General features: G+C 48.0%; 1 protein-coding gene and 1 long non-coding RNA gene across 2 annotated transcripts in view; both read right to left on the minus strand.

Annotated features, from left to right (window-relative positions):
* Positions 1-8,487, minus strand: part of LOC143442846 (uncharacterized) — a 17,690-nt gene extending 9,203 nt beyond the window's left edge. Inside the window, exon 1 of the long non-coding RNA XR_013111387.1 lies at positions 8,334-8,487. This is a non-coding gene — a long non-coding RNA (uncharacterized LOC143442846). The remainder of the gene's footprint in view (positions 1-8,333) is intronic.
* Positions 8,488-34,890: 26,403 nt separating this feature from the next.
* On the minus strand, positions 34,891-41,172 carry Bod1 (biorientation of chromosomes in cell division 1). The gene is made up of 4 exons (XM_034507583.2): positions 40,732-41,172; positions 38,796-38,920; positions 36,469-36,670; positions 34,891-35,599 (listed from the first exon to the last, which is right to left on the minus strand). The coding sequence occupies exons 1-3, from the start codon at positions 41,155-41,157 to the stop codon at positions 36,475-36,477; spliced, it is 747 nt and encodes a 248-aa protein (XP_034363474.1). The 5' UTR covers positions 41,158-41,172; the 3' UTR covers positions 34,891-35,599; positions 36,469-36,474.
* Positions 41,173-71,500: the final 30,328 nt, after the last annotated feature.

Consider the following 71,500-nt stretch of genomic DNA (forward strand, 5'->3'; position numbering starts at 1 on the left):
ATGTCAGCTTGAATTTTAGGACAAACATCCTCCCCTAAAGCATATACAGGTAAAGGAAAAATGGACATCAGGGTTGCGAGTGTTCTTTGACAAGTTCTGCCACATCCAGGTGGCGGGAGGTTAGCATGATCTTGTTTAAGCTGGGCCATGGTAGTATATTTTAGATGGCCATAAACCAAGGGGGTAAAGTAGTTCTTAAAAACTCAAAGGAAGTGAAAACCTGAGCAAGCAACCCACCCTTGAGCAGAGCCAAAAGCTCGTGTGTGTGTGTGTGTGTGTGTGTGTGTGTGTGTGTGTGTGTGTGTGTTTCTTCTTCTGCCCATTTGTTGTTTCCTACAAGTATTATTTAACAAAAGGCAGTCTTCCTGCGTTGGACACTTAGACTTGCCATTTAGAACCTGCCTGCCTCTTCTTTCCTCCTCTGTAAAATGGGGTGTCCATGGTATCTCCATCGTTATGGCAGGGCTGCAAGGACCAGAAAAGACTGTCCACACGAGACTGGCTCAGTCTGCGTGTAACAAACCTCTGGGGTTATTGGTGCCTCCAGGAGCTCACTTTAAGTTGGAGTATGATTTCCTGGAGTCAGTTCATAAAGGTGTGTTCTGGGCTCACTGAGGATGAATTCTGCCCGGAGCCATGCTGTGGGGTTGAAGCAGAGCTGGTCTTGAATGTAGACCTTTTTATCTGTGACACTAACCCAGGTACTCCTGATGCAGGCGTCTGTGTGAGGTCAGGCAGGCAGGTGTTGTAGGAGGCTGGGGGACTCTGAGCTGGAGTACCACTGACTGGTCCCCCATAGAAATGAATGCTGTGAGGGGAAAAAATGACTGATATAAGAATTCTACTTTAGGGGAGAGCCACCCCGACATTCTGAAGTTTGAGGGCTCTCGTGGAGCTCAAACTGCCAGGGTCAACAGTGCTGTCTCGGAACAAATGCATCAAGCCACCCAGTATGTAGGCAACTAATTGATATGTGTATACACACATTCCCCCACCAATCAGTATGAAACAAACAACAAACAGACCTAAGAATGCTTTACCATCAAATAATCTCTATTGTCAATACCTGGACACTGGGCATAAGCACATGTGTGCATGTGCTCTGAGCGGTCACCAAAATGACTGAAATTTAGGAGAAAAAAAAGATGCAAATCAATTAAATATCATCAGAACCATAGAGGTAATGGCTCAAGCCAAGATCAATGAAGTATGAGTGTCTCTACGTGAAACAGCGTCAGCTGAGATATTAGACCAGCATGACCAAAGGCTTCTCTATGAACCGTGATCAGCTCTGTGGCTGGTGATGTGGTCTTTTCTGAAACAGAGATTGAAATCTTAGTAAATACCAAATGAAAGGAAAATATGTCATCTCTACGTCTACCCAGGGGTTTCAGTCTGAGAAGACACGTACATGGTGCAGCTCGCTTTGCAGTCAAAACTCTGGGTTGGCCTCAAAGCGGCCTCACTGCAAACTGGTCTCTCGTCTGCATGTGTGTTGGGCAGGTCGTTTGGAAGACTGGGAGATGGACTCTGAATCACTCACAGAAGATAAAATCATAGTACTTTTCGGGGCACAGAGGAAATGGGTGGAAATGATCTAGACAAGTTTATGAATCTGAAAGGCGAAGCAGATGAATTTTATTATCTTAAAATTCATCAAACAAAATTCATCATCAAAAGCTGAGCAAACAGAAGCTTTTATGAGAGTAAGAAAAGCCACATGTCATTGAATGAGAGAGGACACCTGCAATCCAGGCAGCCGTCAAAGAAGTCACATCCAGGATCACCAAGGACCAACAGCTCACTAACAGGAAAAGCAAATAACTCAGCAGAAGGCTCTGGGAGACGAGCAGATGGACACACCTGAGTGGCCAGAACTCTAAGGGGAGGCCACAATATGTTCTCTAGAATGGCTGGTCCCACAGCACAGCTATGTCTTCCTCAGTGAGTCAAGAAATGTATTCAAGACAGCACTGAGCACAACAGCTCCACAGAGCAGACACCATGTGGGGTTCTGTGGAGCACTGTAAGCAGCAAGTAAGGACTCTCACCCACAACAGTGAGAAGACAGGAGACTGACATGAAGCAGCTCCACCACAGGGGCCTCCCAAGCAGACTGGGCTAGTTTCTGGTGAGGAGCCAGGGAAGTTGCTAGAAAGAAAGTATCATCAGTAGTGTGTATAGCTGCAAGGGATCCCAGTGGTTCCCAGAGCTTCATCAGTAGTGTGCATAGCTGCAAGGGATCCCAGTGGTACCCAGAGCTTCTGATGCTAGTGACATGGCTGTGTTTGCTTTGTGAAAACTCATTTAGGATACAAAACATATATGCACATTTTTATACATATGCATATGCACATATATACTTCTATACCACTCAATGTGCATTTAATAAGTACTGAAGAAACCCTCATGACTATTCCCTGTGTGGCTGTGCTTTCTTGCAAATCACAGAAACTATTTAAAATGTTCCATTGATTTCCAAAATGTCCTCAATGTGAAGACTGTGGCCCCAGGAAGTATTCATGAAAAAAAAATAGGGAGATGGCACCATAGGGTGAAGTGACAGAAATTAGGACATTTGTTGGCAAGGACCCAGGAGGATATGGGACAAGTCCACATGAGGGTCTGGGAACAAGGAGACTTGGACCTCGGAGAAGGCTCTGAAGCAACATGGTGTGTGAGACAGCAGAGGAGGCTGTATCTGAGACATGCTAGTGGCCCTGTTCCAGATAAGTCAGAACTAAGGCTAAGGTGTCTGTGAGGCCTGGGATGAGGGGATGAGAGTCTCCCAGGTTCTCACTCAGTAATGACAACCTCCCAAGGAGGTAGGACAGTGATGGGAGATGATCATTTGTAAGCTCAAAGCACAGAAAGGATTCATTGGTCCAGATAGTAATATCAAAGATATACAAATATAAATATCCATGCCACCCAGTGCCTGGATGCAAGTGATGTTCAAGTGTGTGACCCCTGGGTATCATGAGCACTGGCCAATCAGAACAGTCCCTAGTCAGGAGAGTCAGAGCAGGACTTAATCTTTTTACCAATGTGAAGTTTTCTGTTGCCTGACTATTTGAGTCTGGGGGGTTCGGGGCATGAGCAGCAGCCAGGCTCAAGGAAGGGGTATACTAGTGGGGCTTAGGGTGACAATGGGTTTCAATACTCATAGCGATCATCTCAGGCTACTATGTGCGACTGTAACGAATTCCCAAGGCTAAGTTTTGTATGAAGTAATGAGACCTACCATATGGTGATTCTGGTACCTGGTAGGTATCAGGCATGCACTGGCATTCTAGTGTCATGCCAGAGTGGAGAGGTGAAACTGGAACCCAGTGTGTGCAGAAGGACCCAAGCTGTGGGCAACCATGCTGCATATAACAGCTCCATCTTGTGATAGTTGATTCGGTACTGAAGGCTGAGCCTGCTCAGACAAGCACACATGGAAATGGAGCCCCGTGGCCTGACGTCAATCACTACACTGACCTGTCAAGGGTCCCCGTGCCTCAGCATGTCACTTTGAGGCCCAAACCCCAGCGCTAATGTTCTGCTTTGACAGATCTAGCCTTTGCTTCTGTTTTCTTGCTTGCCCTGTGGAACAAAATGCTCTGGGGAGCCCGTGGGTTACTTAGGGGGAAGGAAAAGGCTGAAAGAGAACTCGTCTACTAATTCTGTGAAGGAAGCCTCTTGACCTTGCCCAGTGAGGAACAATGATTTCTAGAAGTTCACAGAGAGGGTGGGCATGGTGGTTAGAATACATATGGCCCCCATAGACACTTCTGTTTGAATGCTTGGCCCACGATTGGTAGCACAATTAGGAGGTGTGGCCTTATTGAAGGAGGTGTGGCCTTAGAGGAAGTGTGTCACTGTGGAGGCGGGGCTTTGAGGTCTTAAAGACTCACGCTTTACCCAGTATGAAACACTGTGTCTTGCTGCCTGAGGATTAAGATGTAGAACTCTTGGCTCCTCCAGCACCAAGCCTGCCTGGATGCTGCCATGCTTCCCACCATGATGATAATGGACTGAACTTCTGAAACTGTAAGCCACCCCAATTAAATGTTGTCTTTTACAAGAGTTGCCTTGGTCATGGTATCTCATCACAGCAACAAAACCCTAAGACAGTGAGAGACCAATGAGTCTTGTGAGTACAGAGAAATGTCCACTAGGCATTCAGCTCTGGAGGGCACAGCTCACAGAGGGTATTACAGGGAAAAACAAACAAATAAACGCCAACCAAACTCCTCAGAAGTCACTATGGAGTATCTCGTGACTTAAAACAACAGCGGAAGGAACTGCAGCTGACCAGAAGCTTCTCCAATCAGCAAGAGGAACTCTGGTCTCATAGTAGCCTTGGCAGAGGGCGGAGGACTGAAGACAGAGGTAAATGGTAAAAGGTGGAGGGCGGAGGGCGGAGGGCGGAGGGCGGAGGGCGGAGGGCGGAGGGCGGAGGGCGGAGGGCAAAGTAGATTAGATTCTGGAAGAGAAGGAAGAGCCGGTGAAACAGAGCATAGAGCATCCTTGGAGGAACCTGCCCTGGTGCTCTCCACTCCTTGCTGACTAATCTGTCTGCCTTAGGGAAGGCCACTATCTGAGGATGAAGTTCAGGTCTTGAGTGCAGAGGCCCTTGAATAGAAGTCCTGGTCTCGAGAGTGGTGCTGCTGGGAAGTGAGAGCCTAGAGGAAGGGCCTTAGGTCACTAGGGATGTTCCTCCCTTCGTGGCGTGATATGTGAGCGGTTTTGGGTACCACATGCTCCCCACAGCCGGTGTGCTGCCTAATCAGGCCAGCTGATCATGGTCTGTTGCCTGCACGGCCATGAGCCAAACCTCTTTAAAATTTATTTCGTGTGCGTGCGTGTGCATAAGTGTACGTGCATGTGTATGTGTGTGTGCGGGCCTTTGTGAACTGGGCAACACCCCTGCTACAGAGCTCACGTGGGAGGTCAGAGGTCAGCTCTTCAGGAGTTAGTTCTCAGGCTCCACATTGTTTCTGAAGCAGTCCCTCACTGGTTTCTTCACTGCGCATGCGCTTTCCGTGGACTCTCCGGTCTATGACTCTCTCACTACAGTTACCGATGAGAGTGGCTACCTCCGGCTTATTTTATGGGCTTCTTCAGATTTGCACAGCAAGCGCTTTTGCCTGCTGCTACAGCTTGCCAGCCTTCCTGTTTCTTTATGAACTGGGTATTCCATGGATTTTGTTGTAATGAAGAAAGCAGACAGACACATCTGGCTTCTATGGCTGGATAAGGGGATATTCTTGCCCAGGTGTCCACACGAGATGGCACAATGTTGCGGGCCTTACACCAGAATCCAGTCCCAGCCAGATGAGTCTGGGGAAGTCAGCCACCGCAGTGTGCCTCCAGGTGCTTTTTGGAAAAATGAGCGGCTACAAGGATAGTAATTCCTCGTGATGCGCAAACTCATTCCAGCCCTCGGTGTTAAGTGGCAGCAGCGGTGCACCCTGGGTCACAGCTACGCAGTTATTTTAAGAGCGCCATTATGCCCGCAATTTCATGCCATGTAGCTCACTCATTTGAAATGTTTGATTCATCAGCCTCCGGCGAATTAACGGACCCGTGTATCCAGCACCAGGATCAACTTCAAATTATTCTTTCCAGCCCCTGCAAATCAACCCTGACTTGACAGCTGACAGCTGCAGCCCTTCCCCACCCAGCAGATTTAGCCCAGCACCCAAAGTGCAGTTTCAACTGCTGTCTCTGAGTGTGTCCTAAACACACCAGCAGTTTCCCCTGCCAGCTGTCACCTCGGGTCCTGTAAATGCGGGACTAGGGCATCCGAAAAGAAAGAGCTGCGGCCCATGGGTCTCTGTTAGATTATTAAAAGTCAGCCATAGAGAGATGGAAGACGGAAAGAAAGAGAGGCTTGGTCTGACCTCAGGGTGGACCATGTTTATTCTCACACCTTTGTTACCAATGCTAGCATGCAGATGGCCAAATGAGATGACAGGGAAACAACCTCCGTAATCTGCAAGGGAAGCTGGGAAGTGTAGTCTTTCAGCAGGGAAACTCAGTCTTCTTATAGATTCAAAGCAAGCCAACAAGCACTAAGCCCTAAGCCTTAAGGGCTTGCTTTGACAAAGCTTCCTCCTAAGTATCAGGAAGGCCAGGTTCTAATTCAGTCCTCAACCACCTTATGCTGTGGCGGGAACTTGCCCCCCCCCCCCCCCCCCGTGCCAATGAAATTCAGCCAATAGCAGCCTTTGTCTCTTCCGGATCCAAGATTTGCCTCACGCTGTGAAGGACCTCTGTGTAATCTGTGACACCCCAGTTTTGTCCTCACATCCTGTGAAGAGCAGCTGCCCCTAGCCATTTGGGTATACCTCACCGTGCAACAGTGCCTGGGAATGACCTTGAGCCTCTGGGGATCTAGGATCAGGCCCATAAAAATCTTGATGCATTTATATTTGGGGATGCTGTGAGCTAATTGTTCTTAGATCATTTTCCTCTGCTAATCCTGATGATTCAGGGCTAGACTCCACTATGGATCTGGTCCTGGGTCACCTGCCCCACACCAGGAGCAGCATACCTCCCTTGCCCCTCAGGAAACACCCCCACTCCCCCAGATGCCCCAACACCTTAGGCCTCCTATCTTGTGACTCTTCTATGGTCCTGTGTCCTTGTTCCCTCCCCTCCTTAGGACTTGTCTGCCTCCTTCTGTGGCATCTGTCACATGTCCTGCCTTCTGCCGTTGGATCACTCTGGGCTTAGGCCTTCCTTAGAAAACAGGACAGGACTGCTTCTAGGTCAAAGATTGGACAAGTACTAGCTCTTGCAGACATGGAGTGGGAAAACCCAGCCCCCCCAGAGGGAGACAGACCTGGGGCTGGGGATTGGTTCCTACCTCATGCCTGGACAACCTGAATTCCAAGGACCATTTTTTTAGGTGGAGTGAGGCAGCACATCCTTGTAAATCCAGCACTTTAGAGGATCAGGTCATCTCAGCTACATAGTTAGTTCAAGACCAGCCTGGGTGACTTGAAAACAAGGAAAACAGAACTACTTGCTCACACGGCCTCTGTGGGCTTTTAGAGGGAGTTCAAAGTGAGCTGGCTCCAGATGGCTCCTGAGCCAGAGACCTAAGAGACCTTTTTCCCCAAGCACTTTACTTCTGATGCTTAGGTTTTCTTGATTTTACTATTAACTGAACTCACAAGAAGCCTTATTTACTGGGCATTGTTCCAAATGCCTCATAGGGCGATTCTTGACATACAGTGCCTTCAGAAAGAAGCAAGTAGGGCAGGCTCTGGAATGGTAAGTGTCTGTAAATGCAGAACAGCCATTTTCAAAGCCTCATATCACACACACACACACACACACACACACACTCACACCCTGCCCCTGGCCAGGTCAGCCAATACCTGTGCACTTACTGAAAACACACATTCTCAGACCTCATGTGGTGCTATGCTCCCATAACCCCCGTGCTCGACAGGCTGAAGCAGGAGGATGGAGAATTTGAATGCAGCATAGCAAGACCAAGACCTGGTTTCAAAGAAAAAACAAAACAAAACAAAAAGCGAAACAAACACACACACAATGCATTCTCAAGATGTAGCCTAGGCCCCTGGAATGAGACTGGGTGACAACCTTGGTCTGTGCCAATATGAACTTCAGGTGACTTTTGTATGCATTCGAGGGCACCCTCACATTGACACCCCTGCTTTACAAACATGGAGACTAAAGCACAGAAATCCTGAGTCAGGGCCATACAGCCCTGCTTGAACGCGAGGATCTTTCCTCCCCAGTGTCAGTGTTGATGACGTGGCCAGCCATAGCTCATCTACAGTAAAACAAAACCCAACAGAAAAGCTGGAATGTTCATGTATTTTCTTTAAAACAGCAGTTGACCAGAAACTGTGATTAGCGGAACTGACTGTTTGGTGTGTTGGGAGAATTCACCCGCACTGTAGATCTGAAAGGGAAAGCTGGATGCCTACAAGGTCAGGCAAGTGAGACAAGCCAGCCTCCCCACCCCCCAGGGGGTGTGACAGGGCTATGAATTTTGAGGAGCTGGAAGGTGTATGTTCTTTTCTGAGTTTGGGAGGCAGGAGGAGTCTTTTTTTAAAGCTCATTTCCCCAAAACATACAAAAGTCTGAACTGTGTATGAATTCTCCCATTTTAAAGAAATCTCTATTTTAAACTGTTCGCGTTGCTTTTGAGACCCTGGAAGACTGCACAGAAGACACTGTGAAGAAACCTGGCTAGTGACTGCTCAGAGCCACTTCTAGCCGCCGCCCCACCCCCACCCGCTTCCGTGTGTGCCAGGATACAAAGGACTTTCACAATCTGCAGAATTACTGGAGTTTGTACATACCAGTCCCAGCCTCGAGACAGCTACACAGGAGAAAGGGGGTGCGGTGGGGGGTCGCAGACAACTGAATTTGCTCCAAAGACCCAGACTGTGGTCACCTGGGTTAGCATGTTTTCCGTGGTGTACTCAGTGGTTGTAGCCTGGGCGCTGTGAACTGCAGGGACTGCGCGCGCCCTCTCGTGGACAGAAAGGCGCACTGTGGAAAGCCTCTGTCTCTGGTACTCCGGAGCTCCCTGCAGGGCCCAAGCAGCCCAGGATGGCAACCAGGGTAGGGAGACTGAGAATTAAACGGGTGCGCCCAACCCTGAAGATAAAGGACTACTCAGAATAGCAACAATATCAATAACTATAGATACAATAATCATATATAGATCATTAAACATCCTATGACTTAAAGTTGATTTACTGAGCCTATTCAATGGTCAAAAACCATGGAACACTCAAGTAAACACATGTCTGTATTCTACCCAATGTGATTCAACCAGCAAAGAAGAGGGGTTCTCAAAATTCTTTATTCTGACATTACTTCAAGTTCAGTGGGAGTTAGAGGAGAGCAAGGTCTCTCATACAGCCACTTCAAAGATACAGCGGGGCGGTGGTGGCGCACGCCTTTAATCCCAGCGTGTGGCAGGCAGAGGTAGACAGATTGCTGAATTCGAGGCCAGTCTGGTCTACAGAGTGAGTTCCAGGACAGCCAAGGCTATACAGAGAAACCCTGTCTTGAAAAACCCTACCAACCAAATAAACAAAAAAACTGCTAATACTCTTTGCACTTGCTTTATCATTCCCATGCCCCTTTTCTCTGGCTGCAGCTGCTGCTGTTAAAGTCCAGCTGCGTGAGACCTGGGGCCTTTGCCCATACCTAGCTCCAAGAGCATTTCTTAAGAGTAGATTATACAAAGTCAGGGATATTGACAGAAATGGACCAGGATTATCTATCTCCAGACTTAGGCAGATTTCACCAGTTGTCTCCAGACAGCGTTCTTGCTGGGACAAAACAGGGGGAGATACTTGGTGCTGGGTAAAGAGCAGAGACATATGTGTTACAATTCCAGGAGCTGGGAGCTGGGAGCAAGGTCAAGAAGTGTCATCCATGGAGGAAGAGAGGAGGAGGACGAAGAGAAGAGAAAGAACGTGAGACTGAACACAAATGAGCAGGCCAAATTTATATTTTATTATTCATTATTAATTAATTAATGTGCTTCTGGTAGTTTTCATGAGAAGGATCCCCATGGGCTCAAATTTGAATGTTTGGTCTCTAGTTGGTGGAACAGTTTGGGAAGGATTGGGAGATGTGGCCTTGTTGGAAATGGCATGTCACTGGGGGATTGGCTTGGAGGTTTCAAAAGCCTATGCTATTTCTAGATTGATATCTCTCTCTCTCTCTCTCTCTCTCTCTCTCTCTCTCTCTCTCTCTTTCTCTCTCTCTCCCTCCTTCCTTCTTTCCCTCCCTCCCCCTCTCTCCTTTTCCCCCTCTCTCCCTATCTCCCCTTTCCTTCTCCTCTCTGTCTCTCTCTCTGTCTCTCTCTCTCTCTGTCTCTCTCTGTGTCTCTCTCTCTGTCTCTCTGTCTCTGTCTCTCTCTCTCTCTCTCTCTTTCTCTCTCTCTTTCTCCCTCTTTTCCTCTCTCTCTGCCTTGTGGTTGTGTCAGGGGCAGCCCTGCTTATACACTGAAGGCCTAAAATCAGCAATAGGCCTGACATACATGCCTGCTAACACACAGTCTTGGGTCTCTGTGGAAAAACACTGAAACAGATGGCTAGAAGCTACTGTAAACAAGCAGCTTTGGTAGAAAATTGCCAGGCTGAATAGTCACAGACCTTGTAGATAGGTAACCTTGGTGGATAGTACCAACTTAGATAAGGACAAGTGAATCATAGGTGGAGTCATAGTGATCTGTCCCCTGAACCTTCACCCAGCTGACACTCTGTTCTGGAAGATATCTCTACTCCCCCTAAACACCTATGCTTCTGCATCATCCCTTTCCCCACATCCTTCCTTTTTGTGTATATAACCCCTGTGTGAAAAAAGTAAAAATAACAATTTGATCAGACTATAGACAAGTCATCATTCTTTGGGTCAGCCTGTTTCCCCCACTTTCTCTTTCAGGTGACCTCCCTGGACCCCTGTTTAATGCCCTTACATGTTGTTGTCTCAACACGTAAGCTCTCAGCTACTACTCCAACGCCCTGCCTGCCTGCCTGCCTGCCTGCCTGCCTGCCTGCCTGCCACCATGCTCCCACCATGATGGTCATGGACTCACCCAGTGAAACTGTAAGCAAGTACCAATTAAATGGGTTTTTAAAAATAAGTTGCCTTCATCACAGTGTCTCATCACAACAATAGAAAAGCAAGTAAGTAAGACATTGCTGGACACCAACCCCAGGGTCTTGCTTTACCACAAAGCTAAATCCTAGCCCCACAAATCTGCTTTTATAATAACCCAACTCTCTTAAAATAATGAACCCACTTCTGAAGTAAAGATCAAACCCATTCTAATGGCACAGCCTTGGGACCTTATCTCCTCATAAGCCCCAACCCCAACAGTGTTGCACTATGGATGATTTTTCTACTCCACTGCTAAGATGAAGGCACAGCTTGAGGACCTAATACCTCCCAGCACTGTGAAATTGTAGACGACATTTCTAACTCCTAGACTGGGCCAAGGTCCAACCACAGCAGCTCTTAAGCTTTTGGGTTTGCTCATTGGCTGGTCGCTGATCTGTCCCGCAGGGTGCTGGAATGCCAGGGTCTTTCTTCTTTGCTCAGAAACATGTCTTAGATGGTGTGTCCCTGAGAAAGTCACCTCTCAGCTTCCCCCACATTTCCTACCTGGCCATAGGCCTTCAATGCTTCTCAGCGCAAGTTCTCCACCAGCCCTGCCAGGGACAACTCTAAAGGAAAAAACCTCCATGGGGAGATGTGACCTGTCTCCCCACTCCATTGGCTCAAGCTCTCCAGCAGGAAACCACAACAAGCCTCTACTGTCCTTAGTGATAACCAGTAAGATCTGGGTCTGCTTCTCAGTCCTGAAGACACAAAGAGGAAGTTGCTGATGCTGCCCTCAGAGACTCCTCCATCTAGGGCACTGGTCAGGAGCAGGACAAAGCACACAGAGCTAAGTGGAGTGATACTGCCTGTCTTAAGGTTTTATTGCTGTGAAGAGACGCCATGACCAAGGCAACTCTTATGAAGGCAAACGTTTCATTGCAACTGGTTTACAGTTTCAGAGGTTCAGTCCATTATCATCATGGAGGAAGCATGGCATGGTGCTGGAGGATCCAAGAGTTCTACATATTAATCTGAAGGCAGCCAGGAGGAGGCTTTCTCCCACACTGGGCAGAGCTTGAGCATAGGAAACCTCAAAGCCCACCCCCACAATGACACACTTCGTCCAACAAGGTCACACCTCCTAATAGTGCCACTTCCCATGGGTCAAACATATTCAAACCACCATACGGCCCAAGCCACCAAGTCTCCCAGGTAGCCTGTGGTTGTGGCAGCTGGAACGGTCAGCATTAGCAGGGAATTCAGAAGTCCCCAAGACTGTCACAGTAGAGTGATGACTGGGTCCTTGGACTTGAGTGAGCTACAGAACTACAGCATGGTTGCCAGGAGCCTGGGAATGAATGTTTAGAAAAGAACAGTCCTTTGGTACCTAAAGGGGTTGGTTCCAGGCCACTGCCCTGTTAATCTTCAAATATGCAAATGCATCAGTCCCTAACAGAAGAGGCTGTTTTATTTGTGTAGAAACTGTAGGTCACCTCTGGGTGGCTTACAGTGCCACCAGAACACTGAGGAAGCAGTCCTGAGGATGCATGGTGGGAGGAAGTGATAGGGAGAAGAGACATTGTGCATATCCAGGTCCGGGCATATTTTATTCTGAATACAGAATATTTTTCACCCACGGATGGTGAAGCTGCCAGGAGGAATCCATACGACGAGGGAAGCTGACACAGAGCACCTCATGGGTAGGTACACAAGTCCCTGCAGCAGCCCTGGGTGTCTGTCCACTGGTCCACTAAATGAGCACAGACTGAAGCCAGCTACACACCTGCATCCTCAGGTACAGCACAGCATAGCCCCAGAAGCTGCGCCTGGTCCTGAGTGTCAGAGGGTGGACCACAGTAGGGAGAGGATGAAAGATGCGGAGAAGTGACCTTCACATCCCAGTTCCTTGCCCTGTGTATCACACTGTGTGGGATACTGTTCTTTACTGCCTGAGAACAGCAGCTTTGGATGGTTCTCTGGGAGGACAGATTCTGAGGAATTCTGTCCCCCCTGAGAACAAGCATCTTAGACTTGACTGGTCCCAGGGGACTAAAGAAAGCTGACAGCTGCAGCCATAGGAGACTTAGGAGTCTGCTGACCACCAGGAGGCACAATCAGCTGCCCCAAAGACCTGGCACTGTGACATCCCTGTGTCATGGCATTCCCAGTTGAAGTGTTGCAGTGACAAGTGTTGGAACCCTGTTGCTGCAGATTCTAGGGTAACAGACTTGTGAGTGCATACTTCCTGCCCTGGGGTCTGGTTCGGGAGGTCCCATATTGTCAAGTGTTCAATGTTGTCAGGGACTCTGGTCTGTGTAGGCGGGACTCAGATAGGAGCCACCTACTGGCCAGGATCAGTGAGAGCTTTTGGTTACTTCTAATGGCCATGGTGGCAAAGTCCCAACAGCTTTTTTTTGACTTAAGGCATCACAGATTCCCCCTCATAATTCCCACATTTTCCTAGATGAGCTGCAGCTACTCACAGCTGCTCTGGCAAAAATTCCACTTCCTGACTGCTGTGGGCCTTCAAAGGTCTTCTGTGATACACGGTCCATCACCGTGTCAAACCACATCATCCTCTTTCTCCACCATCGTCTAACTGCCCCATCACACGGCTCTGTCCTTCACAGCCATCCAGCCCTCTCCCTCCTTCTTCAGGCCCACCTCTGTAATTCAGGCTCTTTTCCCACCTGCAGCCCCTTTACCGTACTTGCAAAGTCCCTTTGGTCATAGCAGGCCTTATTCTTTTTTTTTTTTTTTTTTTTTTTTTTTTTTTTTTTTTTTTTGGTTTTTTCGAGACAGGGTTTCTCTGTGTAGCCCTGGCTGTCCTGGAACTCACTCTGTAGACCAGGCTGGCCTCGAACTCAGAGATCTGCCTGCCTCTGCCTCCCAAGTGCTGGGATTAAAGGCGTGCGCCACCACCGCCCGGCCTGCAGGCCTTATTATTGAGTCCCAATGTAATAGATGTGACATGTAACGTGTAGGCATTAATCAGCCATGCTAGTGTCTGTTTAGCCACTGAAATGGCCACATTTATCTTTTGTAATTCCCAAGGCAGGAATATGGGAACTGGGAGACTATGGATCCAGGTCTTTCTTGAAGCACAGTCAGGAGAGAAGCCAGGCCTCCTCTTAGGAAGAGTGAATGGGCAGGAGGTAAGTTGATACTTGCTGTGATGAAGGGGTCTCTGTGTAGGGGGGCTGTTTGAACTTCCTCACGGAGGATAGAGAAAGGACTGTGCGGAGTCAGGATGCCCTGTGATTTAGCCTGGATGCCCCTCACATTAGGGCAGCAGCATGGCCCAGCTCACACAGCCAGCTCCATCTCAGGGGGAAAGGAGAGTGCACAGAGCATGTGTGCCCAGGGGACCTAAGGCCATGGCTACTTCCAGCAGTCAAATAGAAAAACAGATATAATGTTAAAAGCTGTATTGCTACAAGTTATCTGACGCCCATACAAGTGGTGCCTCGGTGTACACACACACACATTCACACACACACTCATACACACACACATACTCACACACATACACACACACAGAGACGGAAAGACAGAGAGAGAGAGAGAGAGCGAAAGAGAGAGAGACAGAAAGAGAGAGAGAGAGAGAGAGAGAGAGAGAGAGAGAGAGAGAGAGACTCGGTACCTGCATGAACACACAAATACACTTTAAATAAATAAATGCAAGATTTAAAACTATACAAGAGTACAATAAATGTGTGCGTTATAACTTCTGTTACGTGAAAGGATAATGTTAAAAGCTGTATAATAACACACTACCTTCCACTGTGTGGGCTCTGGGAATCACACTCATGTTGCTGGGATTGGTAGCAGGTGCCTCTGCCCATTGAGCCATCTTACTGGCCCACCACATTCCTTTTTAGTGGCTAAGTAGTATTCCGTTAAGTGAGTGAGACGTGATTGACTCTGGGGCATTCATGGCTCTCAGACTTGCAGATCATGAGCAGAACAGGAGCGAGCGTCCTCTCCACCCACTCACCCATATGCATCCGTGCATGCCCCGCCCACATGCATTATGTAAGGTAAGGGCACTGTCCCCTTTGACTACCCTGGTTACTATCATCAAAGCAATGTAACTGACAGAGGCCTGCTATCCCATAATATTAGGGCACATACAATTAAGACGATAAACACCCTCCTGGGAAAAAGAGTTAAAAAATAAACAGAGAGTTCACAGAAGTGCCAATGGCTCGTCACACACAAAGGGCCATCTGTGCTCTAAGTCTCTGCAGGACGGAGCCCAGCTGCCGTCTCAGGGGGCCGCTGCCATTCCCAGATGAGCAGGCACACTGCTCTCCTCTCCTCGCTGCACATTCTGCAGGACAACAGTCACAGTAACACACTGCTCAGGATGAAAACATCTCAGCTTCCTGACAGCAAATTCTGCTGCAGTACTGGTTGGAACCTAACCTCTACCCAGACCACCTTAAGTACGTCCTTTCTTGTCCTTCACAGAGGTCCCCATGGCAGCATTGTCTGTACTAGTGGGCATCTGGACACAGCCCACATCAGCTCCAAGAGGAACTGGGTTATAAAGCCACAGTGGCTGTTGTTAGTACCATGACGCAGGAATCACAGCCAAGTGTCACTGCCATGTACTTGCTCTGTGATCTTGAGGAAGTCACTTAACATCTCTGTGCTGTGCTTTCTTTATCTCCATAACCAACAGATGACAATAGCTCATACTGTGTAGAGAAGATGAAATCTAGATGGGTCAGACAATGATGCTGGAGGACAATTTGACAAATTGTTGAAATTTAAAATGCAATCTCCAGAAACATCTATACATATTGTGGTGGTTTGAATATGCTTGACCCATGGGAAATGACACTATTAGGAGGTGTGGCCTTGTTGGAAGAAGTGTGTCGCTGTGGGGGTTGGCTCTGGAAGTCTCCTATGCTCAGACTCCACCCAGTGTGGAACAGCCCCTCCCACTGTCTGCCTGCAGAAGACAGTCTCCTGGCTGCCTTTGGATCAAGGTGTAGAGCGCTCAGCTCCTCCAGCACCATGCCTGCCCGCATGCCGCCATGATTTCTGCCATGATGATAATGGACTGAATCTCTGAACCAATAACTCAGCCCCAATTCAGTGCTGCCCTTTATAAGAGTTGCCTTGGTCATGGTGTCTGTTCACAGCAATGGAAACTTAGCTAAGATATCTATGGAGCAGGCATTTGGGCAAAGCCTCCCACCCCATACTTTCCCACCACAGGCACAAAGGTTCTGAGGTGATCCATACATAACACATATTGTTTCTACAGAAAAGGCAAGAGGAACACGCTGTGTGGGAGGCCTCGATGGGGATTGCCTGCTTAATTCAGAACGGTTTGACTATTTCATTGTGTAATTGAAAATGAAAGCAAGAAGTTACAATCAATGGTTTGGGGGGGGGTTATTGTTTTTACGAATGTGCTGCTGCACAGGAGATGCTAACAGTGCCTAGAATACGTATGTGCTTAAAAATTAAAAGATGCATGGTTTCTTTTAAATTCTAGTTCCAATTGTTTCCTATGGGGACAGGTACTGGGGGTGGGACAGGGACCAGACTAGGAGTGGGGCTATGAACAAGACTGAGCGAACAGGGTCTGGCAAGTGTAGTATGAAGAAGAAGTGGTGCTGGTGGGTCTTGCCCACAGACCATACAAGGCACATACTTCCAGACCAATGGCAGTCAGCCCCTGCTCTGGGATCATCCTCCTCTTACCCCACCCTGGAGGTTTGGTTTTGCATTTTTAAAAAGCCCAACAACTCAAGTGTGGAAATCCGCTAATATAGACGATTCCATTCTGCAAGGCTCTGGGAGATGGGTATGACATGTACTTGTGTGTGTCCCAGGTGTCTTTCACTGGCATATTTCCAAGTTCACCAGGCCTGGCCCCTCCTTCCTACGGCCCTGCCCAGGGTTTCCCCCAGGGCTTGTGTTGGACAGCTCACCCTGCTCTGACCTGTTCACATGCGTGCTCCCTCATTTCTGCCCCCACCCCCCATGACTATTGTTTTCTTTTTGTCCATGTCAACTTAATGATCACCTTTCAGTGACCAGTAGCAACAGCTGTCAAGTGGAGCGGTATTTCCTGGGGGTCTACAGTTACCCACAGTTAGAGCCAAAGTTATTTCTTAAGTTTTAATTCCTGTGCCTAAGAGAGCCACAAAACAAAATTCCTCTTACCTGCAAGCACCTTGCCCAAGGACAGATACTTCCTAAGAAGCATGCTAGAGGCTACTGTTCAAAATGATGTTCCCATGTCCCTAAACAAGCCTGTGTGGCCCAACTGTACCAGATGTGCTTGATCACATATAGGTGGGGGAGGAATGTGGCGGCGGGGGGGGGGGGGGGGAGTATGGAGGCAGAAAGTACATCAGGATGTATGCTTGCCCCTGACTGGACCTGGTAGGAATACATAGTCTTATGGGTTTGCCTTTATAAGCTTCTGCAAAATGTGACCTGTCACCATTTTGAGGGGAAACCAGGAATGGACCTGGCCAGAGTTCATCATCCTGGTCAGTATTTAATTAATGCTTGTTTCAAACTTTGGAGATCGAGGCTCAGGGGATGTCCCCCTTCTAGTCTTGAAGTCTTCCCAGCCTGCTTCTCTCCGTCTCTCCCTCCTTCACTTCCTCCATTTTTCTTCTCCCTCTAAACAGGAGAGCTTGCCACGTAAGCTCAACATGAGACTCGCTTTGCCCACCGGAATCAACAAGTGCTGGTCACTGGCCACAGTGTAGGGGGAGACGAGCCCCAGTTTTCTGCGAGGACATATGGGCAAGGTCCGCCATGCTGAAGGGAGACTGAGAACACAGGTCTGAGTCAGCTATGGAGTCCTCTGCTAATGATCCAGCAATGTTCCTCCTCAGTGATGGCCCAGGTCTTCTGCCCAGAGAGGCACGTGAGCCGCTTACTCAGGCTTGTCTATCACGTGCCTCTGCGGTCACTCCTGGAGTTCATGAGCAGACTCAGCAGCTGCATGCCCTGAAGGGGCACAGGATGAGCCCTGTGTCACCTTCCCATCTGAGGAAGCCTATCAAGTGTGTGGGCAGGGTGCCAGTGAAGAGGGGCGCTGTGAGCGAGGAATGCAGAACGTGGTGGATAGAAGCCGGCTCCAATATTTTTTCAGTCTTTCCATCTAGAGGTGAGACCATTTGGCGTTGTGACTGCAGTGACCAAGAGCACTTGGCAGAAGTTAACACTGCGTTCTCAGGTCTGGGCCTTTGGACGTTGGCAGTCCCCTCTTATCTGCTCTGGAACACGCCCCTTGGAATCCCGAGCTTCTGGGGGATGCCGGTCCTCACTACAGGATTGGTTTCTTTTTGGTTGCTTTAATAAAAAAACAAAAACAACTAAAGGAACAAAGAGTTTGTTTCATCTTATTCTCCCATGTGACAATCCATGGCTAGGGGACGTCAAGGCAGGGACTCAAGCAGACACCATAGAAAAGGGCTGTGTGCTGGCTTGCTCTCTGGGTCATCCACAGCCTGCTTTCTTTGCCTAAGGGTGATGCCACCCACAGTGGACTGGGCCCTCCCACATCACTCACAGTCAGTCATGGCAATGGGCCAACAAGTTCCCTCTTCTCACTTGACTCTAGGTTGTGTAAAGTTGACAATATAAACTATCCAGCACACAAGGGGTGTGTTCTAAGCACACACACACACACACACACATACACACACACACACACACACACACACTGGATAGTGTCAAGCCCTATGTATTTTGTGCTATATCTCCCACCCACCACACATTTGGACAAGATGCTTTCCAATACTAGTAGACGTTTATCATGCAATAAGAGTATGTCATTGGTAGTCTGAAACAGAAAAATCATTGTATGTCAGTTTGCCTTTATCACAGCAAAAGACTCATTCTTAGCAAAAATCTTAACAGCCTTAGCACTTGGATTTCCCCCTCCTAAGTAAAGCACTTTCACTTTTCACTTAAAGGAAACCTTTTACAGCTTCTCTGGGGCTTGCGTGAGTCCCCAGCATCACTGTCCCTAAACTTTGAGGCCATTGCTGTGGATTTGACTTATCACTTATAGTATGTTAATCGGGTTCCTGAATTTGCATGAGAATTTGCATGACAGTGTGTGAGACCACTGAAGGTTCCTGGCCCCAGCTGACTTTAATTAATAAATACAGTTGCCTGCAGCCAATGGCTGAGCAAGGAGACAGAGGCAGGACTTTAGATTTCCTGGGCAAGGCACCATGGGAAGAAGGAGGTTTTGAGTATCACCATGCCAGAAAATGAACAGGATGCAAGCATGAAAGCTGCAGAAGACAGCGAACCAGCTACGTGAGAATTGGGGAAGTGCAGTCCCAGGGGCCACTCCCCTGACTGGGTCTGGGGTAGCAGAGATGAAATATAGATTTTAGTAAGAAATAATTCAGGAATATGAGAGAGAGGTATTAGCAACACAGAAGTTTGGGAATGGCCCAGCTGTTGAGCTGCTTAGGGCATATTAAAAATAAAGCTCTGTGTGTGTGTGTGTGTGTGTGTGTGTGTCTTTCATTCGTGAATCCTGAGCATACTTGCCTGGGAGTTTAGAGCAGATGAATATCTACCACTTCAGGCCATTTCTGAATAAAGTAAGCATTGCAACAGCACCAACTGATAACCAAGATGGCTCCTGGTGACTGTGCAAGCAATTCTGCAGTAGAGACACTGAACCAAGAATGAGCCCTGCCTTCCTTTAAGAGAGTAAGAGTTCAAGACCTCGGCATGTTACCCAGGATGGTGCATCATTCACAATGACCAATTGTTCCATCTTGGACTTCAGTAGAGTCAATGTGGAAAGAGGACCTGTGGATAAGAAGGTGTCCCCCAATGCCATCATATTGGAAAGACCACCTGACTGAACACAATCTTCCAGCCAGCCCCTACCACCAAAAGTCATTGGACATGTGTCCTCTAAAGCAGGCCAGCTGCCACACATCCAGAGAAGTAATGTATCAGCCAAGTCTTGCCAAAGTCCTGGGTTTCCAGGCTTCAGGCTGTTTTCCTCTTTCAAACAGAGAACTGACTAGAAATAGGAAAGGCTCAATCCCAAGATTCTGGGACATCAGAATGTATGGGGAACAAAAGTCCCTGCTTCTGCCTTTGAACAGAGTCTCTTGTCCATGTCCTAGGCAAGGAAAGGGGGACCCTAGAGTGTACATATTCTGCCAATCAGAGTTAAATACATTAGAATTAGATGTATATTAAAATACAACTCATGGGCTGGAAAGATAGCTCAGCTGTTAAAGGCTACATCCCATAATCAAATGTCAAAAGTTTGGTTCCCAGCATCCAAGTCAAAGCCCATCTTAAGGTTAAAAAAAAACATAATTATCTTAATGAACTTGAAACCTGCAAACATTTACTTAGTTTCCATTGTATGTCAGGTGTAGCCAGGGAGAGAGCTGAAGTAAGGCAGAAGCTCACTCATCATGTGTCACAGGACACTAGTGGACTTGGGACTCCTGAGGGCTCCTTCATGGCTACAATAACCTGTGCTATTCCAACATACACACTTTAGATGTCGGTGGCCTCTTCCAGCATGAACTATTGATGTATTTATTAACGTTCTTCCAAAATGGGATTCTGAGTTGTTCAATATTTTATAGTGGTTAAGTTAAATTAGGTATTGTGGTGGTTTAAATATGCTTAGCCCAGGAAGTGGCATTGGAAGGTATGGCCTTATTGAAGGAGGTATGGCCTTGTTGGAGGAAGTATATCACTGTGGAGGCTGGACTTTGCTCATGTTCTGCCCAGTTCGACGTAGTAGTCCACTCCTGGCTGTCTACAGATCAAGATGTAGAACACTCAGCTCCTTCCCAGCACCACGTCTGCCTGCACGCTGCCATGCTTCCTGCCATGATAACCGTAGACTAATACTCTGAACCTGTAAGCCAGTCCCAATTAAATGTTGTCCTTTATAAGAGTTGCCTTGGTCATGGTGTCTCTTCACAGCAATGAAAACCCTAACTAAGATAGAAGTTGGTACCAGGGACTGGGGTATTGCTGTGATAGGCCTGATTATGCTTTTGTTTGGAGGAATGTGGATTTAGGGCATTAGAAAGCAGTGGAATGCTTTAAGTGGGGCTTAATGGGCCATCCTAGTAGGAATATGGAAGACATTGGTTCTGAGGATGATTTGAACTGTGCAGACCTGGCGCAAGAGGTGTCAGTGGAGAAGAATTTCAGTATGTGGCCTAGAGAATGTTTTTGTAGTATTTTGGTGAAAAATGTGGCTGCTTTTTGCCATTGTCAGAAGAGTCTTCCTGAGGCTAAGGTAAAGAGATTAACATTAATTGCATTGACAAAGGAAGTCTCAAAAAAGCCCAGCAGAGACTTTGCTCTCTGATTAAGTCTCATGAAGAGCATTTTGAACAAGCATAGCAAGCTTAGAAAGGACAAATGTAAAATATATGGTTTGAGTATTAAAGGGACACCAGGAAGTAGACTGGAGCTGAATCCTGTGTTCAAGGAGATAAGCAGATTGAATGGTGACCTTGGAGCAGGACCCCACCCAGCTGAGCTTATTGTTTATTGTCTGCAGTTGAACAAGGAATTGTTATATATCATGTTATATATCATGTTATATATCATGTTATATATCATGTTAGGCATTATTACATGATTATTATTTTCATTTGGACTTTTAATCTGGAAGGAACTACAATCCAAAAATGGAGGACACAGGCTTTTGACTAGATCTTGAGTCATAGTGGCCATGGAAAGCGTAGGCCCACATAAGGTAGTACATGTCGTTAATCCCAGAAGGAAGAGGCAGGCAAATTTCTGAGTTCAAGGCCAACCTGGGACAGAGCAAGCTCCAAGTAGAGAAAAGCTTAGGCTCAGGGGTATTGGTATATGCCTTTAATCCCAGAACACAGGAGATAGAGGCATACAGACCTCCGAGTATAAGGTCAGTCTACAAAGTAAGTTCTATGACAACCAAGCTTAGGCAGGGAAGGGGTTGGAAAACAGAAAGCTAGTAATAATGTAAAAAAAAAAAGGGGGGCCATGATTTAGTTCCAGCAAGAACTTGGCAGCTTTGGCCATGTGGTGCTGGCTTTAGAGTCAAGAACAGAAGGGACTGCTGGGACAATTGCTGTGGGTTAGCTGGAGCTAAGAAATTTGCAGTGATTAAGAAGAAACCAGCATCACTGAGGTAAAATCTTCTGGGAAATGTTTTCTAAGAGCACCAAGAAACTATGTTCCAGAGATAGCCAAGGTTGTCCCTTGTATTGCAGCTAGACTTAGTAATATGTAAGAATTACCCAGGTGGTACTTGTTTTGCAAATATGAAGGGGTCGTGGAGAGTAGCTGAGGCTTGGCACTGTGAGAGAACAGGGAAAGCCATTGGTGAAGGTGTAGCTTCAGTTTCAATTGGTAGTCCTGGTCTGAAGAGGTCTTGCAAAAAAGTTGCGGTTTGACACCATGAAGGGAGCCTATGAGAGGCTGTTAATGAAGCCTAGTTGCAGCAGAAGACCTCAGTGTACTGAAGATGTCAGTACCATGGGATGATCACCAAGAACAGCAGCAGCAACAGAATGGAGCCATCCGGAGCCTAGAGTGCTACAACGGGGAGAACTGGAGAAGTAAAGCAAGCCCTTTGGAGGAGCTCAGACGATCACGTGTAGATCCCAAACATCAGAGCAAAAATCTGTGAAGTTGCTTGTCTTGTAGACCCCAAGATCTTAGAGATGCCAGAGCCATGGGATTCTTGCCAAGGGAAGCTGCTAACAGGGAGTAGAACTGCCCCAAGAGAGTAAAGATGAAGGGACTTGTAGATCTGAAGAGTGCATTGACATCAGACATAGAGATGCCGAGTTTGAAGTTTGCCCAGCTGGTTTTTGGTCTTGTTTGGTCCAGTATTTCTTCACTATGATGTTTTGGAATGGTAGTGTATATCCTGTGATGTTTAAGGTATGTGATCTGCTTTTTAATTTTGACTTTATAGGGGATTACAGTTAAGTGAATCTCAGAAAAGACTTTGAACTTTGGTCTTGTTGAGACTACGATAGTCTATAGGAACTTTTGAAGTTGAAGTAAAGGTATTTTGCGTTCTGCTATGTTTAGGTATGGCCCCCATAGCAAGTGTTTAAACAAGCCTATGAGGCCCAGGGAGTAGAATATAGTGCTCTGTATATGCTTGGCTCAGGAGTGGCACTATTAGGAGGTGTGGCCTTGTTGGAGGAAGTGTGCCACTGTGGGGTGGGCCTTGAGACCCTCCTCCTAGCAATGTGGGAGCCAATCTTCTCCTGTCTGCCTTTGGATCAAAATGGAGAACTCTCAGCTCCTTCTTCAGCCCCATGTCTGCCTGGATGCTGCCATGCCCCCACCTTGATGATAATAGATTGAACCTCTGAACCTAAAAGCCAGCCCCAATTAAATGTTGTCCTTTATAAGAGTTGCCTTGAGCTGGGCAGTGGTGGCGCACGCCTTTAATCCCAGCACTTGGGAGGCAGAGACAGGCAGATTTCTGAGTTCGAGGCCAGCCTGGTCTACAGAGTGAGTTCCAGGACAACCAGGGGCTACACAGAGAAACCCTGTCTCGAAAAACCAAAAAAACAAACAAAAAAAAAAAGAGAGAGAGAGAGAGAGTTGCCTTGGTCCTGGTGTCTCTTAACAACAATGGAAGCCCTAACTAAGACAGGTAATATTTTCTAAACTTCCTATCTATTGGAGAGCCCATTACCAACATGGCCTCTTGCACTGGCGGGGGTGGGGAGTGGCGAGTGGATATTGTTTAACACAGAAAGAAAGGAGATTGCACTGACAGCATGGGATTTGTTTTGAAACGTGCTCACTTGGCTTGGCTCTAGAAGTCTTTTAGGATGATTTGCACCAGTGTGTAGCACGTGAAGAAGAAAAGTCCACAGAACCGAGGTCTAAAGAAGACCAATGGGAAAAGATGAGGCACAAGCAAAGCTCTCCCTGGAAATAGGGAAACTGCAGAATTAGCGACAACACTTGGAGAACTAGCCAGCTCAGAGGACTGTGGGATCCAACAGTGGCTTACAAAACCAAATGCCTTCTACACAAGCAGAGTAAACCACGGGGAGAGGTGAACAGTCCCACTCTGCCACCAAAAGAGAAAACACAGAGGGAAGTGACAACAGAACTGTTGGGCTTGTGCTCTGAGAACTACAGGGCGTTTTGGGTGAAATAAGAGATATTGTGTGGCTTTTGAGAATCCCGCTTGAGGTCTAATCAAGACACAGAGGCATCTATGTAGTTTAAAGTTGTTGGCCTTTCGCTGGGGCAGTCTCTCAGCTACCTAACTTAACCCGACTTTTCTACCAACCTGTGTCTCTACCGGGTTCTTACTGCATGCGTTCAGCTCTGTCCATGGCTCCCTTCTGCCTGTGTTGCCAGCTATTTGTTATGTAGAAAGACACGTTCCAGTCTGAGCCAATCAGCAGCCAGATAATACATGGTCATCTTTGGGCAGGTGAGGAAGGACAAGCACTTACATGTGGAAGGCTTGTCATGGGCCACTGAGAGGACAGTACCAAGCATTCTGCCAGCACTTAGCTCTGCCTGCACAGCAACCAACAATCGAAAATAGAGGGACACACTTTCCCACCAAGTGCCGGTGCAGGTCATCCCAACAAAGAGATCTTTATGGAAAGTACCTCATGGTCATCAGGGTGAGGCCTTCACAGATGGTTAAGTGCAGCTCTCACTGGTGACTGGGGAAAGGGGAATCAGACACAGGCAGGCAGAGCTGCAGGAAGAGCCCTCTGTAAAGAGGGCAGAGACCAGGACCCTGGCTCTGCTGACTGAGAACTTTAAGTACTGCCAGAAAAACCACCAGAATGAAAAAGATGAAAAAGCCTCTAGCCCTGAGGACACAGCAACCTGGGAATTCTGGTCTCCAGAACTGGGGATGATAAAGTGGTACGCTACTTGGTAGCAAGTGCTCTCTTGTGAAGTCCTCCAGAAGCAAATGCTCCTGAAACCTCCCCGCAGGTAGGACACACTCAGCAAAGTGCCCAGGGGTCTTTGGCAGAATGTGACAAGCTGATCTACAGTTTCTATGGAAACTCCGGAGACCTGACTCAGTCAAAAGTAATCTTAAGAAAGAACAATGTCGAAACACTTGTTCTTCCTGGTTGAAAAAGAAAAAGAGCCGGGCAGTGGTGGCACACGCCTTTAATCCTAGCACTTGGGAGGCAGAGGCAGGCGGATTTCTGAGTTCGAGGCCAGCCTGGTCTACAGAGTGAGTTCCAGGACAGCCAGAGCTATACAGAGAAACCCTGTCTCAAAAAACCAAAAAAAAAAAAAAAAAAAAAAAAAAAAAAAAAAAAAAAAAAAAAATTATCGCAGTCACGACAGTGTGACATTCATAAAGACAGATCAGTGGGGTCAGACACGAGACTCCAAAAACAGGCTCTTACATTTGCAGCCACTGGCACTCAAGCAAGGATGGCAGGCCAGTTAAATGCAGAATAATCTTTACAACAAATAGTGTTAGGACAGCTGGCTATCCACATGTGAAAGGACAGAACTGGGTCCTTACCTCAAGCCATATATAAAGAATAATTCAAAATGGAACAAAGGTAGAGAAACCTGGGGGGTGGGGGATGGATGGAGAGTCAAAGCTATAAAAATCCTAGCAAACGTAGGTGTAAATGTGTGTTTGTGACTCTGACTTAGGCTGCAGCAAAAGTACAAGCAGCAAAATAAAGACACCTCAGTAAAACAAGCAAAAACAAAAACCAAACAACAACAACAAAAAAAACAATTTTTTTTTTTTATCAAAGGACAATACCAGGAAATTGAAACAATAAGTCCAAAGTAGCCAGACATGACCCTGTATGCCTGCAATGCCAATACTTGAGAAGTGGAGGCCGGAAGACCTAGAGTTCAAGGCTAGCCTCGGCTATATAGTAAGATCAAGGCCAGCCTGGTCTACATAGGACACAAAACAAACAAACAAGCAAACAACAACAAAACATTTAAAATAATGATAGAACAAAGAACAAAGGGGAAAGTTTTACAAATCCTGAAGTGGTTCTCTGAATCTAGGGAGGCAGTCGCCAATTTCTGTGCCCCAGGCTGTCTCAACTGAGTCAGGAATCCTGACTGAAATGGTCTGGAATCTTGAATGGTGTACTGGTAAGTCTCCCAAAGAACAATGGAAAAGATGTCACTTTTTCTCCAAACAGACTGTTAAAAAAAAATGTCAGTTACAAAACCACAAGAAAATAGTCTTTCCTGGGAGTGTTCCTTTATTGTGTCCTTTGAAAGACTAGCCAGTGGTGAGCCATGTGCTGAGGCCCCAGCACCACCTGGTCAGGAGAAATAAGGCCCTTGGGATGTATGAATGGGTCGCAGCTCTGGGGCAAAGCCACCAGGAATTTTTCCACTAAATGATGAGAGGAAAACTCCTAGGTGGGGCTCTTCAATGAGAGGCAGACGCAATTTGGAAAAAACCAAGATCTGGCTCCAGAGCGCAAAAGTTATTTTTATGGAGAATACTCACCATTCAGTAAAATGCCGCTTGCCAAAGTCAAAGTCTGTCTGGACCCTCGAGAAGCCTGGCAGGCACTAAAGTGGCCCCCTGTCCCTTTGGTAAAAGAGATCACTTGCTGGGATGGTTCAGGTTTAGTGAGAGACCTGCAGGCCTTGCAGTTCCTGCCAATGGAGTCCATGTCCTGACAGGGCTGTTTGTTTCCAGAGGATGATTGAACTCTTGGCTTCCTGGAGTCACACCACAACACCCGACCAGGAGTTCCTCCCCACACACCTGCACACAAGGCCACAGGGATATTACATTCTGGGATCTTGTGTTCCTAAGCTGTTTCAAGGTGGACAGGCCCAAGGGAAAGTTGCTTGCTGAGGTCACATGTCCCGTTTCATGCATTCAAACTGGTGAGAAAATACCCTCTGGTGGCCGAGTGAGATTCCTGCATTTCTAAATCCATGCTGGGCACAGATCTCTAGAGAGGTGCCTCTGAGAGCTCCTGTCTCCTAAGTGGCTGCTGTTAGCCAACCATGTGCCCCCTTCCCCCTTAGCCTTACTGGAGGCCCTTCACTAGGCTCTCTACAGACAGACTCAAGTGTGAATGCAACTTTGGGCTTTGTGGTCAGACAGCCCCTGGCTGCAATTCTAGATCTATCACTGACTTGTATATGAACTTGGACAGCTCACTGTAGACTGTGCCCTCCAGGTTCCTCTAACTGCAAGCTAAGGTGACATGGTGTTCACAGGATGCCCCAAAATGGCGGATTGTGAAAAGTATTGAGTCTAGACAAATTCACTTCCTCTTCTGACAACAAGGACTATGAGTCTTTTTGTTGTTGTTTTGGTTTGGGTTTTTTTTTTTTTTTTTTTTTTTTTTTTTTTTTTTTTGAGTCACGGTTTCTCTGTGTAGCCCTGGCTGTCCTGGAACTCACTCTGTAGACCAGGCTGGCCTCGAACTCAGAAATCCGCCTGCCTCTGCCTCCCAAGTGCTGGGATTAAAGGCGTGTGCCACCACCGCCCGGTGGACTATGAGTCTTAAAACACTAAATTGTTCACATCCCTACTGCTCTTTAAAACGTCAGAAACTCCTGAAACCACACCATGGTTTTCAGGTGGTAGTTCATTTCCCATGAATCCAACCATTGTGATTTACCGCCAGCTGTCTTTGGGCAATGAGTTTCCCTTGGATTTCACAGTATAGTGCTGTGCACCTGTGGTCTGAGGGCTCAGGAGACAGACGCTGGAGGAATATAAATTCTACACCAACCTGGACCCTGCCTCAAATGAACAAACAAAAACCAAAAAATGAATATGTCTGAAGCAATTGATTTTGTGAGAAGATGCTACAGCCTTGTTCATTTCCCATGAAAATCACACCAATATCTTGGCCCAGGAACCTGGCTACATCCTCTTCTCCTAAGTCACCTCAGGGTGAGTCACCTCTTCCACCCAAACACTATTATTCTGCTTTAAATTGTTCCCAAAACTCAGGAGCGCCTTAGTCCTGTTTAATAAATACCAGATGTAATCAAGCCATCTTCTTTTAAAGAATTATTTATTTTATGTATATAAGTACATTGTAGCTGTCTTCAGACACACCAGAAGAGGGCATCTGATCACTTTACAGATGGTTGTGAGCCACCAGGTGGTTGCTGGGAATTGAACTCTGGAAGAACAGTCAGTGTTTCTAACCGCTGAGCCATCTCTCCAGCCCAATCAAGCCATCTTTTTTGTTACTGTTGCTTCTTCTGCACCATGAGGTAGCAGCCTTGGACACCAGGCAGTGCACAGCTCCGAAGACATGGTAGCAAGCTGCTTTGGCGGGCTCTTGATGCTCTGAGCTTATTCACAGATGCTTGGGGCCTCACATTTAACCTCAAAAGTTTGTTCCTTTGATTCATGTTTGGGGACCCTAGCCAGGCAGTTTCTGGCCTCACCTATGACTCCACGGTCATTCCACCAGTGTAGCAGTTGAACATGAATCCTTCAGATCTAAATTTCTATTTGGCTTGGCAAGTGTTACAAATGAAGGTTTGTGTCCCTTTGAAATTTCTATGTTTGTGACTGTATCTGGAAACTGCTTTTATGGAAGAAATTAAAAATGGAGGAGGCCACAGGGTAGGGCTTTGATCTATAGGAGTTGTTGTCTGTTCAGAAGACACACCTGTCATCTCCACGTGTGCTCATTGCCAAGTGGCTGTCTACCAGCTAAGATCTTTCTCCCTAGAATCTGACCATCTTGATGCCCTAAACTTGGACTTCTGACGGTCTTCCTGTCACTAGTCGGTATACTTACTGAGACAGACTCTGACAAGAGCTACTTAAGGAAGAAAGGGTTTATTTGGGCTAGCAGTTGCAGAGGAATACCTTCTTGTCTTCTTGCCTGTTCTTGTCTCTGTGACCATCCAGTCACTTTCAAGTGTGCACATTTCTGGAGTTTCCTCTTCCATCTCAATCACCCTAATAAGAAACAAGCTGTTTGCTTCAGAAGACCCCAATGGGGACATCTCCCTTTCATGGTGGAAGTGGTTCTGTTACACTGTCAGTTTTGAGTGTCAGCCATCAGGACCTTAGCTGCAGAACACAGAAAGCATGAGTTGAGGGGAATAATTGAGGGAGTCCGGTGCTGCCTTTGGTCTCTGCTGGGTCCCCTGGCCAGGCCAACGGCCTGTCCTCTGTCCTCATGGGAGGCTGCTCTATACCCACTAATGCCCAGAGCCTCCTCCTGGGAGCGGCTCTGTTTTCATCTTCATCCCAGGGCATCACAGAAGTTGCTGTGTGCTTTTCTCCAGCATCACACAAAGTTCGAAGCTCTGGCTTTAGGGCATCACAGAAGTTGCTGTGTGCTTTTCTCCAGCATCACACAAAGTTCGAAGCTCTGGCTTTAGGTGCACCCCCCCCCCCCCCGCCCCCAAACAGTAGGGAACCAAAGCTCTATACCCTGCCAGTTCCTCCTGGGAACAGCTCCTGCTGTGCTCATGACAGAGCTCCGGTGCCAATTTTAATTATAAAACAAAATGCAAATTTGTGCCAATGGGGACTAATGAATTAGATTAGCCTCCAGAATGAATATTTGTTTTAAAAATGTTAGGCACACGCTCCTAATCTTAGAGCTGGGGAGAGAGGAGAGATAAGAGTGTTCTGTGCCTACCTGTCAAGCTCCAGGCCTGTGAGAGACACTGTCTCTAAAAACCAAGGTGGACGGTGCCTGAAGAATGACACCCAGGGCTTTCCTCTAGCCTCCATGTCTATGTGTGCACAAGCACGCACACACACCTGCAGCACTGCCTCTGAAGACTGAGACACCAGGATATGTTATTTAACTCCAGCACCCTTGCTGTCAGAGCACTGGCTCTGAGGGTCACGGGAATGGGTGCTTGCAAAGTGCTTGGTGCTACCATCTGCTCCAGCACCCTCTTTGGAGGAATTTCCCACCTCCAGCCCTCATTTCCAGAGAAAAAACACTCCAATAAGAACAGCAAACAGGCTTTGTTTGGCTATTTACAGGTGGGTCCTGAATCTTTGGAGCCCACCACCTGTGGGTAGAAAAGGAAACAGATACTCACCGATCCGATCCTTCAGGCTGGGCTTCCCCTCATCTCCCCTGCACTGTCCTGATCATGGCTCGGTTACTGCTCGGCAGCCTTTGCTTGACATCAATTATCACTAGTTGTATAGACAGGGATTAATACATGGGAGGATATGCCTGGGTTCTCTGCAAAGGCTGCACTGCTTTACAAAGAGATTGTCTCGGGTTTAGTATTCAAGGGGGTCCTCGCTGCACCTGTGCTATTGAAAGATGGCTGTGTCTCACAGGGGCTTGGGGGATGGGAGATGGGGTGAGGGCTGGATGCCAACAAAAGGGTGAGGTAGGCCAGACAAGGTGGCTCAGGTCTGGAATCCCAGGATTCTAAGTTCCTAGGAAAGACTGCCTCAAAACCAAAATGAAAGCCAAACAAAACAAAACACAACCAAACAATAAAAGTGAATGTCGGACGGGTGGAGAGACGTCAGGGTTCAGGAGCACTGGCTGCTCTTCCAGAGGACCCAGGTTCGATTCCCAGCATCACATGGCAGCTCACAAGCATTTGTTACTTCAGACCCAGGGTATTCATCACCCCATTATAGCCTCACTGATCATCAGACAGACATGTAGTGCACAGACAGTCAAAACATCCATATGTATAACAAAAATAAGTAAATCTAAAACAAAATGAACCCATCGTGCAGCACTTAATTTATGTATATTTTTAAGTGAGGGTAGGCTGAGGAGAGAGGAGGCTCTGGGGCTGGTTGTCCCAGGCAGTTGGGGTGACTTCCCAGCAGGCTGCAGGAATGAAAGCTAGGGAGACCAGGCATGGCTTCCAATTCCACCTGTGTCTCCTACCTCTCTGGGATGCCCCTTGAATCTGAGTGGGCATGAGAGGTACCTGGGTATCACAGGGTTAGCCCTGCCCGGGGGTGAAGTGCTCACCCTGTAGAGGTGAGGGCTGGGAGGGAACAGCTTCGACCCAGATCAGGTAATGTCTGGCAGGATCCAGGGAGACCTGCACACCCTCTGACTTCAGTATCCACAGGGCTCCCTGCCTGGCTGAGGGTCCTCTGTGGACGCTCTGTCCCTGAGTTCTGTTGTTTCCTTCAAACCAGGTTGGTACCCTCAACTGACCTCTGGCATGGCTGTCCCTCCAGGGCCACCAGGGAGTGGGTGATTCTCACTACCTTGGACCTGTTTATAGAGAGACATGGATGACTCTGACTCTTCACTGGGTCTGGGTGGCAGCCCCACAAAGACACCTTTCAGGCCACTCAGCTTGGGGACACAACGCAAAGGGATGGCAAATGAGGTCAGACCAGGGCCTGGCCCCGCCATGTGAAATCCACAGGCAGTCACAGGGATAATCACCCCATCACCCCACTCCACGCCCAGGCTGTGGAAGCTACACAGGATCTCTCCATTACCTGCTTCATAAGCAGGAGGAAACGGAGAGGTGCAGACCCTCACCCAAGGCTGTTCAGTTACTCTTCTAGGGAGCTATGCCTTTGAGCACTGATCTCTCTGAGACCAAATGCTGTGTTCCTTACTTTGGCCACTTTGCTTCCCTTAGCAAAACTAATACCAATAGCTTCTGTTTACAGTCTGTAAACCTCAAATGCACCCGCATTGTAGAGGAGTCTAAGGTTCAGAGAGGACTCTTCCAAGGTAGGAACTGATGCAGCTGGGGTACAGCACACACTCGTTCAACCTGTGAGGGAGGGGCCTGGCCATGAGGCCATGACGCTGTCTCAGAGGGCACTGCTGCCTGGTGAAGCCTGGCACTGTCCAGGCTGGGGACTCACCAGTCCCTCAGCTGTTTGGTGACTAGATGCTTAACCATTACTCGGCTGGCACAGCCTCTCACTGCCTGTAAGTTGAGTGTCCACGGTCCATTCCACAAGTCGGGAACAGAGGCTCAGAGAGGTAAAAGGTCACCTGCCAGCTGCAAATTCCACCTGGGACATAAGCCAGGGGGTCTTCTCCATCATTCACACAGGCAGCCGTTACCTCTTGTGGCACTGCCAGTGAAGAGAGGCCCCTCCACCTCACCTCTCAGGCAAGCCTAGGGAGATGCCTCTATATCCAGCTCTGTTCGCTCGCCTTCCCATCTCCCATTCCCTTTAGGACCCCACATTGGCTCCCAGAGGGAAGCAAGTGTTCCTTGAGCTAGGCTCCAGGGGCCTCCTGCTGTTCTAAGACTGGATGAGCAACTTTGTAAAACAGGGACAGTGGCTGTCCTGATCTTTGGGGTTTTGAGATGGTCAAATGAGTCACTGATTAACACCCACTGTTCCTCAAGCAGCTGTGAGCAAAGGTAGAGCTTAAGAACCTTAGTGAAGAGCTGACTGTGACAGTGCGACCCTGAACCTTCTCCATCAGGAATGGGAACCTGCCAGTGGTTCTGGCATTCCTGTGGTCTGTGTTCCATCTACACCTGCTCTGCTGTAGCCCATCATCTCAACCAATTCCATCCACCCCTGCCCCACCCTGCCCTACCCACTGCCTGTGCCTATTCTAGCCCCATCAACTCAGCCCTGTTCTAGCCTAGCCCACCCACCCAACCCCAGCTGGCCCCGCCCACTCTGCCCGTCCCCTCCCTCCACTAGAACAGCACCATGCCTCAGCCCATGGGTGCAGGCTGAGCACTGACTCTACACCATGGCTGTGGTGCTCACTGTCAGACTGCACAACCCAAACCACCTTTGAGACAGCCAGCAGGTACCACATGCCTCCCTGTTCTATTCAGGCTGACAGCTCCCCTCAGAAACTGGCACAGATGAGGTCCTGCCTAGCCGACTCTCCCCCTCCTATTTGGTCCTGTCAATAGTATCCTGACTTTCCTGTAGAATTCAGGTGGACTAGGTCAGCCCTGGGCTCTAGATAGCCCTCAAAGCTGGCAATCCCCATTCCCAGGCCTGAGGCCCTCTCTGACTCCTCATGATTTGAGTGGGCCTAGAGCTGGCTCTGTTGTCAGGGGAGAACCTCCCTGCTTTCCTCTCCGCTACTCAGAACAGAGAACAGAGAACAGGGGTTTTTCTGCTGCCCGTGGGCCTCTCATCACATACCTCTCCTCCACTCTGTGGTGCCCAGCCTGACATGTCACAAAATTTTACTGGTTTCCATTCTAAGCATAGATCTCTCCATAAATGCTTGGGGGTGGCTACAGGCTGGGATGACCATGTGCTGCCTCTTCTACCCTGAGGGATGGGGTGGCCTTGCACCTCAGTGAAGTAATAGTTCTAAGGCTTGGGCACAAAGGAAGTAGACAGCTGGCTTCTAAAGCTGGCTATGGTTGAAGGCCACCATCCCAGAACTGGCCTGGGCAAACAGCACCCTGTGTGGTCCAGCCTGTCTCCTAGACGTGTCAGGCTCTGTGGATAAAGGGCTGTTACCAATGTCAACTGTACACACACATCTTCCTGGGGACATGTGGGGAGGCAGGGGCAAAGGCCAGAGAAGTGGTTCTGAGTCCTGTGTGTCAAAGAACTCATTTTACAACAGACCACGTGTTCTCAGCATAGACTTAACAAGGTGAGTCAGGGCGGCACTGCACAACGCTCCCTTCATGGGGTTTCACCCAATAACGTTCCTCATGCTTTTCCCACCCACCCCCAAGCATTTATGGAGAGATCTATGCTTAGAATGGAAACCAGTAAAATCCTATTAATAACTCACAGGCTATAAATACATGTCTGTTAGCTCCACAGACCATGAGAGCAGCTTCATGGACTTCCACCAAGTCCAAGCTGGGCAAGTCTGCAATGGCTTCAGCGGCTGTGGGGAGGAGCCCAGGGCAAGATCAGACATGGGCAGGTTTTCCCAGAGACAGTACCAAGCTTCAACAGTCTATGGTGAGCACACAGGGGTGGGGTAGGGGCTAACAGTATGGACAGCACATGGAAGACCCAGCAGGCTGGCACGGTCCCAAGCTTGCTGTGGCTGTTGGGCTATTGTCCAGGTGACGGCCATGTGCTAACTCTTGGCTTTAGCTGTCTTCCCCATTGTTAACACTTGTGGGCCAGCACCTGCTCAGACCTTAGAGAGCACACCAAAGGTTTCCAGATGTTTTATGATACACGTTCTGAGATGTGTCTTAGGTGACTTTATTTTTGGCTAAAAATTCACCAGGCTTTTCAAAATGCAATATACACACAAAATGGAATACTACTCCGCCTTCAAAAGTAAGAGAATTCTGACAAGAGGGAAGACAAGCTTCTAGTTTCCACCCATGCCCTGTCACCTCTTATGGAAGCATGTGGCCAGTTTACACTTTTTTGTTTCCTTTTGGGCTTTGGAATTCAGATCAATGTGATGGGGCCCAGGTTTGGATTGGCAGTTAACTCCAGAGGACTGACATGATACTGTACCCTGGAGGGGAAAAACAGACCACACCTCTGAGGTCACTTCCATCTACGCTGAGGGCATCGGGAGCTGCAAACATTGCTGAGTTCTTAACAGGCAGCAAGTCCTCAGTGAGGGCATCTGTGGTAGAGGTGGGAGGGGAACATTCCTTCAGGGCAGAAGCAATCTGGATTCAATCTTGTTAGAGCTGGGCTGGGCGTGCAGCTCACCTGAAGAGTACGTGCTTAGCAGGTGTGACACACTGGGTCACCCCCAGAAACACAAAACCTTCAAACCCCAAATCCAACAAGCCCGACAAGCCGTCAGGGGTACTCAACTATAAGTAAGACTCTCAGGTAGGCAACCTCTCCCACATGCAAGGCCAGCATCTCCCAGGAGCCTGGGAGACAAAAACTTTTGGGCCAGTGAGTAAGGTGCTTGCCACCAGGTTGGATGACCTGAGTTCAATCACTGGAACCCACGATTGCAATATCTGCAGGCTGTCTTCTGACTTCTGCACAGGCAACCTGTCACCTTCTCACCCCACCCCACCCTAGGTCAATAACTAATGTGTTAGAAAGAGAAAAGAAAAAGAAATACAAACCTCGGGCTCCCCAGACCTTGGAATGAACACCCACCCACCCCCAACCCCCTGCTCACCCTTAGACATGCAGGGGACACTGGTACTCATCCAAGCTTGAGCTGCTGCGTTAGAACAGTCAAGCTGCTGGCTGCCCCTGCCCCTGCCCCTGCCCCTGCCCCTGCCCCTGCCCCTGCCCCTGCCCCTGCCCCATTCAGCCTGAGTCAGGGTGCTTCTAAGTTGCAGCCACCAGTCCTTCATTCTCATCAAGTCCTGTGTGGTATAGGGAGATGGCGGGCAGGTAGAGGGAAGGGGGTCCCCTCCACTGACAAGGCTCTGAGATTAAGTTGAGGCTTTAGGGAAAGATCATCAAACGACTTTATTGTAAAACATCCACTAGTTATTAGCAGGTTTTTTTCTAAAAACACAAACATGAGAACTGAGCACCTCACCCAGAGTGACTCACCCCTGTGACAGGGAGACGCCAGGACAGAAGCTGTGGGGCTTTCTGTATACCCCAAGTCTCAGCTTCCTTACTTACTCCAGGGCTGCAACACTACCTCTGACAAGGAAAGAAAACCACTAGGAAGGTCACCACAACCTTAAGGCTATGATGCTAACTGCCACACGTTCCAGTCTGTAACCTAGCAACAGTATCAAAACCCACTGTCCAACAGCTGGTCCCACTGACTCTTGCTGTCCTGACCAGCTAGCCTCCAGCCTGGCTTCTGCATACCACAGAGCGCAAGCGCTAACATCCCCATGCAGTGTCTCTGTTCAAGTATAAAGGTTCGTTCAGGACAGCCCATGTCACTGTAGTGCTTAAACCTCTGTAGTGTCTACTGGGGTCATACCCTTCGACAGGCTGCTCAAAGGTGACACAATCCACGAGCAAGTACGGGTAACTGTCCCACATCAGCAATCTTGCTCTCCATCCAATGTGGACACCACCACAGTCAAGTCCAAAATCCTGACATCAGTAATGACATAGTCGACTAAAGTTATATTTGGATGAAACAGGAATCCATTTCTTCATTAAATAGAGCTTTCCAAAGGTATCGGGCATATTCTGGGGGGAAAAAAAAGACAAATCATGTCAAAATGCTTTTGACAAGGGTCTATATTTAATAACTATATGTTCCTAAAAAATTATCAATGAAATGAGAAAGATTTAAAATGAATGCTTTACACTCCATAATGGATCAAGGACCTCGCCCAAGAGGCACAAGGAGACAGCCCCAGTGGTACTGCCTCCAAACAGCTATGTTCAAAGGCCCTGCTCAACTGCCTCCGTCCCTACTTTACTAGTAACAGTGCCTTGGAGACGCACAGAACACTAGCAGCAGAACAAGGGGCCAGGACACTCCCCGGGGCTGGGGTGATGACAGACAAGGGAGGGGGTATGCTGCTCACACAGTGGCTTTCCTCTACCTGCCTGCTATCTCCACATACAACACACGACTTGACAAGAATGAGGACCGCATTCATCTCTCTATCTCCAGCTAATCTTGATGTTAGATTAAATCCCAGGCCTGAGACAAAGGGAACAGAGCTGCACGGTAACTGAGAGGCAGCGTAGATGTGCAGAGCTCATTCGAGTGTCTCACTTGAGACGGCACTTGAAAACACTGCTTAACTTCATAGGAAAACTGCAAATGTCAACCAGTGTCAGAGCCACGTGTAAGCAATTTCAGAGAGGATGACCTCCACAGGAGTCCCCTGTGTAAACCAGCTGCTACAATGGGTCCTGATGAGGTTTCTTCTGTTGACTTAGATGCTTGGCTCTGCTGGTACAGAGTACACTTGGGAGCACGTGAGTGGTGACATCTGTGGGATGGCTTACTCTTCTGAATGGGTGTGACACATGACTTCTAATCACGGCTTACCCCTTTTCTAACCATTTCACACATCAACAGGCAGAGAGAACAGATGCTGTACCAAATCTTAGGAAGCATCTTGGGATGGCACTGGAGGATCCTGGCTTTCAGGTTCTGGAGGGGGAGCTGGCACAGCTTCTTTTTTCTGGGCAGCCAGGAACTCATGGATTGCTCGCTCTATCTGTGGCCTGAAGATGTGGTTTAGTTTAGGGTCTACCACTTGAGAAATGATCCTGTCCACGCCTGCTTCCAACATGCCTGACCTGTGGAGATAAAACAAGCCTCTGTTACTTAGTTCTCGAGAGTTCTCCTTTGCTGTAACAATATGCCCCAAGTGCCATTTGAGAGCCCAGCAAACATCCATTTTCCCTAAGGTTCAGGCCACTGACTTGAAGGGATTCAGAGCTGACTGCTACCTAATCCCTAACGCAGCCCCCAACTTTGTACAAAGGAACCAGACAAATCAGAGCAGACTGCCCCAAAGGCCAACCTGTGTGACACACGGCAAGAGCGACCTGGCCACAGTGTGGAGTGAAAACCGCAGTGATAATGTCAAAGGCAGCAAAGCCTTGTTGTGCCTCCATTTTCGTCAGCATTTATACTCAGCAGCCAGAGCAGAAGTGGCTTCCAGCAGCAATGCAGACTTTAAGACGGCCCAGACAACAGATTTGTGACAACTGCTAAGATGCACAAAGATTGGACACGCAATGCTCCAGAAAGAGTGGCTTCTGACCCCTACTTTTTGAGACCTCTAAGCCACCAGAGCTCCCTCAGAGAAAGGGAGCAATATTACCCAGGCCAGGAAGATAGCATGGGCAGCTTTAGACGCCACACTCTTGACACACAGAGACTTTACATGGGTGGTAATTTTCTTTACAAGATTCCAGCTTCAGTGGCCATGAACCACATGAGTACTACATTGTCAGCAAAGCTTCTTTTCTATTTTAAAAATCTTCTAAATTTCAAAATCACTGTATAGTCAAAAGTTTCAAGGAAATATATAAAGAGGGTCATACATCCTATCCTTACACCTCTGGTGTTAGTGGCTTGCATGACACACTATAGTATCAAAACTAGGAAGATGGTACCAGTATCCAGTCTGTAGAAGATGACCTGAATTATCCCAGCTTTGTGTCGCTGTAACAAAATAACTGAGGCTGGGGAATGTAAAGGGGTGTACTCGGCTCATGATGCACATGACTAGAAAGTGCAAGCAGCACAGTGCCACCTAGAGTCAGCCCAATCCCTATCTGTAATACAACGTGATGGTGACCACATACGTGCTAAGATGCACTGCCTAGTAAGAAAAGCAGCTGAACTCACTGATCTTTTATTTTCTTTCCTTCTCTAGGAAGGTCTCACCGAGGTTGGTCTCTGGTCTGGAACTCACTACATAACCAAACCTGTCTGGATCTCCTCACCTTCCTGGCCCAGCCTCTGAGTGCTGGGATGGCAGCAGTATGGCATCACACTAGGCTAAACTCAACAACTGATTCTCAAAGAACTAATTCAGTGCCACAGGGGTGAAGGCCTCATGATGTCAACATCTGCCAGTTCCCACCTCAACACTGGAGACCAACCTCTATCATAAAGGCCTCTGGGGGATACAGCACAACGTTACTGAGTGAGTTTCTTAGGGTCTGCACCAGAACAACTCAGAGCCTGTGCTCTGGCTCTCCCAGTCCAACTCCCTACATGTCTTTGGCAGCCACAACTGCACGCACCTCTGCACTATTAGCAAATGCAGTCATACCGCAGTCTGCCAAGATTTGCTTTTCTCACCACAATTCCCTGATGTTTCTATTTTCAGAGTCCTGTTTCATAAGCTTTTAGTGGATTAAGAAGTGCCAAACATAAGCCCTGGTGCTAAAAGCCAAAATGGTTTCTGACAGAGCAGAAAAAAAATTTGCCTTGGAATCCATGACCCACCCCACCGTGCCAGTAACAAGAGGTCTCTCATGTGAGTGCTCTACAGGACCTTCTAACAAAGGCTTAGTTTGTTTCCGTAAAGGACAACACCTTACAGGACGTCTCCCTGCGAACTGTCACCACACTTTAGCAGTCGTGGTCACAGAACATACAGAACTCACTTCCCACACCCTACACTGGTATCCTGGTACAAAACTCACTCTCATATTCAGATTACACTGAAAGCTTCCCAGAATAAAGAGCAAGCCTGGCAATCCAGAAGACCTTCCAGAGTCACCACTGAATGCACACACCTAGGAGTGGCCCAGAGTGAGCAGCAGGCACTCTAGGGCTCTGCTCATGATCTCCCTGACGTACAAGACAGCAGAAGGCTACAAAGCATCACAGCCCAGGACCCCCATGAACTGTGGCCAGCCTGTGTGGCATTCATGCTGGGGCCGCCACTGTTTCTTTACTTACTGAACCACGCTCTGCCTCAGCCCATTTCGCAACTGGTTCTTGTTCATTGCAGGATTCCATTCCTGTTTGTCCAGCTGTGTTGACACAAAATTATCCACCTTCTGCCTCAGGTTCTGGTAAGCTGGCTAAGACATTCATTCAGAAGAGACCATGTTAGTGTGTGTGCCAATGTTATGGCCCCAAGCCATTCAGGAAACTGCTTTTCATAGAAACACATCTTCTTTAAACACACTCCCACCTGACCTCAGAGTTCACCTGCAGTACAGCAGCCATGAGTCAACAGCCAGCAGGGTGCCTGTCTTGCAGTGGCTGGGCAGTGCAGGGCAGTGCCTATATAAGTCACTCTACTTTAAAAAAAAAGACTTATTATGTGTATTAAGTATAAAGTGTGTGTCTGCCTGAAGGCCAGAAGAGGGCACCAGATCTCATTACAGATGGTTGTGAGCCACCAAGTGGTTGCTGGGAATTGAACTCAGGACTTCTGGAAGAGCAATCCTAACCTCTGAGCCATCTCTCCAGTCCCCAAGTCAATCTACTTTTAAAGATAATCCATGAGGGGAGAGCCTATTAGTTATGCTGCCCTCATTTAGACATTAGACTTTCAGGCTTAGAAGAGTAAACAAAGGTGCCCTCTGGCACCATGTGGCCGAGGATGGAGGCAAGCTGTTTCTGGAAGGAACAGAGTTCTAGGCTGACTTTTTACGAGTCACCTAACATTCAGTAATTTCCATCCTTAAAATGCAAACACTGCTGTCCGCTTGACTCACAGTGGATGTTCTTATCAGTACACCAAGGAAAGGCCCCTCCAAATGAAACAGCCACCAAAATCGCAGCAAGAGTCACTCCAGCTCCAGCCCAGGGAGCTCTGTGAAGTTTCCAGGCAAGGCTGTGACACTCAAAGGAGCCTGAGGCACTTTAAATCCTCCTGCTTTGAACTTAAGAACAAGCTCAGGAAATTACCTAGTGCTACAAGGAATGTTCTGAGCCTCATTCTCTCCAACCGGAGGCAGATAATACCTCTCCACTTCACCCTTGCTGAATGGCATGTCAGTGTCTGCATGGCTCTGGTCCCTCCATGAGAACATGGAAGTAGGAAGGATGGCCACCGGTGCAGATTGTGGCCTAAGATGTGTATCTGCAGGGCAGACCTTACCCCACATCAAGGCCCAGGCATCCTGCAGCTGACAGCTGAGCCTCAGCTGAGGCCTACTCGCCCTGCTTGCTTGGGTGACTCACAGTCCTAACAGCATGAGGAGCAACCACTAACCCGGTGAGCCCTCTCAGTCAGCAAACAAGCTCCTAACTCTAGCACCTTAATCTTGGCAAGCAAGTTTTGTAAAGGGAAAAGAAATGTTCTGGTCACTACTATATACCTGCCCCGTGACACACATTGCAAAGTTTCCAAAAGAGGCGAATTAGCATTTTTTTTTTAAAACCGTAGAGACTGGCCTTTGGCACTGGATCTAACATAGCCATTCATTCCATTTCAACTAGTTAAATGGAACAAAATAAGATGTTAATTCTACAGCTTATCCCAACTTGACCTCACACAAGCCTGTGAATGATTCAGCTGAGGAAAGGTAATAACTATTAAGGTGTCGTCCAATCCAGCGCTGCTTAAAATCACCTCCCCGGTGGTGAACAAGGGAATGGGTGTAGCTTCTAAAGTAGCTGCCTTGTAATACACAAGTTTCTTGGGTATGGAGTGGGTATACTTGTGAAGCCATAAAAGAATCGCCAAGTTCAGAAAAGCGACTGGACTAAAATAAAAATTAAAGCAAATTATAAATCACAGCTGGTAAGTGCTCAGGTGTCAGGTGTGCACCACTCAGAAGTCCCCGCCAGGCTCCCGAGGTGCCTTTTGTTTCACTCCGAGCACAGGCTCGTCAAAGCTGCGAGGTGGACCGCCTCCCTCGAACCCCCGCGGCCCGGGTACCTTAGTGTCCACGTCGGCCAGGCAGTCCCGGCGGAAGCTGTCAAACAGACCGCGGCTCTTGAGCTGCTCCACTATGAGAGCGATGAGCTGCGGGTCTCCCGGAGGCAGCGAAGCAGGATTGACCGGGCCGCCCGCCCCAGTGGAGCCCCCCGCCGGTCCCGAGGCCTGGCCCGCCGCGCCTGCTCCCGCACCGTCTGCCATGGCCGCACCCCGCGCCCGCGCCGGGCCCCGCGCTCCGCTGCTCCTCCGGGAGCCGCGGGCCGAGCTGGGCAGACACGGAGGGCCCCACGGAGGCGGAGGCGGAGGCGGCGGAGGCGGAGGCGGCAGGGTGGGAAGCGGCGGGTTGAGAGGCGGCGGGGACCACGGCGCTCCCCGCTCGCCGCGCTGCTGGCGCTCGTCTAATGGCGTCACCGACCGCCTTTGCATTGTGGGACGGTTGGTTTCCTGGAGCCATCGCCCATGTTCTTATAGCCTGAGTCTGGCCGTTGGAAACTACAACTCCCGGTAGGCTATTGGCTCGCTCGCGCTAGTTTGCGGGACAGCATGGGAATTGTAGGCTCAGAACCTACTCAATCCCTTGCAGCCCTCCCAAATCAGACCTCCCCACAGTGCCTGTGGGTCATCGGCAGAGCTGATTGAAAGATTAGAGTTTATCCTATAACGACTGTGATTCCAGCAGCTCTGTTTCTATGCCTGGCAGCCAGTGTTTTGGCATTCCCATGACCTCCTTGAATAATATGACCTGGGAAATTTGGTTAACAACGGATTAATCTTTTTGTTTGTTTGTTTGGTTGGTTGGTTTGGTTTTTCGAGACAAGGTTTCTCTGTGTAGCCCTGGCTGTCCTGGAACTCACTCTGTAGACCAGGCTGGCTTTGTTGTTGTTTTGACAAAATTATTTTTACTTTTTGAGTGGCAGGGAGGGGCGGTGGGGTGAGCTACAGCGCTTGTGTGGAGGTCAGAGAACAACTTGTGGCACACTGGTCTCTCCTGTGATGTATCGAACCACTGTTTTCTCAAGCTCAGTGGCAAGCGCCTATACCCTCTCAGCTATCTAACCTGCCTACAAATCAAACTTCTATTCAAAAGTTTGTACCCTTCTGCTTCGTTAATAGCAATGCAGATTCATTTTACAAAACAATAACAATTGAGTAACAAGAAGAAAATAAAAACTGCCACTAAGTCTTTTGCATGCATGGATTTTCTCCTCAATATTAAATATTGTCAGCATCACCAACAGTAGATCCAGTAGGTAGAATGAATTAGATGTAACAATGCTGCAGTCTTTAAACAGGTTCACAACAATCTGAAAGCCGGCAAAGATATTTCTTTCTGCAGATGCAGAAATAACTACCCTGGTCATAGACCTAGACAAAGCATAGTAGGAGTTGTGTTCCAGTGTTTAACCTAACATATCCACAGTCCTGATAGCTAGCTGTCATTTTACAACAAATAAAGCACCCTAGCTTTTACAGCCACAAGTCTGCACTGGATTCCCCACTGTTACCGCTGTTACAAATAAGTTTGGATTACAAAGAGAGACCATCACTCTAGCTAAGTGTCTGGACGAGGCAAACTTTACTCTTGATTAAGAGGTTCTCTGGGGCAGGAAAAGGCATGGGAGGGAACACACGTAGACAGGGTGTGCATTTGGTTTTTATTCTAAGGAGGGTAGGAGTCCTATCTTTTCTCAGTTGGCTAGGGTCCAACATAACAATCTTACTCAGTTGCCTGGTCTGAAAAGAATTTGTGCATAAGAAGTAGAGAAGGAAGGGGAAAGAGGTCACTGTACCAAGGAGAAAAGCCATCAAATTTCTTCGTGTAAATAAAGTATTTCCATGGGATTCTAACATCTGCAAGTCTTACCAAGTGTGGAAGAAAAGAAAGATTTTAATTCCTACTTCTAAACACAAGTTTTATATATTTTATAGGAAAGACCATATTTGATATTTCTCTTTTGTTGTTTTGTTTTGTTTCAAGACAAGGTTTCTTTGTTTAACCTCCCTGGCAGTCCTAGAACTTGCTTTGTAGACCAGGCTGGCCTTGAATTCAAGGAGATCCGCCTTCTGCCTCCCAAGTGCCAGTGCCACCATGCCTGGCCAATTTTGATATTTCTTACATGCTTCTGTCTTCTGTATTTCTTGGCTGATGGTCGACTCAACTTCCCCAACTCTCAGAACTACATCTGTTGTGGTTACTCTTCGTCGCACATGACCACTGGAAAAGACGTGAATAACATTTACAGTCCCCTTGTCTCCTGGGAAGATGCACACTAGGCAGTGGTCCAAGATGCTCTTACACAACATGTGCTACCCAAGAGAACAGAAATTAGAGCACAAAACAAGAAGACACTCTGTTCCTTTAACATCAACCCAGCCAATCTCAAAGGTTAAGCTGATCACAATCTTTCATGATAGGTTACAACCCTTTGGGATATCTCCAGTCTGTTTCTACTGCTGACCTCTCATATTTTGCTCTAAGGGAGTCCCATTAGAGAGTTCAACCCTGCCCACCCACCCCCGGGAGGGGGGAATGGCTGGGAGGGTGTCCCTTCTTATAGGTCACATTTTTTAGGGGCACCAACATCTTATTCTTTCCTCACAAAAACTTTTCTGTCTCCAGGCCTAATTTGGTCTATTGCTGAGCCAGATCCGTATAGCAATTGTTGTAACTGGAGATGAATAATTGATAGTCTGATTGGCCATCTGCACCTCTGTGTCCCCAACCACACCCAGAGTGTAAATTTCGAAGTAGAAACCACAACTGTTTGTTTTGTCTCTGGTGCTCAGCACAACACTTGGCCAAAAGTCCCTGTTCCTTTCTTCCTAACAGGAATGAAGATATTCTAAAGAGCCTTGAGCCCTGCCCTTTGGACTGTCAAAATATTGAACCAGTAGTCCTTAGTAAATCTAGTGGGCTCTCCCTGAAGAAGCTCATGCTAGCAGAGGGAGAGCTTGTTGCTGGGGAAGAGATTCCACTCCATTCTGACAACTTTGATGGCCGCCTTCCAGGAGACCATATGTGCAACTTGGTCAGCTTAGTAATGCACCCCTCTTAACCACTACCTCATCTGAGGTCTCTGGAAGGCAGACTTGGTGCCGTCATTAGGCCTCCTTTAACATAATCATATTGACTAGATCCCTTTCTCTGCTTTTCCAACATCTCTCATTGTTTGGCTGTTTGCAGTTGGGTGAGTGGGTGACCCTAGCTTGTTAGGATTGCCAGGGCCCAGGCTCTAATGACTCCACCAACTATCTGATCAGAGTATATGTGGGTAAGAACACATTTTAGTCCCTGTCTTAGTTAGGCTTTTATTGTTGTGAAGAGGCACCATGACCACAGCAACTCTTCTACAGGAAAACATTTAACTGGGGCTGGCTCGAAGTTCAGAAGTTTAATCGGTTATCATCATGGCAGGAAGCATGGTGTCATGCAGGCAGACATGGTGCTTGAGAAGGAACCGAGAGTTCTGTCGGATCAGCAGCCAACAAGAGGGAACATTGAAAGAATAGGCCTGGCTTGAGCATGTGAGACCTCAAAGCCCACCTCCAGTGACACACTTCCTCCAACAAGGCCACACCTACTCCAACAAGGCCACACCTACTCCAGCAAGGCCACACCTACTCCAACAAGGCCGCACCTACTCCAACAAGGCCGCACCTACTCCAACAAGGCCACACCTACTCCAACAAAGCCACACCTACTCCAACAAGGCCACACCTACTCCAACAAGGCCACACCTACTCCAACAAGGCCGCACCTACTCCAACAAGGCCACACCACTTAATAGTGCTACTCCCTATGAACCTATGGGACCATTTTCTTTCAAACCACTGTAGTCACCATCTTCAGGAAATCCTGTATAGCAGTAAATGCTGAGGTGATCTGCCATGGCCTAAAAAGAAAGTGGTGCTGGGCACATGTTTACAGTGCAGTATCTCACAGCATTGGGCCCTGTGTGTTGGCTTTTGGAACTCTGACCCATGACAGGGTGCAGCTCACAATGCCATGTACACTAGCCTTCGTAAACTGGACATATTGAGGGTTGAGACTAAGGACTAAAGTGATCAAAATTGTGGGAGGTTATTAATTACTATTATGAATCTAAGCCTTGCTAAGGGGATCCAAAAATGCCACCACAAGACATGTAGTGTACAATAATGACCATCAGGGGCCGCTGTTGCTACATTTATAGCCTAGAGCATTTTAAACCAAGCAGTAATGTTTTTAACTTTGGTCTAGGTAATAATCTAGTTTCTGGTGAGTCTTAGTATTAAAATTTTCAGGGCTAGGGATTTAGTCATGATGCAGACCTAGTATGTGCAGGGTCCTGAGTCCAATCTCCAGCACAGAAACAGGCAAAATTCCTTTTCTGACTAGTTGCCCCAAACTCAGTGAACTTACACATACTAGAACTTAGGGTATTTACATCAAAGCCTGTGAGGAGGTGGAACCTGCACAAGCCTGAGTCTACACCTTGCAGAAACTGGAAAATTGGTGGTTTTCCCAGGATTGTGTGAAAGAATAGAGAATCCATGGGTTTTTCACATCAGAGAGCTCTAGACTGGGTGCTAACATCATCTTGAGGTGATAGGTCTTTGAGAAACCGGCAGGGTCAATCTCCAGGATAGCCAAGAGGCTCAGCAACCCTGGCAATCCTTTTAGCAATGTTTCAGATCCTTAGCACATATGTAATAACATGTTGCCATCCTGGACTTATGCTTGGGCTAGGGGTTCTTGGATTGACCTCCACCTTCCCCACTAACCTCAAAGTCCACTAAGCAGGAACTGCCTATCACTGAACTGGTCTAAGAGGCTGGACTGGGAGAAAGCTCAGAGGTGAGAATTGGGTTATTTTGGTATGACTTTTTCTTCTCCCAGCATGAGATTCCTGAAGCTAGCCCATTTCTTAGGGGTTCATTGTTTCAATAGTCTGGTAGCCAGATTGAGGGACACAAGTGTCTCTAGGATATTTTTATTTCTGGCAGGCTCATTACAGGAACACTGAAGTCATCCTTTACCAGTGAAGGCAAGCCATGCTCCTGTAAGCACAGGAGAGTAACAACCATCTGTCTCCACAAAAGCAGATCATGGCATGTGTGCCGCTGGTAACCACAACACATGAGCCAACCGTGGCTTCCACAGGATAGGTTTAGCTTTGGCTCAGAGAGTCTGGAGGCAAGTAATCCTGAGCTGACCAGCAGCCTTCTCCTGTTCTCTGTCATCTAAGATGGCTGCCTGAGTGTCCTGGCCCAGAGAGGCTGCAAGGCAAGCTGGGAAATGTAGTCTTTAAACTTTTCGTTCGAGAAGACTGTTAAAAATTGAAATCACATTATTTAGGACAAATTAGCAAATACATATTGGGAGGAAATGAGTCTCTCCTGTGGACTTCATTTATCTTCAAAATTACTAGGGACCTTTCTGGACTGGGTGTTGATGTTTCAAAACTTTGGCTTTTAGTCCTTTGGTCATGGGATGAGATGTGTCATTTGTGACACTCAGTCATTTTAAAAGTGTCAACGTTAAAATCTGAGGGAAAGACATGGGACCAGGAGGGTTCTGTGGCTGGACTCAGTTCTGGCTCAGCTTGCTCTTGGCCCCATGAGAAGTTCTTGCTGGATCTACATTGCTGTTTCTGCCATATGGACTTCGAGCTTACTGCGCTGAGGCTGGCTAGGTGCAGGTGTTTTTTTGGCTTGCAGATACAGAGTTATGGGTCCCAGAGCCTCAACAGGAATATAAAACACAGCTCTTGTCTTCATTCCAGTGGCTTTTCCTGCTAGCTACCCTTTGCCAGGTAGCCTAAGACAGCAGATTTTATGTGGTACACATACCACTTCAACCCTGCCTAGCTGCTAGTCCTGGCTTGCTGGTCGACCCGAGGCAGCATGCACTTGCTCACCCCAAGGCAGGCCTGCACAGCTGCTTCTGGCCAGGTGATATGTGTTACCTCTAGGTAAGAACCTTTGATTGCCTGCAGGATTGTGCACAGATTGGCAGATCTCCCCTCCCGCCTCTCTGCAGCCTCCCAGCACCTTCTAATTAAGTTTGTCTATACAGTGCTCTTAGTCACAAGTGATGGTGTACAGTGGTTAATCAGCCTGAGACTCTTCATTAAGGACAACCTTGAAACGAGCTCTCAGCTTTCCCTGACACACTGCAGGAACAGGATAGAACTTCTGTATGGTGTCAAGCCAACTGAGCTTCTGTCTGTTGGTGTGGTTGGTTGGTTGGTTTTATTACAATTGGATTACCCAACCCAACCTGGTTGCCATTTGTCTTCAACTTAGTTGCCTGGATTTTAAACATCCTTTCAATTTGGAAGGAATTCTCTGCTCTTAGAAGGAGAGCCTTCCTACAGATGGTGGAAATGCCAGATACCCACTTTCCCAGCCTCCTGGTGTATGGCAGAGGCCAGTGCCACAGCTACATGGATAGCATTGCTGGTGTGGGTCTGTGACGAGCCTCCTGCTGTGGTTCTAGTTCATCGCTCTTCCTAGTCAGCCATCCTTGCCATCAGTTCTGGGAGCCACTGGGTGCTGTCAGTAAATTCCCTTTCACCTTGAGTCACCTGTTGCCAATTTACATTGATGTGGCCAAGAGCCTTCGATAGCTGTATTAACCAAGCGGAGGCTGACCAGAAGCTGTGGTGCAGCGGGAGTGGAGGAAGGAACTGTCAATCTGTGATGGTTCCCTCCCCCTCAGGGACTGCTCCAGGAGCAGCATGGCATATTTAGCTCCGAGCAAAACTGGAGGTCTGCTCAGACTCTGCACACATGGACTTCCCACCCCCCCCTTTTTTAAATAATTTGTAAAATTGGCGATAATAGGAACCCTAAAACAAAGCTGCAGCACAAATCTACCACGTTATTATTACCCCAGTCTCCGTTATCCAAGACCCATAGAGAACACTGGAAATTATGGCTAGTCCTGAGCCCTTCGAAATACTGCAGACGTATTACGTAGTATTTCGTTCTTATAGATCTCCTTACAAGGCAGCCTCTCTCCTTGTTATGTGCTTTACAGCTTCTCTTTGGCACATCTGAATTGCCAGCTCCTTACCCATAAGCCTTGGTTAAGTAAAGGTTCCTGCAACTGATATCACACAGTGGATCTGACAGCTGTGATAGCTGCTAAGCGGGTAGGCAGTGCATACCACCTGGACACACGGGACTGATGACTGAGACAGAATGGCCGTTGCAGGGTTTCATTGCTCTGCTCAGAGCATGACTCATTTATTTCTGCAATTTTGTATTTAAGTTTTTTGGGATTGTAACTGGTTGGTGTCCACTGAAATTGCATCTAGAGGGGTAAGATAGTGTGTTAACTTGTAACTAGAAGATCACAGTTGGCATGACAACTCAAGATGAACAAAACCTAATGTGTTCCTGTCATTTACCTCAAGGGCCAGAGGGAAGTCCCCATAATTAGAATCCATCAGTGTCTCTGCTTAAGACCAGAGGGTCCAGCTCAAGGTCATGAAGGCTCAGAGGAGCATGGTAGAAGCTGAAGTCTCAAGAGGGGGAAAGAAACTGCTTTTATTTGGCTCACAAAGTGCTGGAGGGCTGGGCGGCTGTTCACCTGCAGTCTCGCTGAAGTCTGGCATTGATCTTTATGCTGCAGCCAGACTGCGCCCGGGTGATGGTGGCGTACTGTAATCCAAGTTTGCAAAACTGAACTGAAAATGGATCAATGGTGCCCTGACACCCAACACACATGATCTCTCTCTCTCTCTTTTACACACACACACACACACACACACACACACACACACACAGGATCCTCATTCCCTCCTGAGAAAGGCACACCCCCACACCCTCACAAGGCCCCCTTCTCCTCTTCTTTCTTGACCTTCTAAAATCCTTGACTGAGGAACAGGGGAAAACTGCTGAATTGATCTTTTAAAGTAACACGGATCCCAACCAAAGAAGTTTGGAAGCCCAGAACTTTCTCATCTAAGTGGCTGCCAATGCCCCACCCCCTCGGAGGCGCTCCCTCGTTCTCACTAGCTCTGCCCCAGATTCATAGGCTGTTTTCAGAATCGTTGGCAATTTTCTCTGCATTGTCCTGACAACCCTTGGCAAAGAGATTTAAAGGCTACTTAATGAATCTTGTGACAGAGAAATCGGGAAGAGGGGCTCCTTCCTGAGGGCTGGAATGCCATCGGCCTGACAATGGGATCAGAGAGCGCGGGTTCCAGACTAAGATCGAAATTTCCAGTCTACTCAATTTAAACTGCTGAGCGGGCACATGACCCCACAGTAATGCCCTGAACCCCTCAGTTGGGTCTGGTGCACTGACCTGCAGGGTCAGAGAGCTGGAACTGGGGAGAAGATGTGACTCCAAGCTGGGGCAGACCCTACGAGGCCACCTCACCATCTGGCCTTATGTCTACCCCAAATGTGTAACCCAGGAGCTTTAAGAAATGGCTAAATTGAAGAATTGTAATTACCCTTAAGAAGAAACTTTCTGGAAAAGTGTTGTGGTGTTGAAAAAAATATCAAATATAATCTTTCCTATCAAACACTATAAAACTTGTGTTTGGGACAAGGAATTAAGATCTCTTTGTCCCCCACCTACCTTGTAAACCTTACAAATATTCGTATGCTCCCACACCCAGGAAAAGGCCCATTGCTCTGTTCATGGACTTTGATGGCCTGGAGCAGTGACTTTTTCTTTTTGGAGCGGTGACCCCTTCCCCCTTCCTCCTCCATTTCCTAGATGCCTATCCTTTTCAGACTAGCAAACTAAGACTGTGTCATCAGATCCCAGGCAACACCTTTAATCCCAGCACTCAGGAGGCAGAGACACATGGATCCCTGTGAGTTTGAGGCCAGCGTGGCCTACATAGTGAGTTCTAGGACAGCCAGAGCTACATAGTGAGACCCTGTTTCAAACAAAACTGAACTAAACAGTAAAGCTTACCTTGTCTTTCACTTAATTGAAATGGTGGTCTCTTTCTTTGTGACCCTGAACTTACTGCCATGAACCTGGTGGTTATGGATCCCCCTAAGCTGTAGAAGGGCTAGGCTTAGCCCATGGCTATTATTGATTTATTTAATGTTCGTGAGGGCTCTGTCTGCATGAATCCCTACAGGCCAGAAGAGGGCATCAGATCCCATTATGGATGGCTGTGAGATGTCATGCAGGTGCTGGGAATTGAACTCAGGACCTTTGGAAGAACATCCAGTGCTCTTAACCACCGAGCTACCTCTCCAGCCCTTAGCCTGTGGCTCTTAGTGTCCCGGCCTTTGACCTTAGAACCCAAACTCACTAAAGGACTGAGAGGATTTATTTATTTATTTTTGACCTGGAAGGGAACAGGCTAAACCACATGCTCAGGGGAGAAGAGAGCACCTGGTCACCCTGTCTCCCCTAGGGCCTTGACCACATTGCTTAGCTTCCCTGAGTGGCCTCCTTATGTATAAAATGGAACTGTCACATGACTTCTCATGGTTTAGCTGGTAGGTACAGCAAGATCTTGCATATAAAGTCATACAGTCAGAGCTTAGTTTCCCACAAAACTTGGATTGGTAGTGATTGGTTCCTGGGAAACTGTGAGCTCCACACTCAACTGAGTGTGTAACCACCCACAAACTCACTCATACATACATACTTATTCAGTGCCTGCCATGCACTGTCCTGTGCACAGAGCTTGCCCTGAAAGGGAGCGTGGTATAGTTATCTCAGTTAGGGTTTTACTGCTGTGAAGAGACACCATGACCAAGGCAAGTCTTATAAAGGACAACATTTAATTGGGGCTGGCTTACAGGTTCAGAGGTTCAGTCCATTATCATCAAGGAAAGAACATGGCAGCATCCAGGCAGGCATGGTGCAGGAGGAGCTAAGAGTTCTACATCTTCATCTGAAGGCTGCTAGCAAAATACTTACTTTCAGGCAGCTAGCTCGGATCAGGGTCTTAAAGCACATTCCCACAGTGACACGCCTACTCCAACAAGGCTACACCTCCCAATGGTGCCACTCCCTGGGGTGAGCATATGCAAACCATCACAATCATCTTCCTCCTTGGAGCTTACCAGCCAGCAGCAAGCACACCTGCTAACAAGCCAAGTCCATTCCAACATCATGCCAGGGGCAGAGAAGCAGATGTGTCAGGAAAGGCCTTTCCTGGGAGGTGCCATGGGAGCTGGGCCCTAAATAACAAGATACTGGCCACACTCAGCCCTGAGGGAAGGGTCCCTTCCATCCTGGAGGACCCACCTTTATGACTTGATCACTTCAATTAAGGCCCCTATCAACTTGACACAAAGCTAGACAACCTTGGGAAGAGGGACTTTCAACTGAGGAATTGCCTGAATCAGATGGGGCTGTGGGCCTGCCTATGGGACAATTTTCTTGATTTCTAACTGATGTAGGAGGTCCCAGCCCACTGTGGGCAGTGCCACCTCTTGTCAGGTTGACATGAAATGTATGAAAACCGTAGCGGAGCCAGTATGCTGGCTAATTTTATGTCAACTTGCCACAAGCTAGGGCCATTTTAGAAGAAAATTGGGAAATTTCATGAGAAAATGCCTCCTACCCAACTGGCTTGTGGGCAAGCCTGTGGTACATTTTCTTGATTGATACAAGAGGACTCAACTCCCCTTGAGTGGGTGGCACCACCCCTGAGATGGTGGCCCTGAGTGCTGTAAGAAAGCAGGCTGAGTAAGCCACAAAGAGCAAGCCCAGAAGCAGCCTTGGCCATGGCCTCTGCATCAGCTCCTGCCTCCAGGTTCCAGCCCTGTTTGAGTTGCTGCCCTGACTTCCTCCAGCAATGGAGGATGACCCGAGAGCTGTAAGCTGAAATAAATCCTTTCCTCCCCCACGTTGTTTAGGGTCATGGTCGGTTTCTGTGAGCAATAGAAACCCTAAGACAGCAAGCCGGGGGTAGCAAGCCAGTAAGCAGCGTTTCCATATTGATTTCTGCTTCAAGCTCCTGCCTTGAGTTTTCACCCTGGCCTCCCTTCATGATGGACCTTAACCTGTAAGAAAAAAACAAATGCACTCCTCTCCAAATTGTTTTTGGTTCTTGTTTTTATCACACCAATGAGAGAAACCAAACCAACACAGCCTCACTTCTAAAATCGTGAACAGAGGAACTTGGAGAATGTTTCCAACATATGAATTCTGGGCTCACATTCAAACCGTCGCAGTAGGTGGCTCCCCAACATAGAGCCATCCATGCATGCATTGAGGCTAATCTCTCCTGCTGCCTTCTGGGAGTACATGGTACTGCTGCCCTTCCCAGGCTGAGTCTGGCTGAGCAGTGGCCTGATGACTTCCGTAATAGGCCAATTCTCCAGTTTCCTAGGGAAAGCTCACACACATGGCCAAGCCTTCCCTGGGCAATCTATGACCATCAGAGTCCTGCAGCTGTCCTAGGGGTCCAACTTGCATTCCATGGCCATATTGGCAAGACTCTGGCAGCCAGGGCCATTTTACTAGAAGTATGAAGTATGAGACTCTACCCAAGGAAAGGGAGCTAAGAATTTAGGCATTGAATGCTGTCTTGTTCATTCATTTGTGCTAACTTGTTAAATACAAGGAACTATGGTGATCAAAACGAAAATCTCTCTGGTCCTTGGGGATATCTGCGTTTTTAGAGGATGTGTTAAGGAGCACCGAATAGACACATAATGTTGAATCATGAAAAAAGACCAGAACGTACACTACAGGTGTGGATGTGGTCAGATGCAGTCTGCTAAGGCAGGCCTGGTAATAATAACCACCCAGAATGCTTGTGAAACACGAGGGTTTCCATTATTAACAATCCTTGTCACATTATTGCATACGGAAGCTGGTCCAAGCGAGTCAGAAATCTGGCTAGTTCTAAGGTTAGCTGAAGAGTCCTGATGGTGTTGAAGATCGGTTTGTGTTTGTAAACACCAAGATGACGTTGCTATCTGTGTGCCATCTCCTATGTCAGGCAAGTTGTCAGGTGAGCACTCCGGGTCCTTGGGATAGGCATCCTGAGTACTGGCACCCGAAAGGGAAGCTGCCTGTTGTGGAGCTGGTGACCCCCCTCACAGTGGCAGTGTACATACACTATGTTGAGTATTCCTGCCTTGTCTAACTTGTTTCTATTCAGGGTTTGCCTGTCGCCAGGTTTCTGTGGAGATTGGCCTGGCAGAGTTAGGAATAGGTGCCGCTTGTCTTTTACATCTGATGAAGCCAAGTGTGCCTACGTCTTGGGTGAGGCAGGCATAGAGAGGAGGTGTGTGTGTGGCAGAGTGATATCTTTTTAGATTAGAAAACAGAACTTGTGTTTGCAAAAGGCATCCTATTTCTGTGTCCCATCTGATGTCACACCCACTTGATTTTAAGCCACCTTCCCTCTCCTTCTCCCCGCCCCCTCCTCTCACTCCACACCTCTGCTTCCTGTGCCTTCTCCTGCTTCTCACTTCCTGGTCCATTTTTTCTTCCTCATTCTCCTCTCCCTCCCCTTCTCATCTTCTCCATTTTCCTCTTCCTCTCTCCACCCCTTTCCTTTCCTCTTCTCTCTTCCCTGTTTTTCCTTCCTCTTCCCTCCTCTTCCTCTCCCTCCTCTTTCTCCACCTCTTGCTTTTTCTCCTTTATGAGTCACCCCACAGTAGTTGGCTTTTGATCTGGAATGTAATAGTAACGGGGGAAATTTAATTCAGGGGCTTTGGGTCGACAGAGGGTGTGGATATGATCTAAGGGTGTGCTGTCCACACTGACTGTTTTCTCTAAAAAAAACGGGGGCAATCCAATGTCACACATGCTTACCTGGCCATACATTTAGTCCCCTTGGTCTTCCGGGTTCCCAGATGATTGAAAGAGAAAGGAATAGACTGCCATCTCTCCCGGCAGCTCCCTTCCTAATGAGAGCTTCCTCTTCGTGGGATCTGGAGACAGGCATCAAGGAGTACCCAGGAGTACCTGGATGCAGCCAAGGGCATGGCCTGAGTCCTGACTGAGACTGGGCTCTGCTCGGGATAGAGGAAGCCTCTTTAACAGAGATTGAGTGTGGTGTGGGGAGCATGATGTCCTGAATGAATGTGTTTTACTGAGATGAGCACGGTTCATGTCAAGGACCCCAACGCCTCAGACCCACAGGAATGACAAGGCCTCCCCCTAGCCAGGCTCAGAGGAATGGCAAATTCTTCTTCTGGTCCAAGTAAAACATTGCCAGATGGTTGGCCTTTAACTAATATCACTGCATGCAGAAACTCTCAACCGCAGCTTCCTTCTCCCATTTGAGTGAGTCCCAACCGAGGCTGCTCCCCCACAGACTTCCCACATAGGTTGGCTAACCTGCCTCTTCCTTGTTCTTGCTGTGTGTGCTAAGTGGGTTGTTGCTGGTGTGTCTCCATCAGAGCTCACAACCCACATGATCCCAGCTTTTCTGTATCTGTCTTTTCTTCACTCCCCATTGCCACAGTTAGGTCTCGAAGGTGGCGACAGTACAGCACCCACACCTGCAAGATCTGGAAATGGGGGTGCCTAAGCATTTCTGATGCTGAAGGAGGATGGGCACTCTGTTCCCACACAGGCAGGGTCATTCTTGTTTCCTGGTCACTTTCCAGAGGATGTTGATGCTCTCTGCCCCTCATGCACCCCTCCACTGTGTTCAAGGATGAAAGCATTTCTCTGAGAATGAAGAGTTCCGGGACACTGGCCAGCTACAAGTGGGGTGGGGGAGGGCTCTGCAGTCACCTGGCTTGTATTGGGAGTCTGCTTCTGTCTAAGGGGGTGGGTGTAGGCAAATCAGCTGGGTAGACAAGGGTCCCAATGTTCTGTGAACTAGGAATAAATCTCGTGTTCTTTCTCACTTACAGCTCCTGGATCATATGGGTACCTACAATTCTGTATATGATGTGAAAACAGAATCACAAATGTCTTCCAAACGGGCCTTGTGTTATACAATTTTGTGTGACGTGCCCTTATGTAACACAGTACCACATACTGAAGACCCCCAAACTCGGGAGACCCTTCCTCAAGTCTCAGGAAATCACGACCACCCAAGAATCACAAGAAACCATACCTGGATGCAATCAGCAGAGGTTTATTGGGGAGTTGGCTAGCCAAGGTCAAAATTGCCTATCCACACAGGAACAGAATTTTGACAAAAGGCCAGCAAGCTGAAGGGTTTCTTTTATAGGGAAAGGGAGGAATTTTCGCGCAGTTACACAGGATTGGTTGCTTTACAAAGTTTGAACACCAACAGGTTGTAACACTGGAAAGACCAAGGGGAGGGGATAACCCAGAACAGTGGAACATTTCAGAGGAACCTACCCTAAATGATCATTACCAACTATTTCAGGTTAAATATTTCTCACTTCCTCCAGTCACAGCCCCACCTAGATGACTTGTATTTTTTTATGGGCAGGAATGTGTCTTCCTGCTTTGGGCTTTTCCCACCCACAGGTGGGCCTACTGCCTGAGGCTTGAGGAATGTAATCCAGCAAGTGTCCTCTGATTCAGGGATAATGTCTTCCACACAGAATAGGGATAGTGAAGGCCTGAAATCTTATTTTCAGTTCCGAGTTCTGGAACCTGCACTTTTCCTGCTCAGGTCTAAGGCAAAAAAAGTCTACACATATTTCATAAAGTGGTCTTTATAATTTTTCACTCTATAGTACAATGGATAAAAACAATGAAAAATTGAAATAAAAAATCACAATGGCCACAATGTCTCATGGGATTTCATAAGGTGAAGCATAAATAAAGAAGTGTCTTGCCGGGCTGTGGTGGCACACTCCTTTAATCTCAGCACTCTGGGAGGCAGAGGTAGGTGGATCCCTGAGTTCCGGGCCAGCCCAGTCTACAGAGTGAGTTACAGGACAGAAATGTCTGATGGAGAATGCCACTGGGAAAATACAAGTCCTAGTCTACCCTGGGGGGTTTTCTGGATAAACACCCAAGAGGAGAAGCTGATCATGCTGGGCTTGGTCCCCACTTCCTGCTTCTAGGACGGGGTTTCTCTGGAAAGGATCATGCCTGTGCTATAGCCTGTCCTCTAAAGCAGATATCCATCCCCAGTCCCTACCCCCACCCACTCTCACCTCACCCCCAGCAACCTGTGCTAAATATGACACTGGGCAATGCAAGCCTAGCATTGAATCTTGTGCTACTGTAGTTATCATAGTAACACTTCTTGGGGCCACCCTGGCAAGACCCTTGTACAATCTGAAAAAAAAAATTCGAAACACTAAGAGATGAGAAGCCACCCCTGGACATCCTCATAGGGAGTCTACCTCACTAACTAGGGGGGTCTGTAGGCAGGAAGAATGCTGGGAATTAGCAACTTGGGTTCCCACTCAGTGTTATCCACTTTCTCAAGTTGACCTTTAGATACCCTGTCCTCAGGGGTTCACCTGATGCCAAGAGCTTATAAGAACAGAGTCTCCAATCTAAATGCCAAGGCACTTTGTTCTCTAGGCTCAGAAACTAACCCTTCACCCTGACAGCAAACAGCCCATCATCTGGGGGTCAGAGCCAGGGCTCAGGATGTTCTCCTTGGCCACTTCCTAGAGTGACCAGAGCAGAAGTGAGTTTTTTGTTTGTTTTGTTCTCCAATTTTATTTATTTATTTTAAAACTCTCATGTAGTCTAGGCTGGTCTCGAACTCCTTGCATGGCCAAGAGGATGACCTTGAACTCCTGATTCTTCTGCCTTTGCATGGACATGGGATGCAGGGGTGACAAAAATAGGCTACCATGCCCAGCTTTGGTTTTTGTCTTTCTGTTTTTTGAGATACTCTTACTCTTTAGCACAGGCTGACCTGGAGCTCATGGCAATGCTTCTGCCTCAGTCTCCCGAGTGTGGAGATTATAGACACGGTCAGTGTTCATGCTTTTCAGGTGTCTAGTGGGAGGGAATGGTCTACCTTATCAGGAAGCCTTCCCAGGGATGCTGTGTAAAATCAAACAGGGACGGCAGGATGGCCTGCTGAGTGTTCAGGCTGGGCGGTGGAGACAGGTTTCTAGGCTTTTCCATTTATTGGATCCAAAGAGCTTTCACAGGTACAGGGCATTCACAGGTACAGGGCATACATGGAAGGCCCAGTGGGAGTGAGCATCCAGGAATAGACCTGCCGACAGGAAAACCAAAGAGGTGCATGTCTGGATACCGTTTCAAGCTACCCCGTGGGCTTAAAATGAAATTGGCGGGAGCTGTGCACACTGACTCAGCTCCTCCTGGGGCCCGGCCTTTTCTAAGCATCACCTTAATGTGGCATGATGACCCTTTGAGGTGGGGTGCTCATGTTCCCATTTTACAGGGACCAGAAGAGAAGCTCCAAGACCAAAAGCAGGAACCAAGCTCCACGCTTGCTCTAGACATAAGGGCCCACAGCCTTGGGAAGGGGTCAGCCAGCCGCGGAGGTTTGTCTGAGCGGACTAACACAGGCAGACCACAGAGGACAAAGAGAGGGTTGGGAAGGAGGCCCACCTGATCTCAGCAGGATTAGCCGGTTTCATTGTGGATCAAAGCTGACTAGACTCCCGACAGAGGTCACCGCTCAGGCACAACCACAGGAGCAGGTCTGGCCAAGAGGGAGGAATCCAAGAGTCGCTGCGCCGCCCGCCGGTGGTCGGTGGGAGTGTCTCAGAACGGAGGTGGCGCTCTGGAAGACCGCCAGAAGGGAATGAAGCTTCCTCTAGCTGTAGCCCAGACAAAAACTGAGGTCTGAGCAAAGGTGCCAGGCTATTGCTCTTTCTCCTGGCTTAGGGAGGGAAGTAAGAGAGAACCAGTGTGGTCCTAGGAATCAGGCAAGCCTAGTTTGAATATTGACTTTCCCTATGGATTTGCTGCTTTGTGTCTTGAGGAAGTTTCTCAGGTTCTCTGAGCAAATTACCGGTATTTCACAGGTTTTTGGAGACAATGAGATATGTTACTATACGTGAACTCTGAGCTTCAGTTTTATACAACATGAATACTCAATGACACTGCTGATATTATCCTGATATGAACACCCATGCTTATCACCATTTTTTTTTTTTGGAGACTCTCCAAAAACCTTTGTTTGTTAGGACCCATCCACACCCTTGTGCAACTCACAATATAAAGGTTCATCTTCTCTCTCTTGCTGAGTTTCTACTCAGCAATCACGATCCATTTCAAAAATGTCTTACACTGTGAAGGCCTTGCCGGTGTTTGCAATCCAAAGCATGCCCTCATCACACCATGAGTGATAACATTTGCCTCCAGTCTGTCCACTCAGCCGAGCTTCGGGAGGCACAGAAACTGGCTGTCCTCTCTGTGCAATGATTCTCCATGTGGTGGGCATATCCTGGTGAACTCCAGACCACTTCAGGCATCCCAGAAGTCGTCGTCGTAACTATGTTTCTGCCTCTGGGATATGATTTACCGTTTTCGTCTTGTTGCTATTTGCTTTGTTAGTGAATTAAACTGCTGGCATTTTAGTAGTAACAGGAAGTGACGCCAGAGCACCGTGCTGCCATTGAGGTCTCCGCTGGCACACACAGGCCAGGGTCAGTTAAGAACGTCCTTAGTGAGGGCTGAGATGTGGCATGTGCCAGGCCCTAGGTTCGATCACCAGCAAATCCCCCAAAGTCTTCATCAAAGCAGGGAAATGCTTCATTTGTAGAACTTACCCTGAGCATGTGTCTTTTTAGCAACCAGTGTGTGGCAAAGTAAGCAGGGATAAAGAAAGAGCTTTGCTCTGTACCAAAGCTCTGTGCCATTTGCCTCTGAGCCAAGGAAGCTGTTCTTCACAGAATGCCATTTCTACCTGGAAGACGTGGGCACGGTCCATTAGACGCAGGTAACTGGTCCGCATTTCCTCAGAAGTTATCGAAGCGCGTCTGTCTTTGTCACAAAAGCAGCTGACGGTGTTTATGGGTAAGGATAGTATAACTTTGAGTATAACTTTATCTGTTAAGCCACTGTGAGCTCAATGGTTCCTCCACACCCTTGGTCTGATGGGAGAGACAATGACAGACAGGATGTTTTCATGGGGTAACAAGACACATTGCTGTGTAAAAGGTCTGTGTGAGCTGGTGAAGAGCATGGTGCCAGATGGACTCTGCACGATGGGTCTTACTGTGACAGAGCAGAAAAGGCAGCTTTGGATCTGTCGTCACAACAACCTTTAGCTTTTGTCAAGGGCTTAGTGGAATACGGAAGCATTCCCATAAGGCTGGTAAAATTCTTCCCAGGGTTTCCAAGAGTCTGCTCATGGGACACCAGGCTAGCCCGATTTATGGCCCTAAAGTGAATGCAGGAGCAGACGTGGGAACCCAGGTAGCTTTGATTAAACCCAACATTTAAAGGGTTCGAAAACATGTGCCACAATGCCACAGAGCTTCTCACTCAGCAGCTCGGCTCTTGTAAAAGCTACTTTATTTTCATGAAAATCTGTTGCCCACAAATATGTATTGGATTGGATTCCTTACATTAAACAAAGAATGGATGAATAGATGCGGTCAGTTTTACTTCTTATAAATAGGTTCTTGAGGTTCCCAGTAATGTTTGCTGTTTTAGTTTCTGTGGGACAAGGTCTCACTGTATAGCTCAGGTTGGAGCAGAACTCGCTATGTAGCCCGGGCTGGCCTTGAACTGTGACCTTCCTGCTTCAGCTTCCTGAGTGGTGGTGTTATAGCCTGTGCCACTGTGCCTGGCTTGGATTCCTCGGTTATTTTTAAGAGTGTACAGATTCCTGAGAACAGAGACCCGGAGAGTTGCTGGCATAGCACATATCAGTTGCTCACTGAAGATGTATGGTGTCACAGAATTTTGGACTGGCGACTGACTAGTCAGGCTACCTCAGCCTGCATTCACTCTGGGTGTTGGTGCAGGTGTTGGTGATATTTGAAACAGATACCTAATGTAGGTTAAATTTATACAGAGAAAAGTGTATTCTGATCACAGTGCTAGAGACCAGAAGTTTACAAAGCAGCCTCTGATGAGGGCCACATAAGGGAGGCTTCCTTCGCCTGGTGACTGAAAGGGGCTGCTGGGAGCCAGAGCTGATGTTCATGGCAAGAGAACACAGGGCTGAAGAGCTCACATCTTCAGAACAGGGAGGCTGGAGTCCCACAGTCCCCTCTGAAGACAAATTCCTAAAAACACTGGGCTCCCTGTCTTGAGCGTCTCACTGTGTTGCACCACCCCAAGCCTCCAGCACAGGAGCTTTGGATGGAAAGACAGCTCACAGACCACAGAACTCTGTGTCTGCTCCTCATGGGTCAGTCTTGGGACTCTCTGGTCAGCTCCTCTGGTGACTGTAACAGGAACTGGTCCAGAGACCTTGCAGCTCCTTCAAGCAGAGTTTGGCAGACTGATTTATGCTAAGTAGGATTACCCAGGGGCCCTCTCAGCCACATCCCAAATTGCTTCCTCAGACTGCAGGCTCTCAATCCATTTGTTTCCGGCCTTTAGACTGGGTTTAAGCCAGATTGGGTGGCATATGGAATCGCTGAGACCATCATTTGAAATTAAATTTCAGAGATGTTATGGGTCAAGTCTGGGGCAGCTTGTGGGCTATTTTTGAAGATGGGCCATTTCAAAGGAGAGCAAAGGTGGACGCTTCCCACTCCTGCCTTCCCCCGCGTGGCTGTCCGTGACGCATCCTGTTTCAGGAGGATGGCGGATTGTGCTCTCCTTACTGATGGGCAGACCTAAGTGGGGAGCAGTGACCTTTTCCTGCCACCCTGTAAAGTAATCCAATCTCCCCTCTCGGCCTGAAAGAAAACCCCTTCCCTGTCTGTGCTGAGTGGCTGCCTTTCATTAGAGCTGAGGCCACTCAGCACTTGAAGAAACAGTAATGGGCCTGGAAGAGAAAGAAGCCCATTAGCTACCGTAGTAAAACACCAGAAAGAAGAAATCCAATGACCTTCAAGGCTCTCAGGGCTTGTGGAACTTGAGGACACCCTGGGGCTTCTAGCACCATGGTGGGGGAGGCCTCCCTTGCTGGGCCTCTGGAAGAGATCACTAGAAGCCACAGCTGGACGGAGGGGGGAGGAGCATTGAGATGCAGCTGTGATTGGGGCCTTGGCCAATTCTAGGGAAGCCAGGGTGACTTTGTGTACTTGTCTTGCATGAAAGAGCCTCAGTTTTTCTCCCCGACAACAATCCCTTCTCCATCACTACCCTCCCCCCTCCATTACTACCCTCCCTGCTAACCTCCACTCCAGGAAGGGCCAGAGCCTGAGGCAGTAAGGTTCTTGGCAGGAGTCTCCAACAGTGAACTCCTGCACATCAGGGAAGTCGGTGCTGGAATCCACAAAGAAGTCTAGATTATGTGCCATTCCCAGACCACAAAGAGCAACCATCTAGGGATCCAGAGAACAGAATGATCTAGTCCAAGCGTGCAGAAAGCTGGAACTAGAAGAAAATTTTAAGTCTCATTCTAAAAAGAAGTTGTGTTTTAAATGAAAAAAAAAAAAAAAAGCCCACAGGAAGTACTAAATGTCTGTATGCTGAGCAAGTGTGTTGATGAGTGAATGAATGAATGAATGAATGAGCAAGTTTACATGTGGAAATCTGGTGTAACTTGCTTAGGTAGGCATTTAACCATTCTGGGCCTCAGTATCTTCTCGTGTGTGAAGTGGAAATGCTAACCAAGGCATTCCACAGGTACCTCTCGAAGGCGTACATAATTGTTCAAGGTAAATGCTGAGAACAACGCCCAACACACTTGTAACTCATCTGTAAGTGTGAGCAAGTTTCCATGTGCTTGCACCTATTGTGAAAGTGTCTTCAGCAGCAGCTGTGGCTGCTGTCTCTGCAGTCCTGGCTCAAATTCTAATGTCATTTAATTTGCGATTTCCCGCATCCCACACATTAGAGACTGAAGGCTAGAGGCACGGGGCCACAGGTTTGCAGAGCCAGGTATGTGTTAAGCTTGAAACCCAGGACAAGTGGCTGAGGTTCCTGTTTAATATCAAAGTGGACCTGACCTCCAGGTTCTCCCAGCATCCCTCAGTCCCTTCCTGTTACAGGATATGGCTGGTACACCCTGTCATCTACCCTGAACTCTCCAGGCCAAGGATTGGTTTCCCCTTCACCCAGAGGCTTTCCCCTATGTAACCCGCGGACCTTTTGGTTACTAGTCTTCTTTTGCTCTTTCTTTTACACCTTTGGCCTCCTGGGTGCTATACTCGGTTCCCCTCTCTCCATTCTCCTCTCCTTCTCCCCACATGGTTCAAGGTCATGACCACTCCGGATTCTCCCAGATGTCTCTGCCTCTGGCTATGCCTCTCTTGTAACTATAGTAAGCTTTCTCCTCCACCATACATAGGAGTAGTCATGTCCTGTCCTTTCCCTTTTCTTTCTTTTCCTTTTCTTTCTTTCTTTCTTTCTTTCTTTCTTTCTTTCTTTCTTTCTTTCTTTCTTTCTTTCTTTTATTCAGCATGAACAGCTGCCATGTATATGCTGAGACCAGAGCCTCGGGACTGAGAACCCCAGTAGGACAGCCTGCTGGGCCCTGATGTGATCAACTATCAGAAGAGGCTGCAGAGAAACAAGCAGCCCATTGCAGGCTGGTAGGCCAGGTCCTTGAGGCGGGGCCATTCAACATGATATGAGATGGGGTGTGGAGAGAGCAGCTGCGAGCTATTTTTGCCTGTGATGGCTACAGAAAGCAAATTACAGGGATGGCAGTGGGCGCTCATGACACTACCTAGTAGGAGAGCCGGCTTATTTTTTATTATCTGCCCACCTGGGGCTGCCAAAGAACATGGAAGTTATCCAGTTAAATATTGATTTCTGACTATTATTATTATTATTATTATTATTATTATTATTATTATTATTATTATATAAGTATGCCATATATAATCCTAGGGGCATACCTAGAATAATAATTTTTAAAAACCTTAATTTGAAATTCAAATTTTCTTGACATCTTGTGTTTTTATTTGCTAAATTGGGCACTTTTGGCTACCCCTTCACTAGGGTTAGACTAGCCTGGTGGCGTTTAAGTCTTGTAACCAAGGGAATCTCTAAAGACTGGTGTTTAGGTAACTTGGGCTCAGAGAGAACTCATCAGGCCCAGGGTTAGAAGGCCAGCAAATCACAACAGTTGGAAAGAAAGTCAAGTTCATGACTCAGGAAGCCATGTTCTTCTGTCTCCTAGGCTTCCAAGAATGCTGGACCCAGGTAGGAGAAGAACAGCCAATGGAGCACAGATGGGGATCAGGGTGTACAGCCGAGGTCACTGAGGCAACATCACTTTTCCAATATCATCTGGAGGCTGAGAGGTGGTTCAATGGTTAAGAGCATTGGCTGCTCTTCCTGAGGACCTGGCTTTGGTTCTCAGCACCCTCATGGCAGTTCAGAACCACCTTTAACTCATGTTCCAGGGGATCTGATGCCCTCTTCTGGCTGCCATGGGTACTGCGTGCATGGAAGGAGGGGCGTAAACGACAGCAACTCGGTCCATACGTGTAATCAGGCACACACACACACAAACATTTAAAGCATTAATGTACCTATTAATACATTATCTAAATTGAGTGTTTCTGGTGCTGGCGATGAACCCAGAGACTTGTGCATGCCTGTCATCTCTCTACCACCAAGGGCCAAGCACCCAGTAATACAAGGCACAGGGCTTATTTGGCAATAGAAGTAGACGGTAGTATCATTATGTACTCTTCCCATTTTACAGAATGAGAAAGTGAGGCCCAGAGAGGCCACAGATCCACAGGAGGCCCAGAAAGGCCATAGGTTTGGGAGCCACAGGAACTCAGACACACACACACACACACACACACACACACACATTTATTTATTTATTTATTTATCTATTTATTTATTTATTTTCATTTTTTAGCACTCCTTGCCAGGCCCAATGGAGGCCTTCCTGCTCCACGTTTGCTGCCTATTCAGATCTGATGCTCCTCCCCTCCCTGTCTGAGCAAAACAATGCAAATTGAGATCCTCAGGGATGACTGGTTTGGGGCAGTTCTGTTGTTGCAGATGCCATGCTTAATGCTACCCTCTTGAGCCACGAATCCCTGTCCCAGACCTCTTTGCAGGCCCTAGCTGTACCCCCATGTGTAGATCCCCAGCCTTGGTCTTCTTTTTATCTTGTGGAATGAAGGATGCTAGGAAGGGAGCAGCTGACAGCAGCTCAGGGTCTCAGCAGAGCTGGAAGTTGGAGCCAGGCCTCTGGTGCTATGGTGACAGTTACTATAGAAACTCACAAGCTGCACTCAACCAGCCTACAGGGAATTGTGAGGTTTGTCATAAGCGAGAGCCAATAGAGAAGTGGGAACCCTGGAGTTAGAGTTTGAAGCAAGGGCCAAGTCTCATTTTGGAGCTACCCCCACGTGTTCCTCCATCTTCCTGGCCTGCCACTTCTTCACCCCACCCCCTTTTAGTACCACACTGTCTCGAGTGTCAAATAGCTGGCTGGATGCCCTGGTGCCTTCTTTACTTGATTGTTGCTATTTCCCGAATTTATCTCTTCTACCCCAACATATCTTTCTTTCAAGCACAGGACACTTGCCACCAGGAACACAGACAAACAAGGTCTCTGGCCACATAGAACTCCCCATCTAGGACACCAGCATTACAGAGACGCCTGAATGAATGCATGAGGGCATCCCGAGCCAAGGAAAGACAGAAGAGGCAACGAAGCGGCAAGATTATGTGGCTTTAGGCACTGGGTGGTCGGAGAGCTGTGTCTAGAGAGTGGCGACCATTTCTCTGTATCCACTGTCCTCCTCCTCACCTTCTCATTTCATGTATTTGTGTGCTTCATCCCTAATTGATATACTGTTTGGAGGCGTGTCCTTGTTGGAATAGGGTGCGGCCTTAGTGGAAGACATTTGTCACTGGGGGTGAGGTTTAAAAAAACTCTCACATTTCCACTGCTCCCTCTCCCTCTCCTCCCTCTCCCTCTCCCTCTCCCTCTCCCTCTCCCTCTCCCTCTCCCTCTCCCTCTCCCTCTCCCTCTCCCTCTCCCTCTCCCTCTCCCTCTCCCTCTCCCTCTCCCTCTCCCTCTCCCTCTCCCTCTCCCTCTCCCTCTCCCTCTCCCTCTCCCTCTCCCTCTCCCCCTCCCCCTCCCCCTCCCCCTCCCCCCTCTCCCCCTCCCCCTCCCCCTCCCCCCTCCCCCTCCCCCTCCCCCTTCTCCCTCTTCTTCCTCTTTGTCTCTCTTTCTCTCTTTCCTTGCTGATTAAGATCAAGAAGTAAAGCTCTCAGCTCTCTCCAGCACCATGTCTGCCTGCACACTGCCATGCTCCTGTCATCATAATAATAGACTTACCTCTGAAACTGTAGGCCAGCCCCAGTTAAATGCTTTCCTTTATAAAAATTGCCTTGGTCTTGATGCCTGTTCACAGCACTGGAACGTGACTAAGGCAGGCACTATAACGTTCGAGACTATTGCTCGCTCCAATGTGCTTTCTCCACACAGTCAGGAGTGAAGTTTGAGGCATTGCTGCATCCCAGGTGTCTAGGAGCCACAGAGATTCCATGCAGTGCACACATTCCATAATTGTACCCTGCAGGTCAGTAACCTCCATAAGCATGTTCTCACTTTCCCTGCATCTGAGTTCCATGATGTAACCGTCATCTGATCACACCGAGGAGCTGAGGCTCAATTAGGGTTCTTCCAAGTTCCACATCTGGCTCACGGAAGGCCCAAGTTCCAAGCCCAACTCCAACGTTTGGGGTACTTTGTAGATGACAGGGTCACAGCTTGACTGAAATATCATCCACGTACCACCCAGTCCCCTTTAAATGTGTACCTGCAAATAGCTTCAACTCTATTCAAGTTGTGTAAACGGCAGAACAATCCATCCATTTCCAAATGCCTTCACCATAAAACAAGAAAACAACATCATTCCCCTAGCTGTGCTCCAACTGCACCTTGTAAGAGAAATGTAAAGTCCTTAGGCTGATGGTGGCTGTAAACACAGAGCTGAAAGTGTGTGTGTGCATTGGGGGCTGGCTTTCATCAGTGCACTCTGTGCTTCTTGGCGTGTGTGATGTGTACCTGTGACTTCTTTCAGTCAGGACTCCACTTCTCCATGAAAGATCTCAAAACAACCCACAGACAACTAACTGAAATTCCACCAGAGACATGGGTGCTCTCTGGAGTGAGTGGGGGTGGGGTTGGGGATAGATGGGGGGGGAGGGCACAGACTATGTAGCCACTCAGAATGTCTAGAATTCACCAGCATCAATGGTATTTAGGAGCTCCTGACACACTAGAGCCACTCTGCCCGCCCCTCCAGAAAAAGCCTTTGTCCCACCAATTTGATGTCAGTCTGTAGTTGAGACGGACCCCCAGGGCCTGTAGTGATAGAAGTGATGAATGCTCTTCCTTCCTAGTGCCATGCACGGGCTCCACTGCTCCAAGTCCTCACATTCCCCTCCTGTGACCCTGCTCAAGAGCTGGCAGAGCTGCCCTCCCAGCTTCTAATCCAACTCAGTTTGAGAATGTCTTCCTGGACAGACTCTCGTGCCCTCAGGCGGTCAGCCCATCTCTCCCCCCCCCATTCTGATACCATCGACAACCTCCAGGCTATCTTATGGGTTCTTCCACTGGGCAGGCTATAGGTGTGACAAGTTACCATTCTCCCCCTAAGGTGGATTTATTTCTGCAGTGACTGATGATAGAACAGGAGGGAAATGCCCACCTATGTTTCCTGTCTTATTTTAAAAAAGAAGGACAAACAGACAATGCCGCTGATAACTGGGTGGAAAGATATCCAGGTCAATAAGTACGGAGGACTGGGAAGCTCCCACGCCTTTGCCTGGAATCCTCCATGTTTGCCACCTGACAGATCTCTGAATTCTGTCCTTTCTGGACGTTTTCAGGAGTGGTTGATTAAATTATTGGGTGGTAGGATCAACTTAGCCTTCAAATCCATTTGCCTCCCTGGAGGTTGAGGGGTGGGGGTGGCAGTCCCAATCCTCCAATCCTGAAGCCACCCAAGGGCTGCCAGGCACCATCCACCATCCATCTCACTCACATCTAAAATCCATTTGTAAGTGAAGATCTCACTGCTGTCAGGGGCCACATGCCAGGAACTGGGAAAGACCAAGGTGTAGGACTTCCAGGCGAAACACATCATCTCTCAGGCAGTGGCTGGGACTTTCCCTCAGATTTCCTTCTTGTCCCTTGGGACCTCACATCTTATTTAACCGGCTTCTTCATAAGTAGCTACTCGGCCATTTATATTCTTCTAAATGTCCGGTGTAATGTGAGTGTAGCCTGTGACAGTGGTGTTTTTGTTTTTAATGTCTACAGACTTGAGTCACAAAGCGGGAACCTCTGAGGCATACATCATGTCCACCTCACACTTGAACAGATGTCACCAAACTGCCTTCCCAAAAGCTCCTTTGGAATTTTCATCTCTTGGTCAACAAGTATCCATCCTATGTTCTTTCTGGGCCTTAAGTTTTTCTTCTTGCTCTGTTTATCTCTCCCCACCCCAACAGCAACATCTATGTGTGTCTCTGTATATTACCCTGCATGTCCAATCCACACATCCCTTTTCTCCTTCATCTGTTAAGCTTCTATGTGGTTTTTGAGACCCGGTTAAAATATTCCCTGCTTTCAGAGGGTTTCTTAATTCCCCCAGAATCAGCTGGCCTGCATCCTCCCTTCTTTTAAACTCCTACAGCCCTCTCTGTCAGACTTGTCATGGGACACAGATCTCATTTGGGTGCTGGGCAATCCCGCTCAAGCCTCTAAACCTAGAGAAGAAACGATACATCACAATCTCTGGGCTTTCTGTGCTGGGAAATATTTGCTTATTTAGTGTCATTATGTCCAAGCTTTTCCCACAAATGTTTGTTGAATAAGTGAAGGTTTTTTGTTTTAAACAAAAGAGACCAATGCCTGTTATTATTCAGACAGGGTGAGGCAGAGACAATGTGAATCATAGAATCTGTGGGCAGAGCAGGTCAGGCTAGAGGGCACCCTGAGGGTCCTTGGCAGAGACCTTGATCGCTTTGCAATTTCTAACATTCTGACATCTTCTCTTGAGTCTCTCTGGACTCAGGCATTCAAGGTGACCTTATCAAGTCTCTATTCCAAGACAGCTCCCCCAGAGCGGCCACTGATCTGAATATCCAAATCAGCTTCCAAAGTCAGATCCACTACCTTGTAAAATCCAATAAATGTCAAAGATATGTCAGGCCCATCAACCTCTGGGAGTCTATTCAAAGAGTGGCTAAGGAAATTCTGGGTGCCAGGACAGTTAACTCTGAAACTCTTGAACATAAGTCATTAGGAAGTAAGTAAGGTTTAAAACTGACTAGCTCAGTTGAGAGTCACGGCCCTTTCTTCTACTGACACAAACACAGCATCTGTTAGTATGACCAGCCAAGTGATTGCAGAATTTAAGTGATTGCCTCAGAGACCTTTAACTCCCTCCCTCCCTCCCTCCCTCCCTCCCTCCCTCCCTCCCTCCCTCCCTAATATTCCTTGCACACCTGCTTTCTAATAATCTCTTATAGCAGTATAAATATCTGCTTGTGTAGGGGTCATTACACCTTGTGGCTGTTAATAATGACCATCAATGTAGCAGATTCAAGAATCACCTTGGAGACAAACCTCTGCGCATGTTTGTGTGGGAGTTCCAAGACTGGGTCAGCTGCGGTGTGAAGATCCACCCTGCTGTGTGTGGGGGCGGCACAGTATGTGGGCTGGGTTTGGGGACCAAACACAACCAAGAGAGTTAATGGATCTCAGGGTTTCCTGACTGAGTCCCCAATGTGTGAACAGCTGTGTTTATACTCCCGCTGTAACTATTCTGCACCATGGTGGACTATACTCACAGCTTAGGAGCCAAACAACCCCCACTCCCAACACCCCCTTCCTTTAAATTGCTTCTGGTCAAGTATTTGGTCCTAGACTAAGCAAAGGAAGTAAGAGACTCATTGAGCCCCTTGAGAACAATTATCAGAACAGAGGAGGACCTTAGCCCATACTGCTTCAGCACAAAAGAGAAGTCCTGTGGGACACAGAACCAGAGTCCAAACAGCTCAGACATGGCTGGACAGAAGCCTCAGATCTGTGGTAGGAGTCTCACCTCCATGTTCTGCATCTGTCCTCTCTGTGTTAACTTCATCAGCCTTCAGGGGTCAGCTGGCTGTTTGGTAGCCTGGTAGGGAGAGAGACAGTGACAAAATCACGGGCGTGGCAGATCCATATAATTGGAAGCCACCTACCTCCAGCAGCCCCGGTGTTCCCATGTTCTGCTGCAGACCCAGAACAGTTTCCCATACCCAGAGCTAGCAGATCTCCCAGGCTAACACTGCTGGCCCCTTGGCTGCCAATCTCCATATATTCTTCTCCCAAGGCAGTTACGTTGGCTAGTTTTATGCCAACTAGACCCAAGCTAAGGTCATCAGAGAGGAGGGAGCTCAATAGAGAAAATCCCTACTTAAGATCAGGCTACAGGCAAGTCTGTAGGGCATTCTCTTAGTGATTAATGTGAGAGGGCCCAGGCCATTGTGGGTGATGCTACCCCTGGGCTGGTGGGCCTGGGTTCTATAAGAAAGCAGATGAACAAGCCAGTAAACAGCACCCCTCCATGGCCTCTGCATCAGCTTCTGCCTCCAGGTTCCTGCTCTGTTTGAGGGCCCATCCTGACTTCTTCCAATGACAGATTACAATGTGGAAGTGCAAGACAAATAAACCCTTTCTTCCCTAAGCTGTGCTTGGTTATTGTATGAATCACAGTGGAGAGAACCTGTATCCCAGGAAGACTCACTACCATGAAGGTTGTAATGCCAGGGGCGATGTTGGTTTCCCCAAGGTCGCCTGAGTCTTTGATCTCAAAAGCATTAATTATTCAAAGCCCCTGGTTTGAGTTGAAGCAAGTGGGGGTGGAAATGATATTTGCATCGGAGGCATAGTCCCCTGGATGCCAGTTTGGGGTTTTCTTTCAAGAGAACCACCTACTTAAGGAGCTCCAAAAGGAGAAATTAATCTATCTTTATTCTGATAGAAATGCAAAATGTTCCACGTCTTCCACCACAGTTAAAATGACCTGCTGGGGATTCTTGTCCACCCTCCAACTCCAAACTCTTGTCATCCAGTAGCATGACCAGCCAGGACTCTCTCTCTCTCTCTCTCTCTCTCTCTCTCTCTCTCTCTCTCTCTCAAGCTGACTGGCCATGGGCAGCCATGCCATGTTCTAACCACACTTTGTTGGTTGTCTTCAGGTAGGTGATGAGTCTGAAAGAGTCTGACGGGGTCTGAGGGCCCCAGAGCCCCATTCCAAGCAGTGACTAGATATAAAGGACACCCACTTGAATGACTTTCCTGATCTGGGACCAAGTGTCCCAAAAGGAGGTGGAAGAGGCCTGCCAGATCCATGGAGAAGCCTGTACCTGTCCTGTATGTGACTGGCCTCAAGCTCGGGGCTCTGTTTTTCCCATCTTACGCCGGTTTGTAACAGCCGCATCTAGCTTTTTTACTTACTAATAGTTATTGCATGTACATATGTGTTTATATATGCATATTCATTCCTAAATTTAGCCTGCTCAGCCCATGTAATATTACTTGTATGTATGTTTTCAGGGCTGATGTTTTGGCAGCAGGCAACTAACTTGTGTGCTCAACCTTGGGGAAGACCACTTGTGGTATTCGCAGCTTCCCTCAGTCACCTATAGTTCTTTGTATAGACTTGAAACCTTGTTGGCTTTCCCTCATCCAGCTTGACATGTTTGTATTCTGATATTTTTGATCCTCAGTTGGTTGAGTCTGGAATAAAGAACCTATGAGTGTGGAGGTCTAACTGTATTCGAATTTTACCTTCCCTCTCACTGTGACAAAAACCTGACAGACATGAACTTAAAGGAGGGGGGGGGGGTTGTTTGGGCTCACAGTTTTCAGGGATACAGTCTATCGCAGTGGGGAAGACATGTCTGCAGAGGGCTGTGTGTACATGACTTGTTCAATGGAACATGAATTTCAAGGCTCACGGGATTCAAACACCTCACACAACTTCTCAGAGCACAGGCAAAAAGCAGTAGACTCTTTGCCACAATATAAGATGAATGGCCCCTGGCCCAGCTCCTAGGAGAGACCTTTGAAACCTCATGAGCTGGGCCTCCCTCAGCTATCTGCATTTCTCTCTGATGTTGGTTTTCTAAACTCCCACCAGAAGGGCCCACTGAGCTCAGCTTACAGCACTCTGCAGCTGCTGCAACCCAAAGTCCACACATGACCCAAGACGCTCATGCAACAGCCCAAGCGCTCAGTACCTGTTCTCTGTGTTAGTTACTTTTCGAATCTCTGTGACCAAATACGTGACAAGAATCAACTTCAGGGAGAAAGGGTTTATTTGGGCTCATGGATTAAAAGAATCCAGTCTAACATGGGAGGAAAGAGATGGTGGCAGGTAGCTCTGTGCCACATACAGCATGGCTTAGCACTAGGAACTTGATAGGGGGACAGAGGCATGCAGAAAATTTAAACGCAGATACACAGACTGTAAAGCTGAGGTATGGAGGGCTGGGTTTGCTCTGATGGAGCAACACCAACTACACAACAACCCGGAATATGTTTATTATGCACAGCACAGGAGGAGGGAGTAAGTAGTCTCAGTGAGACATCTTTGTAGGGAAGCAGTCTCAGGCTGTGACCATCCAGAAGCTGCCCCTCAGTGCTTTCTGTACACTCTGTCAATATCCATGCATGGATCAAAGGAAGGCCTTGCTAATTTCCATGGGTCTGAGTCCTTGGTCCCATTCTTGTAGGACTTTCTTGTCTCTCAGATTCTCTGCCGTGGCAGGAGCAGATGACAACTGCTCGCTCACATCCCAATGGGACTTGAAGTAAAGACTGGATTGGAGCAAGACTAGACTATAGACATC

The sequence above is a fragment of the Arvicanthis niloticus genome, chromosome 6 (genome assembly GCF_011762505.2).
Source record: "Arvicanthis niloticus isolate mArvNil1 chromosome 6, mArvNil1.pat.X, whole genome shotgun sequence".
NCBI classification, from domain to species: Eukaryota; Metazoa; Chordata; class Mammalia; order Rodentia; family Muridae; genus Arvicanthis; species Arvicanthis niloticus.

What these genes read in the sequence shown, in the direction of transcription:
- Bod1 (XM_034507583.2), bottom strand. Translation starts at nt 41,157, where the DNA reads ATGCAAAGGCGGTCGGTGACGCCATTAGACGAGCGCCAGCAGCGCGGC. An exon ending in TGGCCGACGTGGACACTAAG is followed by an intron (nt 38,921 to 40,731) that starts GTACCCGGGCCG and finishes TGAATGTCTTAG; the next exon opens with CCAGCTTACCAGAACCTGAG. An exon ending in CTGAGGCAGAGCGTGGTTCA is followed by an intron (nt 36,671 to 38,795) that starts GTAAGTAAAGAA and finishes TTATCTCCACAG; the next exon opens with GTCAGGCATGTTGGAAGCAG.